This window comes from Protopterus annectens, chromosome 5.part0 (assembly GCF_019279795.1).
Source record: "Protopterus annectens isolate FY-2018-M chromosome 5.part0, PAN1.0, whole genome shotgun sequence".
In the NCBI taxonomy this organism is placed as follows: domain Eukaryota; kingdom Metazoa; phylum Chordata; order Ceratodontiformes; family Protopteridae; genus Protopterus; species Protopterus annectens.
In genome coordinates this window covers 1,265,363,912-1,265,436,000 of record NC_056735.1, presented here as the reverse complement: position 1 = coordinate 1,265,436,000, position 72,089 = coordinate 1,265,363,912, and positions in this window count along the sequence as shown.

Here is a 72,089-nt window from a genome sequence, read left to right as displayed (position 1 = left end):
TGATGTCAGCATCCTACAAATATAGCAGGAGAAAACAAATCACCCAGTAAAGCATATCGCACTTCGTGTTTATTCATATCTCTCTAGTATCATAACATAGCTAAATAGGGTTTTAAATCCTACAAAGGTTGTATGTGTGTGAATACCTTTGAGAAAAGTGCCCTTTTTTGAGAATGGGAAAACACATTAAAAGAGGTACATTCCTCTTTGGGAAGTCTGATGATGTCAGCATCCTACAAATACAAACAGGAGAATGCCAACCACCCAGTAAAGCATATAGCATGTAGTGTTAATGCATATCCTTCTAGTATTATAACATAGTTAAGTAGGAGTTTGAATCCTGCAAACACTGGCAGAGTGGGTGGGGATGTGTATGAATACTTTTGAGAAGAGTGCCCTTTTTGGCGACTGGGAAAACACATCAAAAGAGGTACATTCCTCTTTGGAAAGTCTGATGATGTCGGGGGGGTGTATGTGTGTGAATACCTTTGAGAGAAGTGCCCTTTTTGGACACTGGGAAAATACATCAAAAGAGGTACATTCCTCTTTGGAAACTCTGATGATGTCAGCATCCTACAAATATAGCATGAGAAAACAAAACACCCAGTAAAGCATATAGCACGTTGTGTAAATGTGCATCTCTCTAGTATCATAACAAAGTTAGGTAGGGATTTAAATCCTGCAAATGCTGACAGTGTGTGTGTGTGGGGGTGTGTGTATGTGTATGAATACCTTTGAGAGTAGTGCCCTTTTTGGAGACTGGGAAAACACATCAAAAGAGGTACATTCCTCTTTGGAATGTCTCATGATGTCAGCATCCTACAAATATAGCAGGAGAAAACAAATCACCCAGTAAAGCATATCACACGTCGTGTTTATTCTTATCTCTCTAGTATCATAACATAGCTAAATAGGGGTTTAAATCCTGCAAAGGCTGTATGTGTGTGAATACCTTTGAGAAAAGTGCCCTTTTTGAAGACTGGGAAAACACATTAAAAGAGGTACATTCCTCTTTGGGAGTCTGATGATGTCAGCATCCTACAAATATAACAGGAGAATACCAACCACCCAATAAAGCATATATACGTAGTGTTATTGCATATCCTTCAAGTACTATAACATAGTTAAGTAGGGATTTGAATCCTGCAAGCTGACTGGGTGGGGATGTGAATAGATACTTTTGAGAAGAGTGCCTTTTTGGAGACTGGGGAAAACACATCAAAGGGTACATTCCTCTTTGGAAAGTCTGATGTCAGCATCCTACAAATATAGCAGGAGAAAACAAAACCCCCAATAAAGCATCGAGCCGTCATGTTAATGTGTATCTCTCTAGTATCCCTTTAACATAGTTAGATAGGTTTTAATCCTACTACAAGCGCTGACTAATGTGTAGGAGAATGTGTGTGAATTCCTTTGAGAAAATTCCTAGTTGAAGACTGGAAAAACACATCAAAAGAAATACATTTCCTCTTTGGAAAGTCTGAGATGTCAGTATTCTACAAACAGCAACAGGGAGAAAATAGAACACCAGTAAAGCATATCGTGATCATGTTAATGCTTATCTAGTAGTATCATAAGCCAGGTAGGGGTTTTGAATCCTGTAATTGTTGTGTGTGTGACACTGTTGGTCAATGCAGTGTGGGATTTGCTTTTTACTATGGTATGACATATCAGGATTAAACAGTATGTGCATTGCACACATCAGGTATCTGTGTGGCAAATAAATATATGTACATGTGACCTCAATTAGTACATAGGTGTGGCCTGCATACTACATGAATACATTTGTTTCCTTTGACAGATTATGCTGCTGCTGCTTCTCAGATTGTAGGCCACATATGTATGTATGTGACAAGGCCGTAAGCCACTCTGTAGTGATCTGTGGCCAAGGTAATGCTCTAATACCACACACGAGCAGTTACTATGAAGCCAGTGTGAATTAGGTACATTTATTACTACCAGGGTATGTCAGACATGTTCATACACTTAGCGTCTGGCTTATGGACAGTCATTATAGGTGTACAGCAGTGCCGCCCATGCATACAGGCCCCTAGCAAAAACGTATAGCGTACAAGGGACTCTACAATACATCTGGATATGTGGATACCAAGGGACAGATTACATTAACACTTGGCTGTATGTACGCATTGGTATTTCGACATGCCATGTTGGGGCTACCACCTATGTGGTACTATGGGATAGTTTCTATAGTAAATGTGGATGACTGTGGTACAGTTAGCTTGAGCTATACAGAATGTGTCACAGCAACAGGTATTTGTCTGTATGATACCCTTGTGTAGGATATGTGTCCCATCCAGAGAATGCATTATAGGCCAATGCATGCATTTACAGATGTGGATGGACATATCCCTGGTGTAGTTTGCATGTACCTAAGAGGGCTATATGCCAAACAGGTGTGGTCCCAGGAATGGGTGGTGGTCAATACACTGGTTACTGCTATAGTATAGTACAGAAGGATCAACTGTTACTAGGTTCCTACATCTGTGTGTCAGTTGTCAGGACATCATCAAATGATTGGTTATAGTCATGCTGTTGAGATTGTGTATACTTCCAGAATGCAAATCATTGACAGATATTCCACTTGGGCAGTATCACCCACAGCATAGTGTCAAACCATATCCACGCGCACACATGTACTTACATGTTAGAACATTCATCTGTGAAGTAGAGATGCATACTGGCCATCAAAGAGACTCTATGAGAGATGTGTAACAATATGTAATACAGGGTATGTCACCGTCCCATGTATCCACTATGCAATACATGCAGAGAGTGTGCACCCACCATGTTCACAGATGTACACCTGCTAATCTATTACTGCACACATCACACGTACTGTCCACTCACACTAATACATACTGGCAACGCTATACACTACAGCCAAGTGGCACATGGGCGAGCAATACAGACTCATACTTAACACTGGTTTAAACAATGCTACATTGACAATCATAGCTTTGATGCATCCATGCCTGCTCAGATAATATACCTTCACAAGGATATTATTACACTTTCCTGTACGCAACATCCTAATACTTGCTGCTATAATGTCACCCTGTGCATCAGCACCATGCTGTACCTTTATACCCTATCAATGTTACAGACGGTAAACATGATGGCACAGGTATCATTATATGCACAGGGTATGTGTTGTTGGTTTGCCAGAGCTCAACACTCGCTGCTATCCCATCCAATAAAACCAAGTGTGTGTGTGTGTGTGTGTGTGTGTGTGTGTGTGTGTGTGTGTGTGTGTGTGTGTGTGTGTGTGTGTGTGTGTGTGTGTGTGTGTGTGTGTCAGGGGACAACAGGCTGGTACACAACATGGGCCAATGTTGGTATGTAAGGCCCCGTTGTATGTGTGAACCCCTAGTTGTTTTGGTTAATGTGTGTGTGTGTCTGCAGCCTTTTTGTACACAGCTCCATGATGTAGCTGCCACCATATATATGGGAGGTTGTGGGACAGCCAAAGACTGTACTGCAGGCTGTACAGATCATTGTCTTCCAGGCCTGAACATGGTACCTGTGCCTAGCAGGGGTACTACCACGGACAGTAGCTTGGGGTACCTAAAACCCTGACTGGGTACTATCATCAGAGGCAGATGTATGGCAAGTGGACCCAGAGTCCCTGCTGGGACTGGTCAGAGCCATAATGCGCACACATGAGTCTACTAGGGCCGGAATTCAATCGACAGGTCAGCCCCAGCATTTCTGGGGCTGGGTACTTTATCCTCACTGAAAGTATGGCTGTGATCTGTGGGCTGTCTCAATGACTGCCAGCTGTTGAAATCATTGCTGACATATGTCAGGAATTGACATCTCCAGCGTCCCATGCGGTCCTGGCTCATGACTGGAAACACATTGGGTTGCATCTAATCTCTCCCCCAATGGCTATCAATGACCTTGGTGTAATTCCGGATGAGCACGGTCAAGGAATACCGCGGACCACTGTCATTGATAGCAGTGTAATGGGTACTCTTTCCTTAAGCCCTTGGTCCCTGTCTAGAGTACACGGTCCATACGTGCCTGTGCCTGCATTACAGCCGGAACATACTTGAAGTTATGTAAGACCTGTGAGGCATGTCTGCCAGGGCAGTGAGCAGCCGGTGCTCTTGAACCCTGGGGCCTTCAGCCCATGTATTACCATTCCAGGAATCGATAGCAATTTTCAACATGCTGAGGATACTAAGTACCCGTAATTGCATGCACACATGAACACATACACACATGCACATATGCACACATGAACTACTTGAACACACGCATGAACTCATGCCTTTGGCCTGCAGAACCATGGAACACATGAGCACAGAGCACATGAACACATGCACAAATACATTTCCTCACTAACGCAGACACACCAGCAATCCAGCACATGCTCCATAGTGAGGTGAAGGTGAGTGACAGTATCTAGTAAGGCAAACAGTCACCTCACATGTGTGGAATGCAAGAATATGTGTTGCTCAAGACCATGCAGTCTGCAGTGTAAGATGGCCCCTAATTAATACCGTATACCACATGGCTTTGCGTACGCAATGTGAATAGTTGTTCAGTGATTGGCTACATCCTTGGAACACTGTGTGTACATGCTCACAAACATTGCTGTGCAAAAGTATTATCAGCTCTATAATGTCACATTGCACTATCACTCACAGGTATATACATACCATTGCTGCATTTTGTCCATCTGCCTGTGACACATAGATTTCCATATCCTGTTACAGTGTCTGTGACCATAGCAGATAATAATTAGGCACAGGTGTAGCACTTGCACTCTATGTACACACACAGGATGAATTGTGCATGTAGATGTTACTGAATCCCAATACCAAACGCTACAGCCATTGTACAGTGGTTATAGTGATTGTGGGACATATTGCAGATATGTGGGGTGGCAGCTATGACATGGCATGCTACATGACTGCAACATTAAGCACCACACATACCCAATGTGTGTCATGCTTGACTATACACGACGCATTCCAGGACATATAATATCACTGTGTACAGATGGCGGCTGCTATGCTTATTGTGTATACTACTGGCATATGTAAGCACACAAACAACTGCAGCTATGCATATTGTGTATAGGTCCATATATTTGCACACACACAACATTGGGAACACCCAAAAACGGCAATGACTATAATGTAGTACTGTGGTCACTGTAACTGGAATAATTCCTTGTAGTACCATGAGCCAAATCATCATCCTTACATCATGTGAGTCATTTCAAGGCTACTATTATTGCGACAGACCACCACCAAGCATGCTGGGCACACCTGAACTGCAGTGCAGTGGCTATGTTCATTACAACCACTTTGTACACATGGAATGACTGTGTGAGGAGGTGCCTAAGCAAGGGAACATTACCCTAACATGACTGTGTTATGTGTTGAAATGTTGTACAGCCCATGATGAGCCTCTACCCCAGATGTATATCATGTGTGCTGTGTGGATGACTTGTGAGGATGCTGAAAGTGTGACCTTACAGCAGGGTCTGTTGTAGCAGCCATGTGTAGCATGTTGAAATTGCCTTAAGCGCATGTAATAGCGTCTTATGTTGTGTACAGCTGCAAGCAGCTATGCCTATCAATGTGCAGTACGGTGACACCACAGGTGTGTCTGATGCTCACTGTGTATTACTGCATGTAATATTGAGGCAGCTTCACTGACATTGCTAGGTTGCAATGCAATGTCTTGCAGCAAACATGCACAACCATTATTCCGTAGGGTGTGTTCCGTGTACATGGCTTCCACCTTTCCACCTATGAGCATGCACATTTCATTACCAATGTGCCCACGGATACGCGCGCACACTAACAAACATGGATTGTCTGCGCTGCTGTCACACCAGAAGACCTACCGGAATATGAGAGAAAGTTTAGATCCAAGTGGCTAGCCGCTGTAAAAGCATTGCTACTAATGGGTTTGCTAAACTACGAGTAGAACAACAGTTGACGTAAATCACAGGTGCGCAGATAATATTCCCAAATATCAGTATTGCACAACTTTCGACGCAGCACAACTGCTAAACACACAGTATCCATCTCACATCTCACATAATCCCCAACAATACAGGTAACTGTAGTCTACAGGTAGAACATAATACCTGCACGCAGCTCCATGTCAACATGCGCTGGGTGGCTCCAGCCTCCGTGACGACTTTATGTCTGTGGCAGTTGCTGTTGTCAGGAGCCACCATGTAGGTGCAGCTCCTCCCACTCTGGTGAGGGGGTGAATAGCTACCCACCACCTCTGGCAACGGCTGTTGTCTATGGATATCAGATGCATGCCTTGGACATGTCTACAATTAAATCACTGCAGTGATGCTTTGTACCTGCTCACATTTGTCAGTTATGCATGTCTATGTCCATTTACCTGAGGAACAAGATCTTGCCACAGCACTTGATCAGCTCATGCTGGTGCTGACTGCTTCTGGGAAACAGCAGTAGTAGTGCTGCACCAGGCTGCTGTGGAATTCCTCTTCCTCCACTGCTGTGTAGCAAGGATTATGTTTCATGGGCCATCAGCCTGAGAAATAGAACAATATGTATGGAAGCAAGTCCTGCTGGCACACTTTACGCCCTTAACCACAGATATCACTTCACTGCCATATATAACATCTGTTATTTGTCTGTCAAAGGATACACAAATTCAATATCACATAAATGTGGTTCTCAGGCCTACAACTAACGGTACTTGCAGCACACTCTATATATCAAACCACTATACAACAGTGCCGGCACACTGTTTTCTTGTGACACAATGCACAACTTACCATTCAAGGGGTATATATCAACGCTAGTGCAATAGCGAAGATGTCATTAAACTCCAATGAATGTAAATAGTTACACATTGGTACCAGTAAACCACCCTTGGTGCGTTGTACCCATACCTCTGCCTAACTTATGTGCACAGTTATTGTACAGGTGGCATACTGCTGTAACAAGAGTATATATGTTGCTAGATGCACATACATACCCTGTAACACACATATTTATTTATTTTATTTATTTATTTATTTTTATTTTTGCACATTTGTTAACGGGAGGATCTGACTGGATACATGTCCATTTTCAGCGGAGGCCCGGGGAGAAAAGCTTCAGACAAGACAATACAAACAAGTCAGAAAAAAACAACTATATAACAAACTAATACAGGTAAAGTTTTAGTTTTATAAAAATCAAATCAAGATAAAGTTTTGTGATTACAATATTATTCTGTGACATGATTCAGTAGATATATTTGAGACCCTGAGTCTGGGAACAATGTAAATTCAAAGAGATAGCTAGGTAGGGTTAGGTCAGTAGCAGGTATGTGTTGACCCGAAAGATAGAGGATTTAGTTTGGTCTTAAACTAGACTTAGAAGGAGGGCAGTGAGGTAATATCAGGAGGAATTTTTGTTCAGATTCTCCCTATTGAGTTGGAAGAAGAGTCTCCAGCCATGTTATTAGTTTTACAGGTTTGGATAAGGGAGGCTGAGTTAATGATCTCAGTGTCTGAGGTTTATTGCAGGAGGGAGATAAGGTTTTGGTGAGGAGAGTAGTCAGGGTTTGGCAAAATTCCTTTTATGGGCGAGAGGACTAAAGGTTATATGAGGATATGTTTTGGTAAAGCTCAAGCCGTTTTAAGCTTCTGGTTAAATTGGTGCAGTGATGGGTTCTATATGGTAATCAGTAACAAACCCCATGATATGATTATATAGCAGATGGTGAGTTTGTTCATGAGTGTTTTTTATTAATGTATTTCTGGGAAATAAGAGGGGATGAGTACAGTGAGAGAAGATGGGGTTTGGGCTATGGCCCAGTTTAGCTTGGGGTCAAGAATCTCTTTGTTCTATATAAGCAGAGCCTATTTTCTTATGATGGATTTTAATCATTAAGTTTATATAAGTGTCAATTTTGAGGTTATTGTCTGTAGTTACCACTAATAATTTTGTGGGGATCCGAGGAGAATAATTGTCCGATCCTTTGCTTGGATGAAATGTGAATTTAAAGGGGGCTGGACCTTTGTGTGTAAAGTGAAAACAACAACATTTTTTTGTTTTTTTTTTGGATTAGAAATTATCAATGGCGGCGACTAGAGAGCCAGTTTTCTATTTGCTGAAAGTGGATTGGGTCATATTTTGTAACTCTGCAGGGGTTGCATACGAGGCAAATCAGCATTGAATCATCTGCATATTGAAGACAACTAGCATTTGATACAACTGTATGCAAGTCATTAATGAAAATTGAGAATAGTAGTGGTCCTAAAATGGAGCCTTGAGGACTCCCAGGCAGTATTGGGAAGTAATGTTGGAGATTCGTTTAAGTCTGCCATTTTACTGCTTGTTTTCCTACCATTTAGATAGGAACTAAATACCATTGAATAGAAGTGGTATCCAAGACCAAATAGGTGTAGTGTATGCCGGAATTGCGGGCGCATAGTAACAGGCATAATTACACATACATCAGACAAACATACAACTTTTACCACTGTATACCAACACAGATGAGGTTTCACGTTATTGTACCGCATAGCCACGGTACTGTGCATGCCACTACTTACAAAATATGCCTTATGCCTGAGGGTATGCACTCTGTGCAGTCTACAGCTCTTCAAACAAGACAGTGTTTCCAACCAATGTGAACATACACCATACTGTGCTGTTTAGGCCTACAGCTTCAGGTGATACTACAGTTCATATGGGAGTTGGATTCACCTACAGTACCACTCACTAAAGCATACATGTATGACTTGCTGCCCCACAATAGCACACACGCATGATGTCAACAAGGAACTGCGTCACAAAGTATGCCATACTATATATGTCTGGTTTTGGATACCACTGTAATACTATCCTCACATACTTATAACATACGCATCTTTTGCTATGGCCTCACAGCTAGGACAGACACTACCATATGTCAGATCCCACTTCACTAAGCTATCACACCTTTACAGACCTTACACATTCAAGCGTTACACTCATCAAGCCTCACATGGGTATTGCATTGGTACATCTAATGTGAGTGCATAGTGTCCTGTAGGTAATAATATGATATTGGCCCCTAGGGCCTACAGCACTTCAACCTAGCCATATGCTACCCTGGCCTTTTACACACATGTACTTTGATTTCCACTTGCCCCTGTCCAGCCCGGACCACGAGAGATGATTTAAATTTGTATTACCTATCTCCCAAACAATCATCAAAGGTATTTATGACAACTGCTAATGAGACGCCTTGTTTTGCTATTGCTAGGTGGTTTATTCCAGAGTATGGCATATCTCTGAGATACGGAACACTATCCCTCAGCATGTGCTGTTTGGCTGAGCTGATGAGTTTTAGGACCCCTGAGGCGTGTAGCCTGGAGGGATTGCTGATATATGTTACCATGGTGGTTTATTACACAGCTATGGGTATGACATGCCATTTCATGTCTGGCAGAAGTCACCTCTGTGTGTGTGGGTGGTATGCAATATAATCATGTAGCTGTGGTTTTGTAGAGGTCAGTCAATGCGCATAGGGCATCTGTTTTGAGGCCAGAGTATTACCCTTTGTGAGGTATTGTATGTCTGTAGCCTTTCCACTTGCTGTAGTAGTCATGTGAGGTTTACATACCACATAGGGCATTGTGATAGTGAAGAGTAGGGGAACACTGACCTATATTTCCCTAGATGACACACCTGTTGTGATGACATGTACCACATAGACAGATTACAAGTCCTAGTGCCAGCCTCAATCATGTCCCTTACCCTATGCACATGTGCAGATACAGATAGATATATACTGCTGCCACTTATGGATGATTTACAGTGTGTGAGAGTACTCTTCAGGAACATAACTACATGCTGGCACATACATATATGAGTTATACCTTACCATTGTATTTCTCTGCTCTGTCTGTTTTTGACTGTTTTGTTGTTTATTATTTATTTTTTTTGTGGTTGTTTTTTTTTTGAAGTTTCTTTGTCTGTTGCTGTTTCTGTCTCTTTTTTGTCTCTGGCACTGTCTGTGTATCTCTGTCTCTCTCTCTATATATCTCTCTCTGGCTCTCTATCTCTCTTTTCCTACAATGATATTGTGCATGTGTGGACAGCAGGTACAGCCTAGCTTTTCTAAATATCTGAACATGTGCATGTGACAGCATCTGCACCAATTGGGTGCCCACCATTAAGTAATTGCATGCAGCCTGCTGTGTGGTAATTACAGTACTCACTGTGATTGCAGCCCACTGCTATAAAGATACTAGGTTAGGTAGGAGTAGCCCTTTCAGCTTTTCAATGTGGGGCCCATGCTTGTTTTGCTCTGGACACCGTTGTGTCAGTCAGGAAGTTGGTATATGTCTCTTATCTGGAAACTAGGGTTGTAGCCAGTTGATATGCATGTTGTACTCAGAGCCTGAATATTTGCTGCTTCAGTACACACTTCTCAGTGTAAGACATTTTACTCACCCCTCCCAAATACTAACACAGGATACATGGGGTATGTACTTTCTTTCTGAATTCGACGAAGTAACTGCTTGCCAATACTAATGTAGTTATTGCAATGTATTCCTGTGGCACATGCACTGTTTGTGAACTGCTATACTGTAATTATTAAGTTACTCACTTCTGAACAGTTTGTGGTTTGTTTTGTGTTTGACATTAGCACAGGCTGGTCAAGACAACTGGACATATTTCAGTACTGGGTATGCCTACCTACACCCATGGTTTTGCCCTGAATATACAGGTATGTCGTAACTTTGGGTAGGGGTGCAGAACTTCTAAAAGAGCATTTTTATTATAGGTATGAGGTTTATCTTGCTGGAATATAGGGTTGCTGTGGCGTACCTGTTAGTATATCAAGGCAAGTAGTCTGTCTGCATAGCTCCCACCTGTGGACATATCAGATGGTAGCTAAAGGTTAGCCTATTATTCTTTGTCTGTGCACCACACAGTCTTTTCAGCACTGGCACAATGGCATTGTCACAGTTGGTTGCTAGCAGTACATGGCTACATCCTGTGATATGATATTTCTGTTGTACTCCTACATATAAAGGGCATGCTTGTGGAACTCCTTCCCGAAGCTATTTGCACAGTCTGTAACAGCAGGAATGCTGATATTCCTGTGTGTTTCTGCCTCTGCACCAGGTCTCAGATACTCTCAGGTATATATTTGAACAGCCTCAGTGAAGGTACATATAAATGAGATACTGCACACCTGTAATATATTACAGACATATAGTTCAGTTAAGAGACTTTCTTGGGAATTAGAGCATATGTATTTACTGGGCAGCACCTTTTCTGAAAGGGTTTAGCAAGCAGTGTCTACTCTCACCTATTGACATTATTCTAAAATTAAGTGTGATTCCCCGCTTTTCTGCCTAATGTTAATTACTTTTCCAGAGTGATTCAGAGAGCACAGCTAACATTTGTTGTTTTAAGAATCAGGAGACATCCCTGTAAAGCAGTCATAGTTGGCAGTCTGGCATTGCACCCCTATTGCACCTTAAGCCAGTGTTTGCCCTGGTCTGATACTGTGTGGTGTTTGTGTATGGTGCTACTTACGCAGTTCATAGGTTCATAGGTTCATACTAGGCTATCTGCTTGAGGGCATTTATAAGCCTAGCCCCATGGTTTTGTGAATACTACGCACCTTTAGTTGGAGAAACTATACCCATTATTTTGCTGTACAATGCCTCTATTAGAGTCAGTGACACTGGGAGTAACCCTGGGGTGTCAATCTGCGATCTCCCATCCATTGGTCAAGATTCCTCTTGAACAAGACCAGCAGTGCTCTGCCTCACATAGGCCCGGGATTTTGTTCCACAGCATAGGGAGTCTTTGGGTGATGAATCTATCCCTCTAGCTGCGTCCTGTGTCATGGCAGGTAATGCTTTGTTTGAGTCTCCCGCCCTTGTGGCTCTGGGGATCTGGGTTTTTTGCCAGGATGAAGCATGTTCATAAATCTGGGTTTGACATGGCGTTGTATGTCCGGGCATAGGGTCACACCTCCCTGGAGCAAAGCCGTGCCAGGCGGCTGATAGCTGGGGATTCTTTCAGGTCAGACACAGCATAAGACAGATTTTAAAGACCCTTGTATCCTTTTTGGTGAGGAACTTTGCCATAGCCTCTCTCCAGCTTCACACTGCAAGTCTAATACATGATCCAGATACCACATTCCGAATGGGGCATTACGCTCAATCATTGAGTCTGATGAGTGATGAGTATAAAGAGACTATGACTTCCCTTGATCTAAGATGTGAATCCGCTTCTATGATAAGGTGGGCAATGTAGAAGGTCTTCCCTAACTACTTTAGCAATATGAGTGTCGAGATTGAAGGCTACTGTAACATTATTCCTGCTAGAATGGCTGGTTCTCTTTTCACAGTTATGTCATGCAATTCCACAGCAACTGCTGGTAAAGGCCAACAGAACAGGATTTGTGTGTTATGCCATTCCCTAATTTTCCATTTACATTCCCTCATTTATGTAATGAATGACCTATTTACTTTTCTTTCACCAAGTTATTTTTGCATATCTGCTGTGGCTTGTAGTGGCATTTCATGCAGTCTATTATTGTGTCCAATGGTCCTGGGGTTGGAGACGGCAAGCAGAGTTTTTCTTTTTTGCTGCTGAGCAGAGCAGGCCCTGACATTGTTTGAGTGACTAAAGGCGCTTTTACAAGCAGTTGTAAGCGGATTTGCACATGGGTTTGCCGCGATGCTTAACAGATGCTTAGCTAAAAGCGCACACATGTACTCACTAAGCTTAAACCATCGCTAACTACTGCTTAAAAGTGCTTGCATACAACTATAACCTATTGCTAATAGCTGAAAAGAAGAAGAAATGGGGAGATAGGAAAGTTGCACAGAAAAAGGAGGCCTAAAGAGAGAATGACAATCAGTTAAACAAGCTCGGGATGTGCAGGGGCGGGTGTAAAGGAAGGTCCATAGCTGCCCATTTCTTTACCACCAGCAACAGCTGTATACATATGCAATAAATTTTAGGTGAAATTTGAAACCTTCCACCCCTGGGAGGGTTGAGAGGACAACAAAGTATATTTGTACTACCAATTATAATAATCATTAGTTGACATGTCAGCGGGCATGTGTAATGCGGAATATGGGCGGCTATGTATAGGGTAGTAATTTTTTTTGTGTGTACCAGATTGCCCTTTTTTATTTTTTCAGGTGAGAATTAAAAGTGTGGTAGAGGAAGTAGGTATGTTTGGGGATGTAGGTTGGGGAGATGAACAGACAAGACAAACAAAGAGCATACAGGGGCTGATTGTATGACACACATGGGGTGGAGGCTTACACAGATGATTGATGGGGATGGATGTTTGGAAATACATGAAGCCCATGGAGCCCACAGATGGTAACAGTGGAACTAGGAATCCCCACCCATGGGCAGTCACCACTGCACCTTTACAGCCCTGAGGTGCTTGTGGCTGTGCTGGGGGCTGCATAGGAAGGCAGGCGAGCTCTGCCAGGCTGAGGATGCACCACTCTGCGCCTCGAGCTGGCATAGGGGTTCAGCGACTGAATGCTGGATGTCTCCTATGCACAACCTGGCAGACCCTTCAAAAGGGTGACAGGTGGCCCTTCTCATGCGCAGCGCTTGCATGGCCGAGGGGACAAGCCCCATCCCTACAGCACTTCCACCCCGAGGTGGCACAGGACCAATGGAGGAGGGAGCCTGGGCTGGGCACCCAGACCTGCCAGTGCCAGATTGCCAGGTCTCGCATAAGCTAGAAGGGAGGACCAGGTGGGTCCACTGGGACGACGGCATTATCACGTTCTGTGATTAGGGTGTGTTTAATTACAACATAAACAACAGCATTCAAGATTAGTTGTAACAGCATGCAGTAATAATCCCATTAACCCAACACACCAAGGTTCAACAGTTGAACAGCAAGCATAACACATGCATATTGGGCGTTGAATGACGAAGCTGGAGTGGACATTCCCAACAGCATGCAAGGATGATTGGTAGCAACAAACCACCATGATTGTGTTTTTTGAACAGGGCACATGCATCAAAGTGAATGCAGATATTTATAGAACAATAGGACATATGTCCCAACAAATCATTTGAGATTACACATACCCATTGAGGTGTGGAAAGTAGTTTTAGTCTACACTACATTCCTATTGACTGCCAGTGTATATCCCCTACATGTATTAATACACTTACCAACATACTTTTAGGTTGTGTAATGGGTTTGGATAGTTCATTATATACCTGTCCTATATATCTGACATACTAACTGTCCAAGATGCAGATGTTAATGGTACATATTTCATACTTTTATTTATATTTCTTTATCTACGTATCTCCGGATGTGTTCACGTGACATTTTCAGTTCAATTTGTAGCTGCAGAACCCTGCATTTCTTGTAGCACACTCACATTTCTAGCAGGAACAAATTAACAAGCTACTTTCGTACATGCAAGATTTACTTATGCATACCAGCCAGTCACTGAGCTATTGAGGACTGTATATATGCTTCACAGATACTAGCACTTCATCACCCACTTTAGATGGGACTGCCCAACTTCTAATGGAGTTACCAGCAATTATTAAAACAGTACTATTTGTATAATGCAAGGGGTACAACAACATTTCAAAGTAAGTGACTTACAAACACACTCCAGGTTTTATACCTTTATTAATTACATTACACACTTTTCCACAGGCTCTCTCCTTTGTTTGCTATTACAGTGCATATATGGAAGACATTTTCCAGAACATATTATACCTTTATTAATAGGTTTAGAACACTTTTCCAGACTTTCGCTCACTTATTTTTATATGAAGCAGTACCTGCAGAGATATACAGAGACATATTTTACCTTTCTTAATAGGTTACTACACTCATTTTCTGGTTCTCCTGACTTTTTTATATGACAGTACATGCAGAGGACGTATTCAGGGCATTTATGGCTTTGTAACCAATGGACTATACAACCCTTTCTTAACATGTACACTCTCCCTATTTACATACTTAACAATACATTCAGGATAATCCACTAACGCAATTGCTGGTGGCACAGCCTTGGCAACCTATCTGTATAGGCTTGCTGATTTACAGCATGGTCACCTGCAGCTGTGTGAAATAAATGAAGGGATATTGAGACATACCTATCCATTATACAGAATCAATTGCATCAATTTCTTACATTTACTGCATTCCATGGTTGTTGCAAGAGATTTAATTTTTTAAATGAAAGGACAGTTGAAATTTAAAAATTTTTTTTTTGGGGGGCCCGAGGACTTTAAAGGGGTTAATGGAAAAAATTTTTTGGGGGGGGCGGGGGGGGCCTTTTGGGGGGCTGTTTTAAATTGGTGCAGTGATGGGTTCTATATGGTAATCCAGTAACAAACCTAGCGATATGATTATAGCAGATAGTGAGTTTGTTCATGAGTGTTTTATTAATATTCTGAAATAAGGGGGATGAGTACAGGAGTGTGGAGAGAAGATGGGTTTGGGCTATGGCGGATTTAGCTTGGGGGGTCAAGAATCTCTTTATTCTATATAGCGAGCCTATTTTCTTATTGATGGATTTAATCATTAAGTTTATATGAGTGTCTAATTTTAGGTTATTGTCTATAGTTACCCCTAATAATTTTGTCGAGGATCCGGAGAGATAATTGTCCCGCCCTTTGCTTGGATCAGAAATTTAAAGGGCTGGACCTTTGTGTCGGTGAAAACAGCAACATTTTTGTTTTTTGGATTAAGTATCAAGCGGCCACTAGAGAGCCAGTTTTCTATTTTACTGAAAGTGGATTGGGTCATATTTTGTAACTCTGTAGGGGTTGTACCGGAGCAAATCAGCGTTGAATCATCTGCATATTGAATACAACTAGCATTTGATACAACTGTATGCAAGTCATTAATGAAAATTGAGAATAGTAGTGGTCCTAAAATGGAGCCTTGAGGGACTCCCAGAGTATTGGGAAGTAAGTTAGATAGTTTAGTCTGCCATTTTACTGCTTGTTTTCTACCATTTAGATAGGAACTAAACCATTGAATAGAAGTGGTATCCAGACCAAATGAGTGTAGTGTATGATTGCGGGCATGGTACAGGCATAATTACACATACATCAGACAAACATACAACACACCACTGTATGCCAACACAGATGAGGTTTACGTGTGTACCATACAGTACTGTGTGCCACTACTTACAAACCCTTATGCCTGAGGTATGCACTCTGTGCAGTCTACAGGAAACAAACAAGACAGTGTTTCCAAGCAATGTGAACATACACCATACTGTGCTGTTTAGGCCTACAGCTTCAGGTAGTACTACAGTTCATATGGGAGTTGGATTCACCTACAGTACCACTCACTAAGCATACATGTATTGCTTTAGCTTACAATAGCACACCGCAGTCGTCAACAAGGAACTGCGTCACAAAGTATGCCATACTACTATGTCTGGTTTTTGGATACTACTATGTCTATCTAGCAATAACATACGCATCTTTTGCTGGCCTCACAGCTAGGACAGACACTACCATGTCAGATACAACTTCACACTAAGCTATCACACCTTTACAGACCTTGCACACATTCAGCGTTACACTCATCCAACCTCACATAGCAGGTATTGCATTGAGTACATGTGTGAGTGCATAGTGTCATAGGTAGGTAATATGATATTGGCCCTAGGGCCTACAGCAGCCTAGCCATATGCTACCCTGGCCTTTGCCACACATGTACTTTGATTTCACTTGCCCCTGTCAACCAGAACCACAGAGATGATTCCCGGGGTGTATTACCTATCTCCCAAACAATCATCAGGGGTATTTATGACAACTGCTAATGAGGAGCCTTGTTTGCTATTGCTAGGTGGTTTATTCCAGAGTATGGCATATCTCTGAGATAGGAACCTATCCCTCCAGCATGTGCTGTTTAGTGAGCTGATGAGGTTTAGGACCCCTGAGCGTGTAGCCTGGAGGGATTGCGATATGTTACCATGGTGGTTGTCACACAGCTATGGGTGTGACATACCGCTGTATGTCTGGCAGAAGTCACCTCTGTGTGGGTGGTATGCAATATAGTATAGCTGTGGTTTTGTGAGTCAGTCGCATAGGGCATCTGTTTGAGGCCAGTATTACCCTTTGTGAGGTATGTCTGTGGCCTTTCCACTTGCTGTAGTAGTCATGTGAGGTACATACCACATGGGGCATTGTGATGAGTAGAGGGGAACACTGACCTATATTTCCCTAGATGACACACCTGTTGTGATGACATGTACCACATAGACAGATTACAAGTCTAGTGTGGCACTGTCTTGTCCCTTGCCCTATGCACATGTGCAGATACAGATAGATATATACTGCTGCCACTTATGGATGATTTACAGTGTGTAGAGTACTCTTCAGGAACATAACTACATGCTGGCACATACATATGAGTTACATACCTTACCATTGTATTTCTCTGCTCTGTCTGTTTTGACTGTTTTGTTGTTTATTATTTATTTTTTTTGGTTGTTTTTTTGGGGGGATTTTCTTTGTCTGTTGCTGTTTCTGTCTCTTTTGTCTCTGGCACTGTCTGTGTCTCTGTCTCTCTCTCTCTCTCTCTCTCTCTCGCTCTCTATCTCTCTTTTCCTACAATGATATTATTGCATGTGTGGACAGCAGGTACAGCCTGCTTTTCTAGGTATCTGAACATGTGCATGTGACAGCATCTGCACCAATTGGTGCCCACCATTAAGTAATTGCATGCAGCCTGCTGTGTGGTAATTGCAGTACTCACTGTGATTGCAGCCCACTGCTATAAAATGCTAGGTTAGGTAGGAGTAGCCCTTTCAGCTTTCCAATGTGGGGCCCATGCTTGTTTGCTCTGGACACCGTTGTGTCAGTCAGAAGGTTGGTATATGTCTCTTATCTGAAGCTAGGGTTGTAGCCAGTGATATGCATGTTGTACTCAAACCTGAATGTTGCTGCTTCCAGTACACACTTCTCAGTGTAGACATTTACTCACCCCTCCAAATGCTAACACAGGATACATGGGAGTATGTACTTTCTTTCTGAATTCGACAATTAACTGCCATACTAATGTAGTTATTGCAATGTATTCCTGTGGCACATGCACTGTTTGTGAACTGCTATACTGTAATTATTAAGTTACTCACTTCTGAACAGTTTGTGGTTTGTTTGTGTTGACATTAGCACAGGCTGGTCAAGACAACTGGACATATTTCAGTACTGAGTATGCCTACCTACACCCATGGTTTTGCCTGAATATACAGGTATGTCGTACTTTGGGTAGGGGTGCAGAACTGCAAAGAGCATTTTTTATTATCGTGTGAGGTTTATCTTGCTGAATATATAGGGTTGCTGTGTACCTGTTAGTATATCAAGGCAAGTAGTCTGTCTGCATAGCTCCCACCTGTGGACATATCCAGATGGTAGCTAAAGGTTAGCCTATTATTCTTTGTCTGTGCACCACACCAGTCTTTTCAGCACTGGCACAATGGCATTGTCACAGTTGGTTGCTAGCAGTACATGGCTACATCCTGTGATATTTCTGTTGTACTCCTACATAAGGGCATGCTTGTGGAACTCCTTCCAAAGCTATTTGCACAGTCTGTAACAGCAGGAATGCTGATATTCCTGTGTGTTTCTGCCTCTGCCAGGTCTCAGATACTCTCAGGTATATATTTGAACAGCCTCAGTGAAAGGTACATATAAATGAGATACACCTGTAATATATTACAGACATAGTTCAGTTGAGACTTTCTTGGGAATTAGAGCATATGTATTACTACACCTTTTCTGACGTGCAAGCAGTGTCTACTCTCACCTATTGACATTATTCATTAAGTGTGATTCCCCACTTTTCTGCCTAATGTTAGTACTTTTCAGAGTGATTCAGAGGGGCACAGCTAACATTTGTTTACGAATCAGGGACATCCCTGTAAAGCAGTCATAGTTGGGGAGTCTGGCCTCTGCCCTATTCAACTTCGCCAGTGTTTACCCTGGTCTGATACTGTGTGGTGTTTGTATGGTGCTACTTCATAGGTTCATAGGTTCATAGGTTCATACTAGGCTATCTGCCCAAGGGCATTTATAAGCCTAGCCCATAGTTTTGTGGCTTACGCCACCCCTTTAGTTTGGAGAAACTATGCCCATTATTTTGCTGTGCCTCTGTCGAGCAGTGACACTGAGGTAACCCCTGGGGTGTATCTGCGATCTCCCATCCATTGGTCAAGATTCCTCTTGAACAAGGCCAGCGAGGTGCTCTGCCTCACATAAACCGGGATTTTGTTCCACAGCATAGGGAGTCTTTGGGTGATGAATCTATCCCTCTAGCACGTCCTATTAATAACCGTGTCGAGGTTTGAGTCTCCCGCCCTTGTGGCTCTGAGGGATCTAGATTTTTTGAGATGAAGCATGTTCATCAAATCTGGGTTTGACATGGCCTTGTATGTCAGGCATAGGTCACCTCTGAGCAAGCGGTAGGCAACTGAATATAACTGGAGTTCTTTCAGTCGGGCAGCATAAGACAGATTTTTGAGACCCTTTATCCTTTTGGTGAGGAACTTTTATGGCCTCTCCAGCTGCTGCAAGTGTCGGGTCAGATACATTCCGAATGGGGCATTGCACTCAATCATTGGTCTGATGAGTGATGAGTATAGGGAGACTATGACTTCCCTTGATCTAGATGTGAATCCCTTCATGATAAGGTGGGCAATGTAGAAGGTCTTCCTAACTACTTTAGCAATATGAGTGTCGAATGAAAGGCTACTGTAACATTATTCCCTGCTAGAATGGCTGGTTCTCTTTTCACAGTTATGTCATGCAATTCCACAACAACTGCTGGTAAAGGCCAACAGAACAGGATTTGTGTTATGCCATTCCTAATTTCCATTTACATTCCCTCATTGTAATGAATGATATATTTATTTCAGCACCAAGTTATTTGCATATCTGCTGTGGCTTAGTGGTAATTCATGCAGTCTATTGTGTCAATGGTCTGGGGTTGGAGACTGGCAGAGTTTTTTTCTTTTGCTGCTGAGCAGAACGAGGGCCCTGACATTGAGTGACTAAGGCACTTTTAAGCAGTTGTAAGCGGATTTGCATGGGTTTGCACGATGCTTAGCGATGCTTAGCTAAGCGCACACATGTGCTCACTCGCTTAAACCCGCTAACTACTGCTTAAAAGTGCTTACGCCCACTAACCCCTGTGCTAATTTCTTTGAAAGAAAAGAAAATGGGGAGATAGGAAAGTGCTGAAAAAGGAGGCACAAAGAGAGACAGACAGTAGTTAAACAAGCTCGGGATGTGCAGGACGGGTGTAGGGAAGGTCCATAGCTGCCCATTTCTTTACCAGCAACAGCTGTGCATATGCAATAAATTTGGAGTGAAATTTGAAACCTTCCACCCCTGGGAGAGGGTTGAGGACAACAAAGTATGTTGTACTGCCAATTATAATTATTAGTTGACATGTCCAGCGGGCATGTGTGCGAAATGGGCAGCTATGTATGGGGCGTAATTTTTTTGTGTGTACAGATTGCCCTTTTTTTTATTTTTTTTTCAGGTGAGAGTGGAAAGTGTGGTAGAGGAAGTAGGTATGTTTGGGGATGTAGGTTGGGGAGGTAAACAGACAAGACAAACAAGGCGCATACAGGGGCGGTGTATGACACATGGGGTGGGAGAACACAATTGATGGGGATGGATGTTTGGAAATCGCAAGCCCATGAGCCCACAGATGGTAACAGTGGAACTGAGATCCCCACCCATGGGCAGTCACCACTGCACCTTTACAGCCCTGAGGGTGGCTGTGCTGGGGGCTGCATAGGAAGGGCAGGCTCACCCGTGAGATGCACCACTCTCGCCTCGAGCTGGCATAGGGGTTCAGCGACTGAATGCTGGATCTCCCTATGCACCACAACCCAGACCCTTCAAAGGGTGACAGGTGGCCCTTCTCCGCCCACGCTTGCATGGCGGGGACAAGCCCCATCCCCTACAGCACTTCCACCCGAAGGTGGCACAGGACCAATGGAGGAGGGGAGCCTGGGCTGGGCACCAGACCTGCTGGTGCCAGGTGCGCTCGCCAGCTGAGGAGGGACAGGTGGGTCCACTGGGACCGGCCTTCCCATACGTTCTGTGATTAGGTGTGTTTAATTACAACATAAACAACAGCATTCAAGATTAGTTGTAACAGCATGCAGTAATAATCCCATTAACCCAACACACCAAGGTTCCAACAGTTGAACAGCAAGCATAACACATGCATATATTGAATGACAGTGGACATTCCAACAGCATGCAGGGATGATTGGTAGCAACAGGCCACCATGATTGTGTTTTTTGAACAGGGCACATGCATCAAAGTGAATGCAGATATTTATAGAACAATAGGACATATGTCCCAACAAATGTTTGAGATTACACATACCCATTGAGGTGTGGAAAGTAGTTTTAGTCTACACTACATTCCTATTGACTGCAGGTGTATATCCCCTACATGTATTATTACACTTACCAACATGCTTTAGGTTGTGTAATGGGTTTGGATAGTTCATTATATACCTGTCCTATATCTGACATACTAACTGTCCAAGATGCAGATGTTAATGGTACATATTTCATGCTTTTATTTATATTTCTTTATCTACATATCTGGATGTGTTCACGTGACATTTTCAGTTCAATTTGTACAGAACCCTGCATTTCTTGTAGCACACTCACATTTCTGGGGAACAAATTAACAAGCTACTCGTATGCAAGATTTACTTATGCATGCCAGCCAGTCACTGACTGTTGAGGACTGTATATATGCTTCACAGATACTAGCACTTCCATCACCCACTTTAGATGGGACTGCCCAACTGTGGGTTACCAGCAATTATTAAAACAGTACTATTTGTATAATGCAAGGGTACAACAACATTTCAAAGTAAGTGACACAAACACACTCCAGGTTTTATACCTTTATTAATTACATTACACACTTTTCCACAGGCTCTCTCCTTTATTTGCTATTACAGTGCATATGGAAGACATTTTCAGAACATATTATACCTTTATTAATAGGTTAGAACACTTTTTTCGGGCTCGCTCACTTATTTTATATGACAGTACCTGCAGAGATATTATACAAGACATATTTTACCTTTCTTAATGGGTTACTACACTCATTTTCTGGTTCTCTGACTTTTTTATATGACAGTACATGCAGAGGACGTATTCAGGGCATTTTATGGCTGTATTATTGGACTACAACCCTTTCTTTCATGCACTCTCCCCTATTTTATATAACAATACATTCAGGATAATCACTAACCTGCCTGGTGGCACAGCCTTAGCAGCCTATCTGTATAGGCTTGCTGATTTGCAGCATGGTCACCTGCAGCTGTGAAGTAAATGAAGGGATATTGAGACATACCTATCCATTATACAGAATCAATTATCAATTCTTACATACTGCATTCCATGGCTACCTACTCAGTTGTGGGACATCTTGCATCCCACGGGCCTCCTGTATCCATTGGTTCAGTAGGTCCTGCTTCAGTCTCTTCAGGTCTGCATGGTGGTGACGGACCTGCTCACCAGTCCGAGGAATGCCTGTGACACTGGTGAGGTCATGAGCTTACCGGTTCCAAGCCTCTGACTTGTACTCCGTCTCTTGGAACTTGGCCTGCAGGAGTCTTGACTCCTGACGGTGGACAAGGAGCCAAACCATGTATTTCGACTCCTTGATGCCCCAACATTGCGTTTGGAAGCATGTACCCTCTCCAGCACCAGCCATTCTAACTGCAGATGCGAGCTACAATCAGTTATGGCGAGTATTCCAGCCTATGGGGCTTAAATATGCCATATTTCCCACAGTTTTTTGTGACTGGCCATTTTTGAAAATTCTCGGCTGACTGCAGACCTGCTTAGTAATGGTTAATCTACCATTTATAAGTATATGTATGTTAACAGTGGCAGCTTCCCCAAAGCTGTCATGGCTTAGTGGTTCAGTACATTGATTATGATGCACAGAGTCCTGGGTTTGAACCTTGTCATTCATTTTATTTTAATACTGTCCAGACAAGCTAGGAGGTGTGGCTGTGTTTAAGCAACTTTGCTCTATGTTGCCCCACGTTGCCCTACGGTGCACTGGTTAGCACGGCGCACACGTCCACGCAAACCGATTGTGCTGGGTAAAGCGCTATTTAACTATGGGCAACTCTATTGCGCTGGGTAAAGTGCTATCTAACTATGGGCAACTCTGTTGTGCTGGGTAAAGCGCTGCCGAACTACAGGCACCTATATTGTGCTGAGTAAAGCGCTGCTTAACTGCGGGCAATTATATATCAGGATCCCTTAAAAATATATATTTTGTTCACTGATACATAGGCCATTTCACTGCTTTTTAGTAATATTTTAATCATATATGTCAGGTATTATTTCATATACTGATTTAAAACATAAATAGGAAGGAGAGTGGTGGGACTCAAACCATGAATGCCTCTTCTTTGTGCAAACGCTCTACCATTACGCTACTGCTGTTTGGTATGATTTGTATAAACATTCTTGCTTATGCTGTTCCATGTCGGGATTGCTAACTGCAGCTAAGCAATGGGCACACCCGCGCACACACTCACAAATACGGGTAGCTATTTTGGGAATATAAAAAAAATAAAATTAATGTTTTACTTTTTATAACTGTGATGGGGGTTTATAATGTCAGGGAGTGTGGTGTTGGGTGCATGGACATTTGAGCAGACTCGCTCTTCTGTGTTTACATTTTTCTTTTTGAACCCTTGCAGGGGCGTGGACATTTAGACTGCTCGGCAGTCGGACACACCCCCTGCTTTCCTACACGGTCCGTGTTAGACTTGCGGTTGAGTCAGTGTGCCCTCATGAATATTCATTGCATGCTGACATCATACCGTTCAACTGCAGCCTCCGAGTAAGACTTATTTAGTCTTACATGGAGGATTCGTGAATCCGGGGGAATGTCAAAACAGCAGTAATCTCCTTACTATCTCTGTCCCTTCTTCTTGTGAAATAGAAGTGAATAATAAATGTCCATAGTAACAAGAACTGTGGTAATTTTTTAAGATCCTTGCTCTGAGTTTCATGATCAAATTTATCTTTCAATTATTAATGGTGAATCATGTATACAATAGATCTTAAGAAATGTTGAACATAAGCATCCACTGAGTTGTAGGTCAAAATAATGGGTTCCTGTGACACTTATTGACTTTTGGGATTCCAAAATACTGAGCAGCCTTGGGCAATTAAGGTTCCCATCTTAAACTAAACCCTAAAGAAATGCATCAGTCCTATCACAGCATCTAATGACTTGACATTTTTACCATATTTTCATATTTATAATTAAATTATATTGAATGCCCCTTTTGTTTTCACTTTTGAAGTACTCATGTGCAAACCATTTTGAAAAATTACAGTAACAAATGGACCATGTTCATAAACAGAAGAAACAAACAAAGCTTTATTTGGGTGTTTTAGAACACTAACTACTCTCTGACCAGCATCATCCATGTCTTTGTGATGGGAAAAAAATCCATTTCTTAGTCTAAACACCATTTCATATTAGATACTTAAGAGAAATCAGCTATTTGTTCTACCCTATAATTAAGGGTAGTCTCTTTGAAGGACTTCATAGCAGACACTCTGAAAAAAACAGGTAAAATACAAACCTCTAATATTCTTGGGCATTGACTGTCCTTTTCAAATCCAACTGCATTTACTTAAGATTGCCCATTAGCATTTCTGAAAATGTACATATGGCCTCTTCTCATTTCAAAACACACATTTTTGTACCATCCTGTGTTTGTAAACTTCTGGCCCATTCTGCGGTTGTGAAATCTCTTGATCAGAGAACACTGAAAATCTGTGTTATATGGGTGTAAATACTGATCGTTGGAAAGTTCATCAATATCCTCTATTTGGCAATTTTGATGAAACACTTTTTGAGAGAATACCACATCTGTGAGCAATATGAACTTAGAAGAATGTTCAGTCATTAGCCCAGTCACACAGTTTACTACTTTTCTTGTCACAGATCAATCTTCTCACCTTTCTGTTCATATTTTTTTTCTTTTAATTTAACATTAGTGGTTGTACCTCTTCATGCCCAGTTTAATGTCTTTGACTTCTACTAATCTTGAATCCAAATTGTGCAACATATCCTCAAGATTTCACATTTCCTTCTCATTATTTCTTACTTTTAATAAGCCACAACATCAAATCTTTAATGGATTCATCACAAATGCCCTACCGTTGCCCTACCACTGTCTTCCTAGATCCCTCCAAGGCCTTCAATACAGTCTCCCATACCAAACCACTTACTGCACTTTCCAAACTTATTCTAAGCCACTTCACTCTTACTTGGTTTTAGGAATATCTACCTATCAACAGAGAGTAAAATGACAAAATTTCTTATCTCTCCTCCTACTTGTAACCTTAGGCATCCCCCAAGGATCCATCTTTGGCCCTCTTTACCATATTTACCAATAAACATTGCAATGCTACCCTGTATGCCACCCTGGTCCAGTACGCTGATGACTACAACCTAACCTGTTCTGCCCATCACTCCCTGAACTCCAGAAATTGACACAAGAATCCTTTGCCACTGCTGAAACCTGGTTAGTCAACTCTCAAGTAATACCTAACCCCCCCCCCAAAAAACAAACTAATGGTATTCCATCTTACAAAAGCCATAGACTCCATTCCTTCAATCATAATATACTCAGCTAACAACACCCTTATCACACCTGTCTCACACACCAAACTACTAGGAGTTATCATAAATCACAGCATGAAATTTGATATACATGTCACACACACAATAAAAAACTCAGAACCAACATTCCCAAGGTTACATATAGGAAACTGCACTAAGACCTGTAGGGTATATATATCTGCAGCTACTAGAGATGTACAGCATATGTGTAGGTAGTTGAAGTTGTTAATGAAATATTTCTTCACCCTACCCTATATTCACAAATCATGCCATTCCACAACAAACTGGGTATGTGTATTCACAATTACTTCCTATGGACATTTGTCCTGTTGGTTCAAACATATTTGCACGTACGTTGATGCATGTGCCCTGTTCACATATCCAAACCTGATGGCCTGTTGCCATCAATCAACCCTGCATGCTGTTGGATTGTGTACTGTTGTTCAAAATATGCATGTGTTATGCTTGCTGTTCAATGTTTGGAATTCATAGGTGTTTGGTTAATGGGAATACTGACGCATGCTGTTACAACTAATTTTGAATGGTATTGTTTGTTACTAACCAGAAATGTCATAAAATATTGCTAAACATAGGACAACAGGGAAGGCGGGTTCCAGTGGACCCACCTCTCCCACCTCAGCTGGCGAGTGCACCTGGCACTAGTGCCCAGGCCGGAACCTCCTCCGGTGGCCCTGTGCCACCTTTGGATGGAAGCACTGCAGGGGATGGGGCTCATCCCTCCTCTGCAAGTGTGGCCGAAGGAGTCCGTCCACTCACCCTCCAACGTGTCCGGTCTATGGTGCGTAGCAAGATCAGGCATTCTGTGCTTGAACTCCTATGCCAGCTTGAGGCACGGGTGGTGCAACTCATGGGTGTGCCTGCTGCCCATCCTACACAGCCCCCAGCACAGCCCCGTCCTGCGCAGTGAAGGCGCAGTGGCAACTGCCCATGGGTGGGGATCTCAGTTCCACTGTTGCCATCTGTGGGCTCATGGGCTCGCGATATCCAAACATTCGTCCCCGTCAATTGTTTCCCCCCCACATGTGTCATACTCCGCCCCTGTATGCATCTTGTTTGTCTTGTCTGTTAACCTCCCCTACCTACCTCCCCAAATATACCTACTTCCTGTACCTCACATTTCACTCTCACCTGAAAAAAAAAGGGCACTCTGTTCCTGCAAAAAAATTACACCCCATACATAGCTGCCCATTTTGTAGACATGTCTGCTGGACATGTGAACTGGTAATTATAATTGGCTATACAACATATTTTGTTGTCCTCACCCCTCTCTCAGGGGTGGAAGGTTTCAAATTTCACATCAAATTACACACATATGCACAGCTGTTGCTGATAAAAAAATGGGCAGCTATGGGCCTTTCCTACATCCTTCCTGCAAATCCTGAGCTTGTTTTTCTACTGTCCTACCCTCTTTATGCCCCCTTTTTCACCACTTACCTATCTCCCCATTTTCTTTTCTTTCAAAGAAATTAGCGCGGGTGTGCACGAGAACAAGCACTTTTAAGCAGTAGTAAGCAGGTGTGCGCTTTTGTGCACTTAGCTAAGTGTGTGTGCGCGAAGCTAAGTGGCACTGATCATGCGTGAGCACCGTGCAAACCAGTGCTAACCCGCTTACAACTGCTTAAAAGTGCCTTAGTCACTCTGAATGACAAGGCCTGTAGTCTGCTCAGCAGCAAAATAAAATACCTCTGTCCGTCTCGAATCCAGGACCTTGGAAACACTAGTCTGCATGACTTATCACTAAGCCATGACTAATATACAAGAACTTTGTGCTGAAAGCAATATATCATGAAATAGTAGGACTGAATGTAAAGGGAATATAGGAAGGCTATTACACAAAGCTATTCTTGTATCTTTACTGGCAATTCTTGTGGATTTGTATAACATTAGTGTGAGAAGAGAAACAGCCATTCTAGTAGGTAGCTAGTAGGTAATAATGTGACAGTAGCACCTTGCAAACCACACACACTATCAGAGCAGGATAAACACTGCCATATTTGAATAGGTAAGAGGCCAGACCTCGCAACTGTGACTGATTTACAGGGATGTCCCTGATATGAAAACAAATGTTAACTGTGCCCCACTGACTCCCTGTGAAGTGTACTAACAGTAGGCAGAAAGGTGTGGAATCCCACGTAATGGTAACTGGCAATTACTTAAAGTATGCACTACTTGTATGTCAGAAATGGTGTAGTAATACATATGCTCAAAATACCCCACAGTCACAACTGCAGAATATCTGAAATACATCACGGGTGTATCCCACTGATATGTACCATTCCCTGAGGCTGATAAAAGATAAACCTGAGAGTATCTGAGGCCTGCAAGTGTCACAAACTCACAGGCATATAATTCTGTCTGCTGTCACACACTCTGTGAATAGCTGTAGAATAGCTTCCACAAGCACACCCTCATGTAGGAGTACAACCCAGACATATCAAAGGATGTAGCCAACTAATAAAATAAGGACAGCATAGCAGTTTACAAGCGCTGCATGTGCCTGCTATCCATAACTGTTAGTACAAAGTACAAGGCCCCAGTACTGCTCAGCAGCAAAATAAAATACCCTTGTAGGTGTCAAGCCCCACACCTTGGCCAGACTAGACTGCATGCAGTACCACCAAACCACACCAAACATATGAGGAATTGCTGCTGAAAGAAATATAGCAAGCATTACAAGCAGTGAATGTAAATGGAAAATAAGAAAGCCATAGCAACACATTCGAGTAAAGAGACCTAGCAGGCCTTCAAGGAGTGAATGTAAAGGCCAAATAGTGAAGCCATAGCAACAAATTGCAAGAGCCACTGCTGTATACCAGTTAATCCACAAGTCCCACAGGAAAGCACATACTCCCATTTAAACAGTATTAGTATGATTAGGTGTCAGTTAACATACACACTGAGAAGAATGAACTGGAGGAAGCAATAGTCAGGTTTCAGTACAACATGCATTTCAGTGCCTACAACACAGCCTTAAATATGAGAGACATACCAACGTTTACACTCACAGAACAGTGTCCACAGCATACCAGCATGGTCCCCACCTGGAAAATCTGAAAGGGCTATGCCTACCTAACCTAACATTTTATAGCACTGTCCTGAAATCACAGTGAGAACTGCAATTACCACACAGCAGGCTGCATGCAATTAGTAAATGCTGGATAACAATTGGTGCAGAGGCCATCACATGCACATGTGCAGATACCTACAAAAGCAGCCTGTACTCCCAGTCCACACATGAAATAGTTTCATTGCAACAACCGGAGGGAGAGACATTAAGAGAGAGAGAGAGACACACACACAGAGAAACAGAGATACAGAGACACAGAGAGAGGCACCAAAAAATAAATAAATAAAAAATAAAAACCATCAAGCTAACCAGCAGCATGCCACCAAGCAGCAAGCCATCACAAACAGCAGTGACAAACAAAGGTAATGTAAACTAATAATCTAATAATCTACATACTGTGAACCCTCCATATGTGTTAGCAGTCTGTATCTAAATATATATGAAGATGTGCATAGGGCAGGGGGCATACTGCAACTGTTAGGGAAGGCTGGACATACATATGCATTTGAAGGTTGCTATGTGCACATATCAATGTAGGTTGCAGTGCAACGTACAATGTATGTTGTACAGTAATGGATGTTTAGCAGTATGTTAGTGTGTGTATTCGTATGTGTAAATAAAAAAAAAAAAAATATATATATATATATATATATCATATCATATATGTGTACATAGATAGAGAGGGATGTATAAATAGATAGACATATATAGATAGATAGATAGAATATGTATATACATATATATGTAATAGACACATACATATATAGATATATATAGATACATACACATATACAGACAGATATGAATGTCTACAGATATGTATGTATATGAATCTCTCTCTCTATATATATATATGTATATATATATATATATATATATATATATATATATATATATATATATATATATATATATATATATATATATATGCATATGTATATATATATATATATATATATATATATATATATATATATATATATATATATATATATATATATATACTGAGAGAGGCACATGTGTGCAGATGTATTGCAACAGGTGCCTGGTGACAAAGGCATGGACTGAACACCATTGTGGATACTGGAGTACCATACCCCATGAACCCCAAAACACTTACACCACTAACCACCACATAGGTGGTTGCCTGCCTACTACTGGATGTGTCAGGAGGGAACATGGGAAACAAGTGTACAATAGCCTCCCCTTTGATATTCACAGTGGCACACAAATCTTGTAATTCCTGAACATGGTACGTGTCAGCACAAATGGTGTGTCAGCTAGGGAAATGTAGGTCACTGCACCCCTCTACACCTCACAATGTCCTACACGGTATGTACCTCCCATGACAACTACAGAAAGGGAGAAGGACACAGTCATACCTAACAAACAGTGATAATGCCGTCAAACACATTACCTATGCAGAGTGACTGACAAAACCACAGATAGACTGCCTTTCATACTACCTACACAGAGGTTACCACTGCTGGATATGCATAGTTAAGTCACACCCATAACAGTTATCCAACAACCATGGTAACACCTCACAATATCCCCAGCCTAAACGACCTATGTCTGTCATCCTTGGCACTGCAGTAAAGTGCACATGGTGGAGGTACAGGTTCCTACCCACAAATAAGCCATACCCTGGAGTAAACCACCCAGCATTAAGAAGCAAGGCTCCTCATTAGTAGATGTCAGACATACCCCTGTTGAATATTATGCAGATAGGTAATATGCCATATGAGTCACCCTGTGTAACTGTATGACAGGAGCAAGTACAATCACATTACATGTGTCCCAAGGGGCAGGGTAGCATAACAGTATGCTGCTGTAGGCCCAGGGCCAATAGCATACTACCTACCTATGACAAAATGCACACACACATGTACTCATTGCAATACCAACTATGTGAGGTGGAATGAGTGTGCCACTGACTGTGTGCAAGGTCTGTAATGGTGTGATTGCTCAGCATGACTTTGTGTCTGTCATGGTAGTGTGTGTCCTTGGTGTGAGGCCAGAGAAAGATGTGTCAGGTATTGGGATACAGACATACTACATTGCCATATGTTGTGCTGTGTTTCCCTGTATGTGACTGCGGTGTAGGTAGGGGTATGGCCACAAAGACTAGGGTGCATTACCATTGCAATTTTTACTGTGCATTGCATGCATTGCATGGGTTGACAATGTTCCTCATCCATTACCTTGATACAAACCCCCAGTGTCAGGTTGTGCATTGGACCTCAAACAGTGTGCCAACTGCTGGTGTATACTAGTTTGTTGTATGGAGTGTGCCAGGCACTGTCACACAGTTTTTGGCTGAGCACTGATATGTGGTCATTTACATGTGTATCCTCCAATAGACAGACAGATGCTATATATGGCAGTTCAGTGATATCACTACAGTAGAGTATTATGTGTGCCATATCACTTGCTCACATATTTTTCTTTTCCTTCCAGGGCGATGGTGCACCAGCGCAACCCCACATACTCTGCTGCAGAGGAAGAGGAGATACACCAGAGCCTGGTGTGGGATTTTGCACACTCTTTTCCCGCACCAGCCAGAACTAGCAGAAGAGGGCTGCACTGTGGCAAGACCTTGTCCGTCGGGTAAATGACATAGGCATGCATAACCGGACATATGAGCAGGTACACCATCACTGCAGTGATTTAATTAGAAATGCCCATCAGCGTGCATCTGATATCCACAGGCAACAGCTTGGCACAGGTGGTGGGGCAGCTATACACCCCCCCCTCACCAGACTGGAGGGGCTCCTCCTAAGTGTTGTGGCTCCAGCCCAACAACAACAATATCCGCAGACATGTGTAATGATGGAGGCTCGAGCCACCCAGCATGTGGACATGGAGCGTGCAGGTAACATGCCATATCTATACTTGACTGTTCTCTACACTGGTAGTTTATGCATGTGTGAGATGTGTACTGTGTTTGTAGCTGTTATCCTGGAAATTATTGTGCAAGAGTGATATTCTCAATATCAGCAGTAGACCTGTGAAAGCCAACTGTTGTACTACTGAACTGTATCATACTCACAGTATCAATGGCACAGTTGTGCCCACTGACAATAAATGTCTTATTTGTGCAGGTCCCTCTGGTGTAACAGCAAGGCAGCCAATCCATGCTGGTGAGTGTGTAATAACAATACTTTTAATACTAATGATAATAATAGTAATAATGCCCTCAAACAGTATTGCTATGTGTTTGGTTGCAGGTGTGTTTGTCTGTGTGTTTGTATCTCATGTACTGAGGAGTGTGCATGTGCCCATATGTGCATGTGTGCATGTGCCCATGTGTGCATGTGTACATGTGTGCATGTGTGCATGTGTGCATGTGCCCATGTGTGCATGGGCCCATGTGCTCATGTGTTCATGTGTGCATGTGTGCATGTGTGCATGTGGCCATAAAGCGCATGTGTGCATGTGCCCATGTGTGCACGTGTGCATGTGCCCATGTGTGCATGTGCCCATGTGCCCATCTGCCCAAGTGCACATGTGTGCATGTAAATATGTGCGCATGTGTGCATGTGCGCATGTGTGCATATGTGCATGTACCCATGTGTGCATGTGTGCATGTGCCCATGTGCCCATGTGTGCATGTGCACATGTGTGCATGTGTGCATGTGCCCGTGTGCATCTGTGGTAACATTGTGTACACATTATAAACTGTGTTTCCTGTCTTCCTCTCACAGGTTCTGGTGTTGCTCTGGTGGTGTGCAGCAGGGAACCTGAATCCACTGCTGGGGATAGTGATAATGATGAAACATGTGTAATGGCAAAGGGAGGTGTGACAGGGTCTGTTGTTGGTCAGCCAATCGACAGTACATAGCAGTCAACCCCATCAATGTGCACAGTCATCCTGCCAATACATCCATTTTCACCAATGTCCTTAGGTGATGGACAGCATACAGTGGGCATTGACCAGGGTAATGTGGCATCAGTGGCACATGCATCCCCTCACAGCAGCCATGGCCAGAGTCCTGACATGGTACCACACAGGCAGATGTCCAGGGGTTCTCGTGGGAGCATCCATAGTCGTACTGCCCCTGTCAGACATGCCCACAGAGGTCTTTCAACCTCAGCTACATTCCAGGCTGTAATGCAGACACAGACACGTATGGAACGGTACATCAGACAGAGTCTGAGGGAGCTGAGAGCACATTGCATTGCTATGAATGACACTATGCGTGACGTTGCGGCTGCCATCCATAATTTTACCGAGGTCATTGACAGACATTGGGGGGACACATTAGATCTGTTCCACAACTACATGTCCATGAGCCAGGGCAATGCAGGAAAGTTGAGGCGTCGACGTGGACGTATGCCAGCAACATCAGCAGCTGGCAGTCATCGCGGACGACAACAAACCCGCAGCCGCTCCCATAGTGCCAGTAGCAGCCCCAGCAATGCTGGGTCTGTGCTGTCATCAGACCGCCCTAGGAGACCACGTGCACGTGGCTCTGGACAGTCCCAGCAGGGACATGTCTCCAGTCATCAACCAACTGCTTCTGATGACAGTTCCCAGTCTGGCGTAGTACCTGATACTGTCCGTAGCACCCCTGCCAGGCACAGGTACCGTGTCCATGGCCAGAGACAGTGATCTGTATGACCTGGCAGGTACAGTTTGGTGCTGTCCACAAACACCCGTATATGGCAGCCATGAGGTGGAACTGTGTGCATGCATACACACATGCATAATGCTAACACCTAGGGCTAACACATACATGCACACACTGCATCAACATTGCCCCATCTTGTACTGTTGTCCCTCACTAACACACGCACACATACATGTCGATTGGTTGTATCAGTGGCAGACTCAGGCATACCAAGTACACACCCTGTGCATATGATGAAACTGTGCCTCCTCCTGCAATCTGTAACATTGATGCAGGAACAGGTTAACATGGTGCTGATGCACAGGGTGACTACATAGAAGTGTAATGATATCATTGTGGGTATATCCCAGCATGCCTGATGCATTAACAGTATGATTGTCATTGTATTGTTTTGTACACCACTATTAATTACCATAGTTTAATGTCTGCACATCTTTGCATTCTGGTGGTAAGGCTGAAAACAGAAGGCCGCCTACATAGGTAGCACAGGCTATAAGAAAATGGAAGTAATGATACTTAATGCCGGACATGTAAACTGCAAGATGCATGCAGTCCAAACTCTACTCTACATGGAGAATGTTGATATCTGTGCAGTAATAGGCAACAGGTTCAAGACTCCCAAGAGCACCTTAGCACTACCAGGTTACACCTCATACCATGTTTGACAGCCCCAAAACATTGAACTAACTATGACAGGAGGGTGAGTCTCATTAAATGTCAAGGATACTGTGGTGGCAGGACAGGTAGCTTACATCCTTCTAAGTTGGGAACTTCTGATTGAGGGCTCAGTGTCTATTATTCTAAATGTGTATTAGTTCTGGTTTAAGCACTTGGGCTTCAGGCCAGTTATTTTACATTAAGAAGGTTCATGGTCTGCACTCTTGTGGGAGGATAGGCTGGACTCTGCCCGTCTGAGCTGGGAATTTCTGGTGAAAGGCTTATAGTGCCTGCATTGTTTCTTACTGAAATTGGTACACCTTGTTTGCTGTAGCATAGAATATATCCAGGCCTGCTGAATGTAGCCTTGTTTGTATGCTTGTCTGCTTGTTATTTCCCTGAAATGCTAATTCCACCTAAAACGCGGTTTTTCAGCACTTCTGTGGATCCCTAGTGACATCTGCATTGCTTACTGTACTTATTTCCTTGTTTCACTTGAAAGAAAGTTACTGTTTGTCATTTCTGCATTTAAGTTACCTGTAACACATTGCATTTAAGTTACCTGGCACTTGCTCACTAAAGCAATTATATACGCCAGCACTAACAAATTAAAGGCACTACACCCTCACAAACTCCCCTTGAGTACCTTGTTCCCCATTGGCCCTTTTTGTTGTCAATTATAAAGGAATTCCCAATACTATTCTAGCAAGTCCAAAGGTCAGTTGTCAATCTCCTCTCCAGTCCAGCTGGTGAATCTGGGAATCTTGAGGCAATGTTACAACTGCCTCATGTACACAGACAACCCACTCCTCCCCCCAACAAATTCCAACACATGTGAGAGATGCAACCATATAGCCAAACTGGAGGCTAAGCTCTCTCAACTCAGTACTGGTGAAACCTGTCAGGAGGAGAAGGAAACCACAGTCACTACAATTCCAGTCTCACATAGACCTACCACGACAGCAAACCAAACACATAAACACACAAACACATACTCGGAGGCTCTAAATAAGAATCTGCCTAAGCAGCAGAAACCTCCAAAGCAGACACCCAAGCAACTGCTACCCCAGAACAGAACACGTGCAACATATAGCTCACAAAGCCAGTGTGCCAAACAGTCACAGCCCTTAAGGCTAAACAACACACTTGATACACTTGTAATAGGTGACTCTATCGTCAGGCACACTGATGTCCTGCTCACCAGGCTGAACAAGGAGAAGGTCACGGTGAGATGCCTGTCGGGTGCTACAATCCGCCACATAACACAAGCACTCAGGTCACTCCAAGGCAAGTACAAATATGACTCAGTTATTGTCCATGCCAGTGTGAATGACCTGAGACATACCTCCCTGGACTACATAATAAGAGACATAGAGGAGCTCTCTGAGCATGTGGCCCAGGCTGGTATGACCCTGACCTTGAGTAGCATCTTACCCTCACCAAGAATGATGCCAAAATATGAAGACAAGATGATCAATTTCAACAATTGGCTTAAGTTTCGGTGTCATTCAAAGGGGATCCAATGCCTGTCAGCCTGGGATGACATACTCGACAAGCCACGATGCTTTGCTAGGGACAGCTTGCACCTGTCACCCCTGGGCTTTCAGATATTGGCAAAGGCTCTTGCTACCCCCATAGTGCCTTTTTTAGGCAAGGCTCAAAAGACAAAATCACCTCCATAGGTATCACAAGGGATAAGAAACTAATAGTAATGCTACTCAACACCAGTAGTGTAAACCTCAAGATGCATTCACTGGAAACTGCCCTTAGCATGGAGAACATCAATATCTGTGCAGTAACAGAATCCTGATCGAAGGCTCCCAAGAGAACCCCAGCACTGCCAGGTTATACCTCATACCATGCTTGTCGGCCCCAAAACTTGCACCGAACCAGAACAGGAGGGGGAGTGTCAATATTCGTCAAAGATACACACACCTCCAGGTTGGTGGCACAGCACGAAGCATCAGAGACTATCCATGTGCAACTAACAGTGGGTAAAACTGCCTTCCAGTTTATAGCCTGCCACACACCACCCTCGCAAACCCAGGAACCCCACTTGGCCTTCCTGAGAACACTGGAAATATGAAGGTCTCTCCAAACACCATTATATTGGTGGACTTCAACTACCCAAACATAGACTGGGAGCATTACTCTAGCTCCAACACCCTAGCTCAAAGGTTCCTAGCATTTATAGACTCAAATGCTATGGAACAACTTGTTACCACTCCCACAAGAGGGGGAAACATGCAGGACCTGATCATCACCAACATGGGGACTATATGCTCCAGACCAGAAGTGTACCCCTCACTGGTAAGATCAGACCATAAACTAATCTCACTGGATATTCACATCCCGACCCCACCCCCTTCCCACAAAACCACAGTGTAAAACTTCTCTACAGCAGATTCCACACCCCTCAAAACCGAGGTGGAATCCTTCAAAGCCCCCGGGCCTGTGGAAAATACGGCCCAGACCACAGAATCCTTTATAAACACATTCTATGAACACCTTCAGGAATGCATGGATCATGCAATCCCAAATAAAAACAAGACCCAATCCTCCAAAGGCAGACGTCCTGTCTGGTGGACCACAGCCATAAACAAACTATACAATAGAAGGAGGAAGCTACTACATGATAGACCAAAATCCTAAAAAGGGGAGGCATCTCTGATCAGTGTTAGCAAAATAGTACGGGCACTCATAAAGTCGTCTAAGGCCAGCTTCGAGAGAAGAATTGCACAGGACACTAAGGATAATCACAAGGCTTTCTTTAGTTATGTTAGGAACCTGGGTAGGAATTCCCAGATATGCTCAGAATTAGTCCAACATGACAAAAAACTACACCGAACCCACAGACATTGCCAACATCCTAGCTGACAGGTTCAGCACAAACTTCTAACCCCCTCCCCACCAGAAGGGCAAATATCTATCCCAGCAGAGTGCTGCCCCCCTAACATCTCAGATGCTCAGGTAAGAGCCGCCCTCTCCAAAGCAAATAACACAGCATCAATGGGACCAGAAGGTGTCCCGGGCTGCATCCTACATGAACTCCAAGATGAGCTAAACCCAAACATAAAACTACTGTTCAATCTCAGCCTTACCACAGGATATGTACCCAAAGAGTGGCGTACAGCAACAGTGGTCCCTCTACACAAAGGTGGTGCCTCAACGGATCCTGTAAACTATCGCCCCATAAGCCTGACTAGCTTGGTCTGCAAAGCTATGGAAAGGATCATCATGGACCTCATAAATAAAGATATTGGGGACCTACAGACACTGGATCCTACCCAGTTTGGCTTTAAGGGCAGATCCTGCCTCTTAAACCTGGTTGATTTCTTTGAAACAGTCACCAAGGCCATTGACGATGGGAAGGTGGTCCACACAGCCTACCTGGACCTCGCGAAAGCCTTCGATACAATACCCCACTCGGGCATTATAGATAAGCTCGCCAGCTTAAATATAAACCCCTATGTCACTAGATGGGTTGCAAACTGGCTCAAAGACAGAACCCATACGGTTAGAATTGCTGGAGCCATGTCAGACTCCAAACCAGTTACAAGTGGCATCCCACAAGGCTCAGTCCTGGGACCTCTCCTGTTCAGTATATATTTCTTGGAGGTACAGGCCAACACAGAAGGACTGTGGCTGACCAAGTTCGCAGATGACTGCAAACTGGGCGCTATAATCGACTCTCCAGCCGACACAACCATCCTCCAAAAGGGCCTCATAGAAACAGACAACTGGTGCCAGAGCCATGGCCTCAAGCTAAATGCCACAAAGTGTATAGTCATCTCCTTTGGCAAAAACAAAGTGGCCAGAAATGACCACATAGGTGGTAATCCATTAAGTATGGAAGAAGTAATTAGGGACATGGGGACCGAAGTTGATAGCAATCTCTCATTTGACAACCACATGGCCAAAGTGGTCAGAAAAACATTTTATATAGCCCACCTAATCATGACGGGATTCACATCTAGATCAGGGGAGGTCATTGTGCCTCTTTACTCATCCCTCATCAGGCCCATAATTGAGTACAATGCCCCTTTTGGGATGTACCTTACCAGACACCTGCAGCAACAGGAAAGATCAGAAAAGTACCTCACCAAGTGGATCAAAGGGCTCAAACAGATGCCATATGTTGCCCGGTTAACAAAACTCCATACTCAGTGGCATACCGCCTGCTCAGAGGTGATCTATGCCAGACATATAATGCCATGTCCTACCCGGAAGTAATGGACATGCTGCACCACAGAAAATCCAAATCCCATTGAGCTACGCGCTCCAGAGACTTGAACCTCAGCACTGACATAAATAGGACATGCTGGAGGGACAGATTCATAACCCAGAGGCTCCCTTCACTCTGGAATGAAATCCCAGTCCAAGTTAGGCAGAGTCCCTCATTGACTCTCTTCAAGAGGAATTTTGATGAGTGGATGGGGGATCATAGGTTTACCCCGGGTATCACTTCTGTGTCAATGTTAGACAGAGGCACAGTATACTAACCTCAGAAAAGGGCATAGCAACATTAATTTAAAATGGGTGGCAAAAGCCAAACACACTCTGGCTTGGCTTATAAATGCCCTAGGGCAGATAGCCTAGTATGAACCTATGAACCTATACCCACACCCCCAGGTTGTTGCCACAGTGTGACGCATCACAGACTATCCACGTGCAACTAACAGTGGGTTAAACTGACTTCCAGTTCATAGCCTGCTACAGACCACCTTCCTATACCCAGGTAACCCACTTGGCCTACTTAAGAATACATGAATATCTGAAGGTGTCTCCAAACAACAATATACTGGGCAGCTTCATTTACCCACACATAGACTGGGAGCATTACTGTAGCTCCAACACTCTAGGTGAAAGGTTCCTAGAATCCATACACTCAAATGCTATGGAACAACTTGTTACCACTCCCACAAGAGGGGAAAACATGCTGCACCTGATCATCACCAACATGTAGACTATATGCTCCAGACCAGAAGTGTATCTCTCACTGGTAAGATGACACCATAGACTGCTCTCACTGTATATTCACATACCAACCACAGCCCCTGCACAGAAAACCATAGTCAAAAAGTTGTGTAATGCAAATTCCATGTATTCACATGAGGCAGGCTTCACACATGGGAACTATTTAAGGTCACAGGTACATATATCTATGTGGCACACACATACCTCATGTGTGCATTGACATTGCTGATATAATCTATGTCATACAATATTAAGAGCAGCACCCAATGCACATGGACAAACTGTGTGACAAAAATCCACATAGCATTTGTAGGATTCAAACCCCTACCTAGCTATGTTATGACACTTAAGAGAGATGCATTAGCAGAGTGCGCTATTCACATTATTGGGAGCTTTCCCTTCTCCTGCTATACTTATAGGGTGCTGACATCATCAGTGTTTAGAAAGAGGAATGTGCATCATGTTGTGTGTTCTTCTAGTTGCCAAAAGGGACATTTCTTCTACACAGAAGTGAACAGACACTAGCCCCCCTCACTCAAGCACACACACTGAGCATTTAGAGGATTCAAATCCCAACCTAACCATGTTATGACACTAAAGAGAAACACATTAGCAGAGTGTGCTACTTGCATTACTGGGAGGTTTTCTTTCTCCTGCTATACTTATAGGGTGCTGACATCATCAGTGTTTAGAAAGAGGAATGTGCATCATGTAGTGTGTTCTTCTAGTTGCCAAAAGGGACATTTCCTTCAAACAGAATTGCACACACACTAACACCCCCCTCTCCAATCACCACTGTGCATTTGCAGGATTCAAACACCTACCTAACTATATTATGACACTTGAGAGAGACACATTAGCAGAGCATGCTATTCAAGCTACTTGATATCTTTTCTTCTCCTGCAGTATTTATAGGGTGCTGACATCATTATTTATAAAGAGGTATTTACATCTATTACTATCTGTCAGTAAGGGGGATAGCATATATATGCATTAACAGCCGCCTACTTCAGGGTCACATATGCACATAAGCACTGCCAGGTTATGTTTTATACCATGCTTCGTGACCACAGGACCTGTAACACACAACACAACCAGTTCAGACCACCCCTCCCATATCCAGGAACCACACTTTGCTTCCCTGGGAACAGTGTAGGATATGAAGGTGCTCACATACACCATTACAGTGGTTAACTTCAGGTACAGGTATATTGAGTGGGGGAACTACTCAGGCCTCAACAATATCACCCTACAGCCACTACAATTTGTGAATCCATGTGCTATGGCAGGACCAATCACCACAGCCACAAGGGGGAATACATATTGGACCTGACCATCTGCAACATGGGGACTCTATGTTCTACACCAGAGGTAGACCACCATTGTTAATATCTGACCATAACCAACTTTCCCTGGACATCCATATCCCATCCCCACCCCCAGGCAAGGAAGTCACTGCAAACAAAGTATTTATCAAAAGCAGACTTTGCACTTGTGAAGACTGGGGTGGAAGACTTCAAAGGACCCATGCTGGGAGATTATACAGGACACTCTGCATAATCCTTGACAATTGCATTCTATGACCATCTGGAAGGTTTGCATTGTTCATGCTATCCCAAATAAACCCAAGACTCCTGCACAACAGGAGACCTGTCTGGTGTACACCAGCCATATATAAGCTGTACAACAGAAGGAGGGAGCTAATACATTACAGAGCAATATTCCACAGAGGGTGGATGTCTCTGAACAGTACTGGCACGACACTTCAATCCCTCAAAATCATCACTTCAAAGTGTTGACAGTGAAATTGTCCAGACATTGCAGATAAGGCTCCCCTCAGTCTGTAATTGACACCCAATTACTGTTATAAGTCCTCGCCAACCCTCTTCCAGCAAACACCAGCCACATAGATGTGACATTGCAAATTCAACCCCTGGGATCTCCACTGTGTCCCTGCTTGATGGAGGCACAGCACACTAGCCTTAAACGGTGCCTTCTGTGACCTACTTTACAGAGGCACAGTAGCCTACTGTACTGGGGAGGCAGACGCCAAACACACTCTGGCTAAACTTGTATTCCCTAGGGAAAACAGCCTAGCATTGACCTCTACACCCATATGTTTAATTTTCAGATGCACAATATTTGTTGCTGATAAACTGTTTGCAGGTCTTTATTGCCATAGCTTTCCCTGTTTCTATGAACAACTTGTGTATCTGTTGAAGATGTTTGAATATGAGAGGGATCCACTATTTAACTTATGTCTCTGTTGTCATTTAACTGTGTGCACTGGGCAGATTGCTGTATTGTGGGCGGTTCCCGGATTAACGCATACAAATGCCAGATATGTGTGGCCAACTGCTAAACTGAGACATGGCCTAAGTGTGTGAGCATTCCCAGTTCAGGCTTTCCATGGCTTGTTGCCTGACATATGTCTCATTTATCAAAGTGTGCGAGCATGCCCAGTGTGAGCTTTCCATATGTTGAAATCTGCAGTCCACCACATTTGTGGTTGTGTGTGAACTTCAACAATATTTCACATTTATAGTTGTGTGTTGGGAGACATGTTGTGTACTTACTGCCCAACTGCTTTGTGTCTGAACCCAACTGGGATTATACTGTGCCTGCAGGGTTTCCATGGGATAGTTTGCATACAGTTGTCAACATCCTTTAATACTGACCAAACACTGTAATATCGTACAGTGTACTGGTTCAGTACTTTCACTGTGGTGGACAGTATCCTGGGTTTCAGTCCTATCACTGCTTTAAATATTCATAGTGAGCACACCAGACTGTTTAAGGGCCAGTTGTGCACATATGACCATGTTGCATTTTGTTCAGATATGGACTACTTAAACCAGGCTTGTCCAACATTGGTAGTGTATTTCGCAACTTGGGTGGACATTGACAAACACTAGCTATGTGCCCTAGGCCATTTCTAATGCTAGTCAGAGAGTGTGTTTGTCCTTCAACACACATTGTAACTGGAGTTTGCCATGACATATTTCAAGGTTAGTATACTGTGCCTCTGTCTACCTGTGACATAACAGTGATACCCAGGGTAAACCTACCATCTCCCATCCACTCATCAAGATTCCTCTTGAGGAGAGTCAGTGAGGGACTCTCTGGCTAACCTCTACTGGTAGTTTACTCAAGAGTGGAGGGAGCTTCTGGGTTATGGATCAATCACTACAGCATGTCCTATTTATGTCAGTGCTGGGGTTCAGGTCTCTTATGTGCATAGCTCACTGGCATTCAGATTTTACAAGGTGCAGCATGTTCATTGATTCCAGCTTGGACATGGCTTTATACATCAGGCACAGATTGCCTCTAGGCAGGCAGTATGGCACTGTGTGGAGCTGCAGTTTGTTTAATCGGGCAACACATGGCATCTGTTAGAGCTCTTTGATCCTCCTGGTGAGGTACTTTTGGAGTCTTTCCAGTTGCTGGAGGAGTCTGCTGAGGTACATCCCACAGGGGCCATTGTACTCAATTGTGAGGCAGATGAAGGATGACTGAAGAGGCACGATGACCTCCCCTGATCTAGATGTGACTACCTTCATGATTAGGTGGGTATATGGTATGTTTCTGTAACCACTACAGCCACATGATTGTCAAATGCAAGATATCTGTCAACTTGTGTCCCCAGGTCTCTTATTACTTCTAAATTACTTAATGGGTTAACACCTATGTGGTTATTGGTGGGCACTTACTGTTTATCCACAGGGGATGATTATACACTTTTCTGCATTTAGCTTGATGACATGGCTCTGGCACCAGTTGTCTGTTTCTATGTGGCCCTTTTGTAGGATGCTTGTGTCAGCTGGAGGGTCAGATATGGTGCCCAGTTTGTAGTCATCTGCAAACTTGTTCAGACACAGTCCTTCCATGTTGGCCTGTACCTATGGGAAATATATACCAAACAAGGGAGGTCCCAGGACCGAGCCTTGTGGGATGCCAGTTGTAGCTGGTTTGTAGTCTGACATGGCTGCAGCATTTCTGACCATGTCAGTTCTGTCCTTGAGCTGGTTTGCAACTCATCTACTGACATAGGGGTTTATATAATGAACAAGTGGGGTATTGTATGGAAGTATTTTGCAAGGTCCAGATAGGCTGTGTGGACCACATTCCCCTCATCAATGGCCTTGATGACTGTTTCAAATGAGTCAAACATGTTTAAGGGGCAGGATCTGCCCTTAAGAAAGCCACACTGGGTAGGGTCCAGTGTCTGTAAGTTCCCAATATCTTTATTTCTGAGGTCCATGATGATCCTTTCCATAGCTTTGTAGACCAATCTTGTCAGGATTCTGGGGTGATAGTTTTCAGTATCCATTCAGGCACCACCTGTGTGGAGAGGGACCACTGTTGCTGTACACACTGCTCCTTGGGTACATATCCTGTGGTAAAGCTGAAATTGAGCAGTAGTGTTATTTGGCGTTCCATTCTTCCTGGAGTTCATGTTGGACGCAGCCCAGGACACCATCTCGTACCATTGATGCTGTGTGTTTTGCTTTGAAGATGCTGGCTGTTACCTCAGCATCTGCAATGTCAGGGGGCCAGCACTCTGCTGGAATAGATATTTGTCATTTTGGTGGGGGGGGGGGGGTTTGCACTGAACCTGTCGGGTTGGATGTTGGCAATGTGTGTGGGTTTGGTGTATTGTTTGTAATATTTGAGTAATTCAGAGCATATCTGTGAATTCCCACCAAGGTTCCTACCATCAGTTAAGAAAGCCTTGTGATTATCCTTAGTGTCCTGTACAATTTGTATCTTCAAAGGTTCATAGGTTCATACTAGGCTATCTGCCCTAGGGCATTTATAAGCCTAGCCAGAGTGTGTGTGGCTTTCGCCACCCCTTGCTATGTGAATATTATGCCCATTTAGGGTTTACTTTACTGTGCCTCTGTCTAGACGTGACACAGTGATGACCCCCAGTGTAAATCTATGATCTCTCATCCACTCGTCAAGATTCCTCTTGAAGAGAGTCAGTGAGGGGCTCTGCCTAACATGGACTGGGATTCTGTTCCACAGTGTAGGGAGCCTCTGGGTTATGAATCTGTCCCTCAAGCACATCCTATTTATTTATGTGTTGAGGTTGAAATCTCTTGCGGCTCTGATGGATTTGGATTTTCTGAGGTGGAGCATGTCCATTAATTCTGGATTGGACATGGCCTTGTACATCGGGCATACATCGCCTCTGAGTAGGCAGTATGTGACTGCATACAGCTGCGGTTTCTTCAGCCAGGCAGCATATGACAAATGTTTGAGACCCTTTATCCTCTTGGTGAGGTACTTTTGGGGTCTTTCTAACTGCTGCATGTGTCGGGTAAGGTACATCCCAAATGGGGCATTGTACTCAATTATGGGCCTGATAGGAGAAGAGTATAGGGGCACAATGACCTCTCTTGATGTAGATGTGAATCATTTCATGATAAGGTGGCCAATATAGAAGGTCTTCCTAGCCACCTTGGCAATGTGAATGTCACATGAGAGGTTACTGTCCACTTGTGTCCCTAGGTCCCTGATTACTACTTCCATACGTAATGGATTACCACCTATGTGGTAATTTGTGAGTGCCTTGTTTGGTATTGGGAGAGACATTCATACTCTCCAGTGTCTTCAGGAAGGCTGAGTGGGGTTCCTGGATTTGAGAGGGTGGTCTGTAGCATGCTACAAACTGTACAGCAATTTGCCTACGGTTAGTTGCACATGGATGGTCTCCGATGCATCGTTCATTGTCAGTAACCTGGAGGTGTGGGTATCTTTGATGAATATGGATACTCCCCTTCCTTTTGTGGTTTGGTCCAGGTTTTGTGGCCGAAAAGAATAATATGAGGTATAACCTGGTAGTGCTGGGGTGCTCTCAGGAGCCTTGATGCAGGTTTCTGTCACTGCACAGACATTGATGTTCTCCATACTGGGGAGGGCCGCGTGAGCATGCATCTTGAGGTTTAGACTTCTGGCATTGAGCAGCATTACCCTTATGTTTTTTCCATTTATGTTTTCTAGGGAGGTGGGTTTGTCTTTTCAGCCTTGCCTACAAAAGGCACTATGGAGGTGGCAAGAGCCATAGCCAATATCCAGAAGCCCAGGGGTGACAGGTGCAAGCCATCCCTGGCAAAGCAGCGTGGCTTGTCAAGCATGTCATCCCAAGCAGACAGACATTGTATCCCCTTGGAATGACACCAGTAATTGAGCCAATTGTTAAAGCTGATCATTCTGTGTTTGTACTGTGGCATAATTCTTGGTGAGGGTAGGATGCTGCTCAGGGTCAGGGTCATACCGGCCTGGGCTACATAATTGGAGAGCTCCTCTATGTCTCTTTTCATGTAGTCCAGGGAGGTACATCTCAGGTCATTCACACCAGCATGGACAATGACTGAGTCATATTTGTACTTGCTTTGGAGTGACCTGCATGCTTGTGTTATGTGACGGATTGTAGCAGCCTACAGGCAGCTTACTGTTACCTTTTCCTTGTTCAGTCTGGTGAGCGGGATATCAGTGTGTCTGACTATGGAGTCATCTATTACAAGTGTATCAGGCATGTTGTTTGTCCTTAAGGGCTGTGACTGTTTGGCACACTGACTTTGTGAACTATGTGTTGCATGTGCTATGTTTTGAGGTAGTGGTTGCTTGGGTGTCTGCTTTGGAGGCCTCTGTTGATTTGGTGGATTTTTAATTAGAGCCTCTGGGAATGTTTTTGTGTGTTTATGTCTTTGGTTTGCAGTTGTGATAGGTCTATGTGAGACTGCGTTTGTGGTGTGTGTGGTTACCTTCTCCTCCTGACTAGTTTTGCCAATACTGAGTTGAGAGAGCTCGGCCTCCAGTTTGGATAAATGGTTGCATCTCTCACATATATTTGTATTTCTTGGGGTGAGGAGGGGGTTGTCTGTGTACATGGGGCAGGTGTAACATTGCCTCAAGTTTCACAGATTCAACATGTTGTAGCTGGCCTTAGTGGATTTTATGTGTGGCCATATTTTTTTGCCATAATACTGATCAGGGATTACTTCCCTTTTTGGGATTTGCTCTATCATGTAGTAGCTTCCTTCTTCTCTTGCATGGTTTGGTAATGGCTGGGGTCCACCAGGCCAGATGCCTGCATGTATGGAATTGGGTCTTGGTTTTATTTGGGATTGCATAATCCATGCATTCCTGACAGTGTTCATAAAATGCATTTATAAAGGGTTCTGAGGTGTGGCCCATATTTTCCACAGGCACAGGGCCTTTAATGGATTCCATATCAGTTTGGAGGAGTGCAACATTTGCTTTACACATGTTTTTCACTGTAGTTTTCTGCCCAGGGACTGGGGTCAGGATGTGAATATCCAGTGTGATTACTCTATGGTTTGATCTTACCAGTGAAGGATACACTTCTCATCTGGCCATAGAGTACCCATGTTGCTGATTATCACATCCAGTATGCTTACCCCTCTTGTGGGAGTGGTAAGTTGTTCCTGAGCATTTTAGTTTATGAATTCTAGGAACCTTTGGCCTATGGTGTTGGAGCTAGAATAATGCTCCCAGTCTATGTTTGAGTATTTTCAGTCGCCCAATATAATGTTGTTTGGAGAGCTTGATATTTTCATGTGTTCCGACGTAGACCAAGTGCAGTTCCTGGCATTAGGAGGGTAGTCTGTAGCAGGCTACAAACTGGGAGGCAGTTTTAGCCACTGTTACTTGCCTGTGGATAGTCCATGCTGCTTCTTGTTGTGGTACCAACATGGAGGTGTGGTTATCCTTGACAATTATTGCCAGTCACCCTCCTTTTGTAGTTTGTTCCATGTTTTGGGGCTGTAAAGCATGGTATGAGGTGTAACCTGGTAGTGTTAGGGTGCTCTTGTGAGCCTTGACCCAGGTTTCTGTTACAGAACAGATATCAACATTCTCCATGCTGAGGAGAGTTTAGACTGCATGCATCTTGCAGTTTAGACTTCTGGCATTGGGTAGCATTACGTCTAGGTTCTTATCCCTTGTGATACCTATGGAGGTGGGTTTGTGTTTTGAGCCTTACCTATTCAAGGCATGGTGGGGGTGACAACAGCCTTTGCCAGTATCCAAAAGGCCAGGAGTGAAAGGTGCATGCCATCCCTAGCAGGTGGAGCATCATGTCTTGCTCAGCATGTCATCCCAGGCTGGCACGCATTGGATCCCCTTTGACTAACAGCAATACTTAAGACAATTATTGTAATTGATCATCTCGTCTTCATATTGTGGCATCATGCTTGGTGATGGGTAGGATGTTAGTCAGGGTCATCAAGTTTGCATATACTACATGGTGTTACATTGCTTAACACATGGCAATCATGCCTCACGTGGTGCTGCAGGGCTGTCTATGTTGGATGCACATACTACACTCCCTGTACATGTTTGACAGCAGGTTGTGTCAACTTAGGCATCCCTTTTACTATATGTGTGAGTCAGAGAAAGGTATCCTTTCCAGGGTTCCTACTGAGCCAGTGTATGTGCTATGCTTTGCCGCTTTGCCAAGGCCAAGGCATACTGGGCATGCCTCCTTCTGCCTACTGGGGCAGGCTCAGGTTGTTCCTCATCTGAGTCATGCTCTGCCTGTGATTCGCTTGGCAATGGTGGGGGGCTGTTTGGCCCAGCCCTATGCTGGTCCTGCTGCAGCTGTTTTCGCAGAATCATATAATGTAGCATAGCACATACCATGACAATTTGGGTACATGTAGTTGGTGAGTACTGCAAGGCTCCACCAGATGTGTCCAGGCACCGGAACTGTGACTTGAGCAGCCCAAACACACGCTCGATTACATTTTGTGTTTGTGTGTGTGCCTCATTATGTTCTTGTTCAGGTGTGTGTGCATTTCTGATGGGTGTCATCAGCCACGGCTCCAGTGCGTAGCCAGCATCCTCCACTAAGTGACCATGTGGGATGTCCCCACTGGCAAATGTCTGGTACAGCTGCCTCAAATGCCAGATATGGGAATCATGGTAGCTTCCAGGGCAGTCAGCACACGCATTCATTATTATGCCCTGGGCATCAAACACAACCTGGCAGTTGATGGAGGGGAAACCCTTGCCATTAATGTAGGCCCTACCCTGCTCACCAGCTGGTGCTTTGATGCGTATATGTGTGCAGTCTATTGCACCCACTACCTCAGGGTATTCCGCTATTTGCTGGAAGAGACGCATATTGCTTGCCAATACCTCACGGGAATTGGGGAAATATACATGATCACCGACATGTGCTGACATGGCATCCAGGAACTGGTGCAGTACCCTGGATGCTGATGCCTGTGATATCCCCATCATATCACCAGTTGGTCTCTGGAAGGTACCTGTTGCTAGTATTCTTATGCCAACACATACCTTGGTTTCCACTGGGATGGGTTCCCCTCTGTTGGTTCTGTGTATGAGGCATGGCCTGCACAGCTCAACAATTTGCTGTAGGAGGTCTCTGTCCACTCTATAGCACTCCACTATCTCCAACTCATGTAACTCCTGGTGGGTGACCCTGGGCCTGTACACACTTCTCCATCCCCTCACTGTGGGTTGTCCGGCAGCATTTGCATAGTCATCACCCTCAGCAAGTTGCATATGTCTCGTTATAACAGCTATGGCAGCCCCTAGCATTTTTGGTCTGAGTGAAGCTTTTTCAGTTTTCACTGCTAATAGCTTACTCCTCTGTTGCAGTGTCTCTTGAGAAAAACATTCTGCACTGTTGTTTGCAGAGTTTTAAGTGCTGGGCTGGGCTACTGTTCTGCCTGTGTAATTGCCTGGTTCTGATTGTTTTCACCTGCTAGTTCTGCCAATAATCCCTGCTAGCTCCTTACTATTTCTCATGCTTCCTTTTTCCCTTCTGTTTCCTCAGGGGGGAGCGAAGCGCATACCAGCGAAAACACCCACACAGTGGCTAACACGCGTGCACACATGCTTAGACAGAATAGAATCTGCTTATTCAGGTTAAAACGCGCGCACACCAGTGCAAACAAGCTTACAGGTGTTTAAACAGGCTCCTACATGTGTATTCTGCCTTAAACGCACACACTCATGCTTACACGCGCGCACTCTATCTTACTCGTGCCTACCAGCTCACACATACGCTCATGCACACCCTGCAAGAAACTTTGGTGTTATCCATAGTGTACACCTTCCATTTCTTGGCTTTCCCATGCCTACTTGTTGACACTCCTCTTTCCATGATGTGTGACTGACATCTTTCACATGCCACTGTGCTCCAATGAGCTGCATTTCTTTCATACATTCCCCCCTGTGATGTCACCTATCTCCTACTCTGTTACTCCCCCTTATCCTACTCCTACACTGCACGGAATGTGCTCATTTCCTATGTGACAGTATGATTCACTATCCTGCCACTCATTTACATGGGATTGCCTACTAATGCTTAGTTACATGTCTTACACTCAGCTTCCCCCCTTAGCAACCCCTACTCAGTGGCCATGTTGTTTCAGCCTGCTATTCCCTTACATTGTACATTCATGCTTTGCATAAAATCCACGTTTGTGGGTTTAATATTTTTATTTTTCTGTTTTTTTATAGTGCAGTCCGTTTGTGCGGTGCTGCTCTATGTTTAAACATCGCCGAAAAAAAAAACATTTTTATTTTATTTTTGCATCGAGGTACGTTGCCAGTGGCCACATATTTGGCCATTGGCATGCTGCCTGGGACATTTGCAACCTTTATTTGGAGCTGACAAGGCTACATTGTGTTATTTGCAGAACGGTACTCAGTTATCAACTGAGTACATTTCTGCAGATAACACGGCTCTTACACGGGCAGGTTTCTGCTTCCTGGATCGCAAAATTACCTCATTTGCATGCCTTTCGGCTGCAAGTGAGGTAATTAGCATATCCACTCCCTGTCTGTGTAAGAGCCATTTTAGGTGCTCTCTTACACGCACATACAGGCTGTTCCTGGATCGCGATGGCTGTATGGAGTCTTACACTACTCTTAGACTCCGTGCAAGCCATTGTGAATCCTGCCACTTGTCTCTTTCTTCTTTTATAAAAGTAAGTACATTAAGTACATTAATGGCTATGTCACCTGTGATTTAAATGAATATTGCATACTTTATTTTTTCTGTCTTGTAGCAAACACACTTGCAGTGAGATACAGATGAAAACTTTGAAATTTCAAATTTAATGGACCATTTTGAGCCAAAAATAGAATGAAAATATATAACTGAAAAATGTTGGCTCAGTGAGCATAAAAAATGAAATATATTTGGCAGGAATGAGATTCAAGGCTTAAATACAACAGGAATAAATTATTTAACAACAACAAATAAAAAAATGAAAAAAAAAATCAGACTTGTGACAGGCTTTCCATTGAAAGCTAAGTTTTTGAACTTGCCTGCTATTGTTCACAGATGTGATAAAACAGCATCATTAGAAAGCATATGGTTCTGTAGAAGTATTAACAGTCTGTCAAAATGCAGAGTAGATAAAAAGCAGCTTCTATTACTAAGCAATTATTACTTTGTCATCGTTTCATATATGCATGCCATTAAAGTATATGCATATGTGGATATATAAAATATTAAAGTATTAAAGAAGTAATTGATAGAGGTGAGCTGCTTTAACCAAGTTTTCCTATAAGCTTATTCTATTATAAGATCACATCACTAACACTAGCCAGTGGCTTTACCTCTATAAAAGAAACATGAGCTATAGTCCCACAGTGGAAGGATTTCTGTTTCATTATTTATAACATAATGCATTCATTTGCAAAAAACTACTTGGAAATGAAAGGTTCATTTATACAAAATGAATATATGTACCTAGATTTGAAGAATAATTTATTATTGGTAGGCCAAATTAGCTTATTGCAGATACTTTTACAGTGTCTTTACGTAATCGATTTACTTACCTTATTCTCGTGTGTTTTACCTTGTAAAACTATATTTTCCAGAGTTTAGTGAATAGAAGGTTGTCTATGAGTCTTTTAGTAAAGTAGTGAGTTGGGAGTTATTCCAATAATTGTCTGTAGGAGACACAGATGTTCACTTAATCATTCATCTTAATACTCATCAAATCATGATGAGAAAAATAGCTCTATCTCCATTGTTTCTAAAAGTTTCAGTGCATCCATTATTGTTCCAGAAATCTAGTTTGTTAAATTCCTTAGTGAAATATTCATAATTGGCAGTTACATTCTTAACAATGTGAAAGCAATCATTATAAATTCTATCAGAGCAGGATTTCTGAGACTACACTCTACGAAGAAAAGTGAGAAATAACCTGAAAACTTTAAATAATGTGAACATTTCTAATGGAAGAGTATGGATAAATCATTACTGATGAAGAGAAGGTGGGCAGGGATGACTAGATGATCTGTAGCATTCACCTTCAAGGAGACAGAAATTATTTACTGTAGTTTGAAATATGTTCTGTTTAATTCTGATAAAATCATATCTTTACTGTCTCAAATACAAAAATTTCAAGCCTCTGTTTGGGATACAGAAAAAATAACAAAGTATCCCTTATTTCTAGAGCTAAAGTATTAAGCCACACACTTTCAAATAAAATAGAAATGATTATTTGCTAGATGTTGTGTGAGGATGGACAATATCACAGAAATATTGTGAAGTTTCTTGTATGCAGTGCATACAGTAATGAAATATAATGTAAAGGATAATGTTTAAAGTGCAGGTTGAAGAGATTTAAAAACACAGAGGGCAGTGCAATGCATGCATAAATATGGACATCCAAATAAAGATACACAAGAGGGTGCACTCTTCTAATGCCATTTTATATTGCAGCTACCACTTATAAAGTTGGCTTCACCAAATTGTTCCACTTCTCCCTCCTGTCTACCTCTCTATGTATCATCCAGTTCATGTGACTTTGAAATGATGGCTAGTTGAATAGCAGGTCTGCACCATCCATGGATTAACCCCACCCCCCGGCACACACACATCAAGCAAAACTGGATGAATTGCATCTTGTTGCCTTCGTTTTCCTCAAAAAATAATTACTGACCCTATTTCTATTACCACACTGGCAGTGCTTCATGTTTGTTCCTTTTTTTGTTGTTTTTTTTTTTTTGCAGCTATGAGACTATTGAGTTAGTACATATAAGTTTGGGTCTGGGGGATGCGTCCCTTCAAAACTGCTTGTGGTAGATCATTTGTTCTGGTTAATGTTTCATCCAGTTTCATTGACCCAGCTGGATTTTCAACCAGCAGTTTCTCTGGGTCACAAAGAAGAAGAAGCCTTAAGGATCTTTACTGTGTCAGGTTTCACCACTCTTGTGTGTTTTATCAAACTTTCAGAAAAATAAAATGCCGTCATTTTTGTTGACACCCTGTGTAGCCATATTATACTATCGATTTACCTACTTTGTCCAATCAGCACAAGTTTTATTTTACAATCCTTTCTTCGCTTCATTCCCTTTATGATTTTGTTCTATCTTCTGGGTCCTTTCTGCTATTCCAATCACCATTTCTCTGTTTGATGACCATAACTAAGCACAGTATTCCAGATGTGGTATCTTCACGTCTCTGTATAAATGCATGCTAACTTCTATGTTTCACAAGACCATTTCCCTTGAAATGTATGCTAGCACTGTATTTGCTGTTACTATTGTCTGGCACTCTGCTAAGCATGGCATTACATCTGTGTACTTACAAACCTTAGGTCCATTTCAATTCTCATCTGTTTATTAGGGAAACAGTTCAACTGGTAAGATTTCCCAGGATGTTCCCAAAGTACAGCGCTCTACTTTTTGTGCACAGCAATCTCCCACAGGCTTCTCCTCCCCCACCCACACACACCTGCTTCTGCAGCCTCTAGTTTGATGAAAGTCATTGTTTCATGTATGTTAAATTTTAGATATGTTTACTTTGCCTGAGGTAAGCCCTAATATTGATCATTGTGGAGCCCACTTGGTGCCTACCTATATCTGTAGACCTGCCCCACAGTGCCACACTTTCATTCAGTCTATTCTGCACCAGTATTTTTCTTAATTCTCTACTTTCTCACTTGTCCACTGTGAGGTATCTTGCCAAAAGCCTTACTGATGTCTAGGTAGGTTAATGTGGACAGTTACTTATATATCAAATACTCTGTTTACCCTGTCATAGAAGTGAATTACATTGGTCTGACAAACTATTTATTTATGTATTTCCGTGTGTTAACCAAGTGGTGGTGAAGCGGTTAGTGTTGTCACCTCACAGCAAGAGGTTTTTCCGTTCAATTCTAGGCTGGAGTGCCTTCTGTGTGGAGTCTGCATGTCCTCCCCGTGGTCAAGTGATGTTTAAAGACATGCAGGTAGGTGTGTACTTGAATGGGTGTGCCTTCTTTGAAGGATGGGTATCAAGCTGGCAACTGGGCACCATAAAAATCCACTGCCAATCATTAGCAGACCAAAGTTCCACTGTGGCAACCCCTAACCAGGAAAAGTCGAAAGACATTACTTTTAGTGTGTTAACCAAGTAAGTGAGCTGGTCTGCTGGCCCTTTTTCTCATGACCTGGGAGTAAAACTCATGTATTATAAGATAAAATTGTTACAAAGTAAACACAGTGTTTAAATAACTATAACAAGTTTTGTAACACATATTACAAATTAAGGGTTGCCAAACATTATAACAAGAGACTGATAAAACAAATAAAACAAATGTATCATAAGAAATAATGACAGAGAAATCACAGCAGTGCAAATGACATGCAAACGAAGATACACAAGAGGATGCACTCATCTGATGCCATTTTATATACATCATCAAGAAAATAATTTTTAATATTATGGAAGCACATACACTCTGCATCTTTACTTAGTTTATTTATTTGTCTTTTTTGACCGGGAAGGTCTGACAGGGCAGAACCCATTTTAACATGGACCTGGGGAAGAAAAACTCCAATACTTAAATGTTCTGCTTAGATTCATAGATGAGTACTAGACAAATCCCCTTGTAGGCCATTTTAAGCCTATCCAAGTACTACATGTGAGAATCAAAACCTTGTATGTTGTGTCTGTAAAGTAAGCACCTTAACCATACCTCTTAACCTGAAAACATCAAAAATCTGGACAAAGGCTCATGAAAAATAAGTACAAATCTGTACACTGATTAACATAAAATGTGCATACATAATTATGTAACCCCTGCCCACTCCAATGTAATTGTGGGATATCAACTTTCAAACACAAACTGAAGAACAGACAACCAAAATATGGCCCCAGAGTGACCCAGACCTTGTAGAAAATGGTAACCATTTTTTAAATGTGTAGCAATGATGTTCACTGGGAAGGGAGAAGATGATGAACCTTAGGATTTTGTTTTTGGTGATTGCAATATGTGGGTTTTATGGTAAAAGTAGGGCATTTAATTTTAGGCAATATTCTAATCTTAGCTAAAGAATATTATTGTTTGCTAGGACCTCTAAAAGTCATTCTCCATGGCCTACTGATCAGTGGCGTAGCTACAGTTTGTGCCTCCCGGGGCTGTCTTTGAGTTTGCCACCCTTCCCCTCTCAAAAAATCATGTTCAAATGAGGCCTCCCCATACTCAGCCCTCCTCCCTGCAGCCATTCCAATGTCCCATTACTTGGCTATTTCACCCCATTTACCATAAACACTGTAATGTGCACACTGCTTTACTTCTACAATGATTTGGATTTCATTTAAAAGTTTTATTTTACATTTTACAGCAAAAACACTAATAGTCATCTGCTAAACAAAGCAATGTAGTCTCACAATGAAAATAGACTTAGCGTTAAAACTTCTCTGCCCTTGAAACTCACATTCATTAAAACAGCATTGAAACCCACATTCAAAGAAAATGTTTCTGGTCAGTAGCAGATAAAGATTACCTTTGGGCTGTTTTCAAATCATAGGCCCCTTGCACATGAAACATTTGATGCACCTTCCTGATTGTATTAAATTATATACCTTGTATAATATAGTACAGCTGTTAAAGGTGTTTTTAAATTTATAGTTTTGAACATTTTTCCAGTAAACAATGAAAAAAATGCACGAACCAATAATGACATAACTGCCCAATTCAGAACATTTCCATCATAAGAGTATACTCAAACTTTTACAATCCACCAGTATCAGTAAATATGCACAATTTCTGCAGAAGTAAAAGTCATCTAAATAATTCCACATTAAGGAGATCTGTAACTAATGAAGAGTTTGCTGCTAGAAAACAACTTTATATTTCATTATTTCATCTACAAATAAAGTGTATGTTGCCCTTGAGGAATAAATTGCCTATGTGGTGACAGTGAATTTTTCAGCATACAGCAGTGCATTACACTGATGACAATTTCTAGCACTGGGAGATGTGGTTTGAGGTTGAAATACAGCCTAATAGCATGTGCCAGGAATCTGCTGTGCACTCCTCTACTTCTGGTATGGAAGATCCCTTTAGGACAAAACTCTTACTTAGGCATAATTTGATGGCACTTCTTTAGCTTAGAAATTATCGTAACTTAGGGTCAATGATGCAGGGAGACCATCAGAAAAGTTTCATAGCCAATAAAGTCAGGTTAAGAGAGGTGCTGGAAGCCTGGAAGGGCTTGATTTCTATTTCTTATTTGCAGTGTCCCGGAATATGTATGTGATTCACAAGGTCAGTAATTTTACTGAAGGTGGGAGTCTTCAAACATTACTGGTTAAGAGTTTCAATGTCAAGCATATTCCCGGTAGACAAAACTGCTTAGCTGACAGCCTATTTTGACGGCAGGTTGGCATTAAAAAAAAAATCACATACAAATAATCTGGTCACACACGCCTTCATGTGTCTTGGTGTTTGTTTTGAGCAGGTTAATGGGACATGAGCGGAAAGGGATGTGTCAACTGCTTACTGGTCCTGGAAGCACTTTGAGTTAGGTGTCAAATCTGGCAGAATGGTAATGGTGCCTTTCCCACTCTGCTCCCCCATTGTGGAGGGGTAGCTACAGTGCAGCCTTCCCCTTCCTTTTATTCAGTATGCCTTTCCTGGGCCAATCTAACAGTGGGCATGTTGGAGTTAGCAAGCAGTACTTCACTGTTCATTGCTGGAACTGTCATCCTTGGAAAAGAAGGCACTCTGGGACATCATTTGGCTTAGTTGCTGAGTAAGCCAATTGGTGGTGCTGGTAGCTACAACCCCATCATGGGGCTGTACAGGCCACCAATAACTCACATGCTAGTAATTTATATAATAGATAATTGTCTGCAGTTATCTGTGGTCTGTTATAGCATGCTGTGTCATGTTGGGAAAAAGGGGCACTCTGGGATGTCACTCAGCTTGGATGCTTGGTATTATTTATTTATATTTATTTATTCCAGTTTGGTGACCGGGGAGGTCCACTGGGCTCGAGAGCCCATTTTCAGTGGAGACCCGGGGAGAAAAGCTCCACACTATAAAGTTACATTACATAGAGAATTACAAGAAAAAATATTTGCATTGCAATCAATAGGTAGTATTACAGTTAAAAAAAGGTATCATTCAGTAAAGACAGCAAAACTATTAAAAAATTTTCAAGACAAAGACAGGCATACAGCATAATGGCTGGATGTTACTGTTTAGTTACATTTATAATCTAAGTATATGAGAGAAATTAGGCAGGTATGAAGGTTAGCCAGGAGAGGAGGAGGAGCAGAGCTTAGGAGGTATGAGTTGAAGAGTGCAGTTACATTTCCTGTGAAGAAGCAGGTAAGAATGAAGTTGTGTTTTGAAGGTGTGTGTAGAAGCTGACCAGCTGGGCGCTTGGGTTTTTGGATGATTATAAGGTTTTGATGAATAGATCTAAGGGGTCTAAGGGGGGTATATGGTTATAGGATATTAGATAATGCAGGGCAGCTAGTAGGTTGGAATAATAATTTGTGGGCTGTGATGATTTAGAGGAAGTCAAGTTGATTAGGGAGTTCAAGACAATTTAAAGAGTGTAGGGAGGTACAGTGATGGGAGGAGGATTTTGCCTTGGTAGCGAATCTGGAGATTTTGTTGTAGCATGCTTCCAGTTTGGAGGTGAGGGTGGAAGATAGATTGGTAAGCAGAGGAGTGCCATACAAATGAAAGGGGAGGAGATAGGTAGTGGCTAAAGTTTGTGTGGTGGAGGGAGTGAGGACGTGAATGTTTCTGTAGAATAGGCTGAGTTTTATGTGGGTTTTCTTAATGTTAAGTTGGATGTGAGTATTGAATTTTAAGTGTTCATCGATGGTGACCCCCAGGAGTTTGGCAGAGGGAATGACTTTGATAATGGAATTGTTAAGGCATGTAATTTAAAGTGAGTTTTTATCAATAGGAATAGATTTTGAGGGAGTGAATAGAAGAATCTTAGTTTTGTTAGTGTTCAGCGAGAGGTGGTTTTGGTGCATCCAGTTTTAAGTAGTTGAGAAGGCAGTTTGAGTTAGAGACTGAAGATCAGATAGATTAGAGGCACAGCAGATCAAAGTGGAATCGTTTGTGTATTGGACAATTTTGGTATTGGGTATGGCTTTTTAGAAATCGTTAATAAATATGGTAAATAGCAAAGGGCCTAGTATGGAACCTTGAGGTACTCCTGTAGGGGTGGGGAGGAAAATGGAGGAAGCCTGGCTCCATTTGACAGCTTGGGACCTGTCAGAAAGATAGCTGGAGAACCAGGAAAGAGTTTTTGGGAGATGTAGAGATTCGATAGATGATTTAATAGATGGGTGTGGGAGATGGTATCGAAAGCTTTAAATAAGTCTAGTAGAACAGCTGAAACTATGTTACCAGAGTCTCGAGCTAAATTGATAGAATGTAAGAAAGATAGAAGGGCTGTGTTGGTATTATGTCTAGGGTGGAAGCCGTGTTGGGTAGGAGAGAGTAGCTGGTGTTCAGTAAGGAATGGCATGAGCTGCAGGTGTATGCATTTTTCAAGAAGTTTAGAAATTGGTGAGAGGATGGCTATATGGTGGAAATTGGAAACATTACAGTTTTTACCACCCTTGTGGAGTGGTAGAATAAATGCAGAAAGCCATAGTATGGGTAAATAGGACTCAAATAGTGATATATTTATCAGGATGCTGATAGGGAGAGCAATACCATTAGAGGCAATTTTTAAGAAGGAGGAAGGAATGTTGTTGAGGGCATTGCTGCAAGGTTTAAGTTTGGAGAGAAGCTTTTTTATAAGGTAGGTGGATACAGGTTTAAGTTCAAAAGTAGGGGGTGTAGGAGAGGAGGAGGAGGAAGCTTGAGCAGAGTGGGGTGGAGGGTTATTGTTGGGGAACGTCTTGATTAGATCAGCAATAGAAGAGGTGAAGAAGGTGTTGAATAGTTTGGCGATTTCTTGTTCAGATTTACTAGTATCAGGACATGGGTTGTTTTTTGTACTAGGCTTGAGGAGGGAATTAATAGAGCTCCAGAAGTGTTTGGGGGTTTTTGCATGATTTATTTGGAGTTTAATGTAGTAGGATTTTTTATCTTTAATGACTTGGATTTTAACTTGGTTTTGCTGCTGTTTGTATTTAAGTATGTGGAACTGGTGGTTACTCTACTAGGGTATGTCCAGCTAACTGTGGATTCTGATGTTAGTAACACTCTCATATGTTTATTTATTTCAAATAATATTTTGTCATTTTGAATAAATGTACAATATTAATATTATTTAAATATTTAATGTTTAATTTTTTTTAGAAAAAGATTACTTAGGCCATTATTAGGTAGTTAGATGCAGTAGGCTGATAGGAAGTTATAGACAGTAGGCTAGGAGATGTTATAGTATTTATAGTAAATTATAATTATTTTTTTTTGAAAGCTGAGTGGGATAGGTAATTTAGAGATTAAAATCATTAGAAGATATTGGAAGGTAAAAGGATAGATGGGAGCAGGCTGGGGGAATGGAGAAAGGTTAGGATAGATGAGTTTTTTTGTTTTTAATGGGCATGTTTTTAAAGTAGCATAGGCTATTGAAATCTGAATGACACATCTAGGAGTATTTATGAGAGAAAATGTTTTTATGTGACAGGAGGGGAGAGAGGGGGGCATGATGCAAATAAGTGATAGGAGAGGTTAGTTAGGTTCTTGTTGGGGATAAGTAATTTTGAGTGGAGTGAGAGAAGGGCAAGCTTTGGGGTTGGGGGAGTTGACGAAGAAATGGAGAGTTGATGGTGTAGGACAGAGGTTGGGGGTGTATAGAGCATTGTGGGTTTGTGAGAGAGGAGTGACAATGGGAGGTTTTAAAGTATGAGGTGGTGCAAGAGAAAGGTGGTTTATTGTAGCATGAGAGTTCCATGTGTTTTGAGGATGTGTTTGTGGAATTGTTTTTATGTGGCACCATGGAGGTTGGGGGAGGAAGAGGAATGAGTTTTTGAGAGTTTGATTGAAGGGTGGGTTTGGGATTGAAGGTGAAATGTGGTTGTTGAGAGAGTTTAGTTTTTGTTGGTTGGAATGTTTTTTATGGTTAATAGCATTTTGTTTAAGGAAAATGTTGAGGATCTCCTGTAGCCACTTTGAGTAGTTTTGTTGAGAGATTGGTGTAGGTTCTTTAGGTTTCATTGTAGAATTTAAGCCGAAGCTTTTTGTGAGTTTTGTGTAGTTTTTAGTAAAGAGGGATTTAGAAGGATTAGCAGCATATGTTAGAAGATGTAGTTTTTTAGTTAGTGAGCCAGGAGAGGAGGGTAATGGATAGTGAAGTTTTAGTTGGTTTGGAGGAGGGCAAGAATGAGTGAGAATGTTGAATCATCTGTTTGATTTTGAAAGAAGGACAGAGGAGATACAGAGAAAAGTCATTGGTAGAAATAAGGATAGAAGAGAAGGAGTTCCGTATAGAACCTTGTGGGACACCAGTGGGGGTGTTGAGAAAATCATTAGTTAATTTTCTACCAGTTAGAGGCTTAGAGTCTAATTGGAGATGAAGTTTAGGAAGAGTAAGGGATTGAGTAAGTTTTAAAGAGGGACAGTGAGGCATAAGAGGGATGATTGAGATGATGTCTGAGAAAACTTAGAGTTTTGTAAGAGGGGGAGAGTGAGTCAGGCCATTTAGAAATATTGAAGAGGTAGGGGCCTGAGATAAGGCTGGGTGGGACAGTAATGGATGATAGGATGGGGTCTCCACTAGGCAGCTTAGTGCCCATTGAGACATAGTGGTAGAGGGGGGGGAGGAAATTTATACACAGTTTAGCGGATTGAGGATTTGGGAGTTATGGATGGAGGGATGGCCGGTTGTAGAAAAGATTGGTATTGAGATTGTAGATTGGATGGAAGATGTATGGCTTAGCTTTATTTGGGATTTGGGGAGACTTGGAGATCTTGGTGAATGCAGATATGGATGGATGCTGATGGGGGAGAGGGTAGGCTTTACTGGGTATATGAGGAAAGTTGATCTTTGCAGGATCAGTTGGAGTGGTATCTGGGAGGAGTTGATGGAAGTTATGCATGGTGGGAGTTCCAATCTATGTAGGAATGATGTAAGGGGTTGGGGAGGGTGGGGATGATGAAGGGTTGGAATGTTGAGGTGAAGGAGAAGTAGAATGTTGAGGTGTTGTTTGAGAAAGAGGAAGAGAAGAGAGGGGTTGTTTGTAGGAAGAGGTGTTGAATTGAAAGTGAATTTGAGGTGGGGGATCTGTTAAGAAGAATTGGGTTGGGGGGGTTATAAAATACCAGGTTTTAGGAGGTTTTGATATTAGTGAGGTGGGAAGTTTTAGGTAAGTGGTTATTATATGAAGTTGTTGAAGTTGGTAGTTTCAGATGTAGGAATCTACAAGTTGTTTTGTGTGGGTTATTCAAGGTGTTAGATTTATTATTGTAGGTGGATGGTTGATTTTTGTTGGTCCTTTGATATAGATTTAAGTTTATGCCTCTTTCCAAAAGGCATGAGGTTTCTTTTTGTTTTTTTTTTGAGATTGGGTTTTTCTTTTTATAAGGTTAAGTATATGTTTTTATTTAGAGTTACTTTTTGGTTTTGTATTTTTAGTGGTATAGGGTACCATTTTGGTTTTATTGTTTTTAGAAGATTTTCAGAGTATTTTGTTTGTATCTAGGAGAAAGTTTTAGAAGGATTTTTTGCATGTCTTAGGGTAGGACTTCAATTATGAGACAGTTGATGGATGAGGAAGGTAGTGTGGAAGTGAGGGATTTAGGTGTTGTACGGGGGAGTTTTTAAGTGGTGCATGTAGGAGACGAGATGTGGGAGTCTAAGATTAGTTCAGGTTAGTGCACTTTTAATGCATCGGTAGTGATGAGATGAGTGGAGTTGATGGAGTTGATAGACTAGTAGTGTAGAGGGATGTTGAGTCTAGTGAATGGAGAGGAAGTGTGAGACTAGTTATATATGTATGAGTGAAGATGTTTGAAGTAGTGGATAGGATGGTATTCAGTTTGGTGAGAGAGTTGGTCTAGAGTTTGTGTTGGGATGTAAAATTGTATGCAAAGTTTATGTTTGTGTCCCCATTGTTATAGTTTTTTAGCTGAAGTTTGAATTTAGTATTAATTTTACATTACTGAATTGGGGAATGTGTTTGTTAAAGGAGTGGTATACTTTATAGATGAGTAGAGTAGAGCTATATTTACTGATTATGAGTCTGGATTGTTCTTGATATAGAGTAATTGTAGGGCACTATCTCTCTGAGTATTTTGAAGTTTACCCACCACCCTTTTATGGGTTCTATAGATAGATGATAGAGTTATTGGGTGGAATTAGATTTGATGATTTGTTGTTTTTTTGGTGTAGTTGAGATTATGATTGGATGGAAGCAAATAGGATGGATTTAGATGTTGAGAGGAATTTTGATGTGTTGGTGGTTGGAAGGAGATGTAAGTAGGATAATAGTTGAGATTAGTAGAGATGAGAAGTTGGTTTATTTGTAGAGTGTTGGGATAAAGAGGGAGGTTGAGGAGGAAGTGGTTAAGGAGAGGTGGTTGTTGAGTGGAGAGAAAGGGGAGGGGAGGTAGGAAATAATAAGAGGGGATGATGGGGAGAGGTGTTGAGGTCAATGGAGGAGAAATGGAAAGTTAGAATGAAGTGGTGGGGTGATAGGTGTGGTAGGGGTAGGTTGTGTGTAGGAGGGTGTGTGGTGGGGTAGTAGTAGTAGAGGAGGTGTAGGGATGAGTAGATACAGGAAGATATTAGGTTAGGATAGATAGTAGATACAGGAGGAAATATTGGTAGGAGGATGTTAGTTTAGTTAAAAGCATAATAAGGAAGTAAGGAGTAAGTGAAGAAAGAGGAGGTGTGGGATGTAGGGGTGGGATGTGGAGGAGGAGGGAAGAGAAGAATGGAGAGGTGAAAAGGGAGTGCAGTGGGGTGGGTGGGGTATGTGGATGGGGAGCAGGTGGGGGAGGAGGGTAGTAGGAGTTGGGGAGAGAAGAACGAGGAGCTAGAGGGAGAAAAAAAGACAAAGCTAGTGAAAAAGTATCAGCTACTACTGCTGAGGATTGTGGTAAGTATAGAATAGAGAAGGAGGGAGTAGTTTGTAAAGAAGTGTGGGTTAGTGTTGGGTGGGTATGAGTTGAGTTGGGGTGAAAAAAAAAAAGATTGTAGTCAGAGAGAGAAAAGAAAAGGTTGTAGAGAGAGGAGAAGAAAAAATAGAATACAGGCGTTTTAGTTGAGGAGTCAGGTTACTACTGTGATCATTTATAGTACTGCTTAGATGATACAAACATAGACAATGGGCCGGATTCACGAAGGCTTGCATGGAGTCTTAGAGTAGAGTAAGATTCCATGCAGCCATCATGTCCGATGAGCGATCCAGGAACAGCCTTTAGGGGCGTGTAAGAGAACTCCTAAAATGGCTCTTACATGGACAGGGCTGGGATATGCAAATTACTTCAATTGCAGGTGAAAGGCATGCAAATGAGGTAGATTTGCAATTCAGGAAACCCGAACCTGTCCGAGTAAGAGCAGTGTTATTTGCAGAAATGTACTCAGTTGACAACTGAGTACCGTTCTGCAAATAGCAAAACGGAGCCGTGACAGCTCCAAATAAAGGTTGAATCTGGTGCAGGAAGCATGCTAATGGCCAAATATACGGCCATGTGAAAATTTTCCTGATGCAATATGAAAATAATTTTTTTTTTCGCCGATTTCCGATGTTTAAGCATAGCACAGCGCTGCGCAAACGGGCTGTGCTCTAAAACCCAGAATACTAAAAATTAAAACCCACAAATGTGAATTTTATTGAAATTGTCAATGTACAATGCAAGGTAATGACAGGCTGAAGACAACATTGCCACTGAGTAGAGGTTGCCAAGGGGGGAAGCTCAGTCTAAGACATGTAACCAAGCATTAGTAGGCAATCCTATGTAAATGAGCGTTAGGATAGTGAATCGCAAGTTTACATAGCAAATGATCACAGTCAGTGGAGTGTAGGAGTAGGATATGGGGAGTAACAGAGTAGAAGATAGGTGACATCATGAGGGGGGTATGTATGAAAGAAGTGAAGCTTATTGGAGCAGAGTGGCATGTGTCAGCTGTCATTTACACATCATGGAAAGAGGTGTGTCAACAGGTAGGCTAGGGAAAGGCAAGAAATGGAAGGTGTATGCCGTGGATAACACCAAAGTTTCTTGCTGAGCGGGTATGCGCGCGTGTGCAAGTGTGTAACCCCAAGTAAAACAGAGTGCACGCGTGTAAGCGTGAGTGCACACATTTAAGCCAGAGTAAGCTTGTATAAGGCTGTTTAAAGAGTTGTAAGCGTGTTTGCGCTGGTGTGCATACATTTTAACCCAAATAAGCAAGTTTTACTCCGTGTAAGCATGTGCGTGCGCGTGTTAGCTGCTGTGTGTGTGTTTGCGCTTGTGTGTGCGGTGCTCCACCTCCTCAGGAAACAGAAAGGAAAAAGGAAGCACAACAAATAGTAGGAAGCTACCAGGGAGTACTAGCAGAGCTAGCAGGTGAAAACAATCAGAATCAGGCAATTGCACAGGCAGTACACTAGCCCAGCCCAGCCTAGCACTAAAAACTCTGCAAACAACAGTCCACACTGCAGTAAGCTAATAGAAGTGAAAACTGAAAAAGCTTTACTGAGACAAAGAAATGTTAGGGGCTGCCATTGCTGTTATAAGGCAACATATGCAACATGCTGAGGGCGGTGACAATGGAAATGCTGCTGGACAACCTACAGTGAGGAGACGGAGAAGAGTGTACAGGCCCAGGGTAACCTACCAGGGGCTACATGAGCTGGAGATAGTGGAGCACTATAGAGTGGACAGAGACCTCCTGCAGCAAATTGTTGAGCTGTGCAGGCCATGCCTCACACACAGAACCAACAGAGGGGAACCCATCCCAGTTGAAACCAAGGTATGTGTTGGCCTAAGAATATTAGCAACAGGTACCTTCCAGAGACCAACTGGTGATATGATGGGGATATCACAGGCATCAGCATGCAGGGTACTACACCAGTTCCTGGATGCCATGTCAGCACATGTCAGTGATCATGTATATTTCCCCAATTCCTGTGAGGTATTGGCCAGCAATATGCACCTCTTCCAGCAAATAGCGGAATACCCTGAGGTAGTGGGTGCAATAGACTGCACGCACATACGCATCATAGCACCAGCCGGTGAGCGGGGTAGGGTTTACTTCAACCGCAAGGGCTTCCCCTCCATCAACTGCCAGGTCATGTGTGATGCCCAGGGCATAATACTGAATGTGTGCAGGCTGCTTTGGAAGCTACCATGTTTCCCATATCTGGCATCTGACGCAGCTGTACCAGACATTTGCCAATGGGGACATCCCACATGGTCACCTAGTGGGGGATGCTGGCTATGCACTGGAGCTGTGTTTGATGACACCCATCAGAAAGGCACACACACCTGAACAGGAGTGCCATAATGAGGCACACGCACAAACACATAATGTACTAGAGCGTGTGTTTGGGCTGCTCAAGTCACGGTTCCGGTGCCTGGACACATCTGGTGGAGCCTTGCAATACTCACCAACTACATGTACCCAAGTTGTCATGGTATGTGCTATGCTACATAATATGATCCTGTGAAAACAGTTGCAGCAGGACCAGCAAAGGCCTGGGCCAAACAGCCCCCCACCATTGTCAAGGCCATCACAGGCAGAGCATGACTCGAAGGAGGAACAACCTGAGCCTGCCTCAGTAGGCAGAAGGAGGTGTGCCCAGTATGCTTTGGCCTTGGCAAAGAGGCAACGCATAGCACATACACTGGCTCAGTAGGAACTCTGGAAATGGTACCTCTCTCTGACTTGCACATATAGCAAAAGGGATGCCTAAGTTGATACTACCTGCTTTCAAACATGTACAGGGAGTGTAGTATGTGCATCCGACATAGGCAGCCCTATAGCACCACCTAAGGCATGATTGCCATGTGTTAAGCAATATAAAGCACTGCTAAACAGCATTTACCACCATGTAGTATATGCAAACAAAATCCCACACACCAACTAGCACAACTGTGGTCAATGTTCAGTAATATTGGGCAACGTCCAACAATGTTGGTGAATATTGAGCAATGTCTTACAAGCCTGGTCTAAGTAGGGCATAGCTGAACAAAAGCCAACATTCACATATTTGCTTAACTGGCCCTTAAGCAGTCTGGTCTGCTCAGTATGAAAATATAAAGCAGTGATGGGCCTCGCACCCAGGATACTGCACACAACAGCCAAAGTACTGAACCACCAAACCATGACAACATTGCAGTGGTCAGCCTGTATGAAGGAATGTTGATAAGTCTATGCAAAGTATTTCATGGAAACCCTGCAGGCACAACATAATCCTTGTCGAGTTATGACACAAAGGTGAATCCTGCAGTGAGAACAGAACCTGACTTCCAACACACACTGTATAAATGTTAATATCGGTCATGTTCACACACATCAACAAATGTAGTGGACCTCAGATAGCAACATACTGAAAGGTCACACTAAGCATGCTCACACACTTGAATAAATGAGACAAATGTCAGGCAACAAAACACGGAATGGCAGAACTGGGCATGCTCACACACTTAGGCCATGTCTGAGTACAGCAGTGGGCCATGCATATATGGCAGTTGCATGTGTTAACCCAGGAACCTGTCACTATACAGCAATACACCCTGTGCACACAGCTATATGACAACAGACACATCTATAATATAGTGGAACCCTGTCATAATCAAATATGTTCTGCAGATACCGAAGTTATTCATAGAAACTGGTAAAGCAAAGATGATGAAGACCTGCAAACAGTATCAGCAATAAACATTGTGCATTTTGATCATTAGCATAGGTTCAGAGGTCGATACTAGGCTATCTGCCCTAGGGCATGCATAAGCCTAGCCAGAGTGTGTTTGGCATTCGCAACCCTGTCAGATTACTACACTGTGTGTATGAATAGTAGGTCACACAAGATAGCCCATGTACGTTTAGGCTAGTGTGCTTCTGTCTAGCAGGGACACAGAAGATATCCCAGGGGTAAACATATGATCACACATACAGTCATCAAGATGTCTTCAGTAGGTGGTCAGTGGGTGGCTCTGCCTATGTGAAAGTGGGATTACATTCTGGAGTGAGTGGAGCCTCTGGGATAAGAATCTGTCCCTCCACAATGTCCTATTAACATCTGTGCTGTGGTATACGTCCCTGGAGTGTGTAGCTCCAAGGGAGTTGGATATCCTGAGGTGGAGCATGTCCAGTAATTCTGGGTTGGGTATATCTGTAAACAACAGGCACACATCATATATGAGTAGGTGGTAAGCGACTGAGTAGAGCTGGAGTTACTGCATCTGAACTGTGCAGGGCATCTGTGTGAGTCCCTAGATCTGCTTGGTGAGGAACTTCTGTGGCCAGTACAGTTGCTGCAAGTGTCGGGTAAGGTACATCCCAAATGTGACATTGTAACCAAGCATGAATGTGATGAGTATAGGGGCACAATGACCTCACTTGATCTAGATGTGAAACCATATGGGATAAGGTGGCCCACATAGAAGGTGTGTCCAACCACTTTAGCAATGTGAATGTCAAAGGCGACAGTACGAACATGTCATGTCCCCAAACCCCTAACAACTCCTACCGTATGTAATGGAGTACTACCTATGTGGTAATGTGTGGGCATGTTGTTATTCCCAAAGGGGATGACTATGCAACTAATGGCATTTAGCTGTAGGCCATGGGTCTGGCAGCAGTCATCCATCTCTGTGAGACCCTGTGTGAGTATGCATTAGGCAGCTGGAGAGTTGATCATGGCACCCAGTTTGCAGTCAAGTGCAAATATGTTCAGCCATATTCCCCCTGTGGTAGCCTGTACGTCAGACAAATATATACTGAACAAGAGAGGTCCCAGGACCGAGCCGTGTGGGATGCCATGTGTAACTGGTGTATAGTCAGACATGACACCTGCAAGTCTGACCATGGTTGTGCTATCCTTGATCCAGGTATCAATCCGTCGTGTGAGATATGTGTCCATATCGACACTGGTGAGCCTATGCATAATGGCCTAGTGGGTTATTGTGTTGAAGGGTTTTGCAAGGTTCAGGTAGGCTGTGTGGGCAGCCGTCCCTATGTCGATGGACCTGTTAGCCATTTAAAGAATACAAATAGGTTCAAGAGGCAAGATCTGCCCACAACAACGCTGAAATGTGTAGGACACAGTGTCCATGGGTTCCCGATGTCTATGTGTATGAGTCCCATGACAATACACTCCATAGCTTTGCAGAACAGACTACTTAGGCTTATAGGGCAATATTGTTTGTGGTCCGTTGTGGCACCAACTCTGTGGAGTGGGACCACTGTTGCTGTATGCCATTCCTTGGGTACATTTCCTGTGGTAACTCCGATATTGAACAGTGATGTAATGTGAGGGTTACGTCTGTCATGATGCTCGTGTAAGATGCAGGCTGAGACACCATCTGGTCACATTGATACTGTGATCTACGCTTTGGGCAGGGCAGCACTCACCTGCTACTGTGTGATGTCAGGGAGATTATACTCTGTTGGGATGGATAGTTGCTCCTTAGGGGGGATGGGTGGGAGACATCTGCACTTAACCTGTTTGCCAGGATGTTGGCAATGCCAGTGAGTTCAGGGTAGGTTTAGTCAGTATGCAGTAACTCACAGCATATCAGTGAGTGTCCACCCAGGTTCCTGACATAACTGAAGAAGGCCCTGTGATAGTTCTACGTGTCTGTTGCAATTGTCTGGTAGAAGCGGCCCTTAGAAAAGTGCATGAGTGATCGTAGCTGTCTGCTAGTACAGATTACAGATGCCTTCCCAGTCTGGAATTGTGCTCTATCATGTAGTAGCTTCCTCCTGACATTGTACAGCTTATTAATGGCTGGTGTCTACCAGACAGGTCCCCTGCCATTGGAGTAGTGAGTCCTGTTGTTATTTAGGATAGCACAATCCATGCAGTCCACTAGGTGTCCATAGAATGTGTATGTAAAGGATGCAGCAGTGTGAGCCGTATTTGCCACTGTCTCAGGGACTCTGAAGGATACCACCTTGCTGCGGTGAAGTGAGACATTGGCTCATGAGAAGTTCACCAAGATTACCCAGGATGGGTGTGTGGAGGGTATATGTAGGTCCAGTGAGATGCATGCATGTTCTGACCTTACCAATGAGGAGTATATAGCTGGTGTGGAACATAGAGTCCCCATGTTGGTGACGATCAGGTCCAATATGTATTCCCCCTTGTGGCTGTGCTGACTGGTTGTGCCATAGCATATGAGTCTACAAATTGTAGCGACTGTTGGGTGAGGGTGTCGGGGCTTGAGTAGTATCCCCAGTCAATATTTGTGTATATGAAGTCACACAATATAATGGTGTTTGTGGAGACCTTCATATTCTTCATAGTCCCCATGAAAGCCGAGTGTGGTTCCTGAGTTTGGGAGTGTGTTCTGTAGCAGGCAACAAACTGAAAGGCAGTATTGCACAATGGTGGTTGTATATGTATGGTCTGTGATGCTTTGTGCAGTGCTACTAACCTGAAGTTGTGTGTATCTGTGATGTATATGGATACTCCCCCTAGTTGTGTTGTCTGTTCCAAGGCTTGTTGTCAGACAGCATGGTATGAAACATAACCTGGTAGTGCTGGTTTGCATAACCGAGCCTGAACCAGGTGTCTGTCAGTGCACAGATATCACTATCCTCCATACTGAGGAGAGTCCTGAGTGGCCGCAATATGAGGTTAACACAACTGTTGTTGAGCAGCATTACCCTTAGTTTCATTTAACCTGTAATGTCTATGGAGGTAGGTTTGTCTTCTGAGCCCTGCTTAAAAAAGGCACTATGTGGTAGCAAGAGCCTTAGCCAGCATTCCAAAGTCCAAGGGTGACAGGTGCAAGTTGTCTATAGTGAAGCTATGTGACATGTTGAGCATGTCACCATAGGCTGACAGACACTGTATCCCCTATGAATTAAACAAATTTGTTAGGCAAATGTGATATGTGTGTCCGTTTACTGTGACATCATAATTGGTGGGTGTAAGAAGCTAGACAAGGTCAGGGTCATACTGGCCTGGGCTACATGATCAGAGTGTTCCTCCATGTATCATGTCATGTGGTCCAGGGAGTAACGTCTGAGGTTATACACACCAGCATGGACAATGATGGTGCCAGTCCTGTACTTGCTTTGGAGTGACCTGACTGCCTGTGTTATGCGGCAGACTCTGGCACCCAGCAGACAGCCCAAAGTGACTATTCCCTTGTTAGGGCTGGTGAGTGGTACGTCAGTGTGTCTTACAATAAGTGTCGCCTATTACAAGTGTATTAGGTGTGTTGTTTAGCCTGAAGGACAGTGACTGTGTGGCACACTGACATTGTGAACTATGTGATATGTGGGTGTTGTAGTGGGGTAGCAGGTGTGTGTGTGTGTGTGTGTCTGCTTTGGAGTTCTCTGCTGTTTAGGTAGAGTACATTTACAGCATCCGAGTATGTCTATGTGTGACAATGTGGATTGAGTGCTGTTGCTAGAGGATATATGAGACTGATATGTGGTGTGTGTGGTTACCTTCACCACCTGATAGACTGTGCCAGTCATGGGTCAAGAGAGTTCAGCACCCTCTATGTCTATATAGGTGCATATCACACATATATCTGAGTTTGTCAGGAGGAGGAGAGGGTTGTCGGTGTACATGAGGCAGATGTGACATTGTGTCAATATCACAATATCCACCAGCTGGACTGGAGAGTACACACGAAACCAACCCCTGGACATGCCAGGATATTATCATGACATACTCTGTAGCCTGATCACAAAGTATCAGTAGGGTGTTAAGCATGTAAAAGAGTATAACAGGGATTAGTGCTCATGTTCGTTGGTGTTTTGTAAAGAGTAGCTGAGAAGGAGTCCAGACTGAATTATGACACCTCCTTCAGCTATGTCATAAATAGCAATGTACACCCATATATGTCCTGAGTTAGGGCCAACTGTACCTGAGTGACAATGCCGACATCATGGCAGACAGGCCCATATGTACATACCCACCTCCCACTGACAATAGTCCATATCATCATACCAGGAGATATCACATGTAAAATGGATGAGCAGCTACCCCCACTGCCAAAAGTATGGCAGCAAGTGGAATGCATTGATTCCCAATATGTGTCATGCACAAACTACAGAACAAACAGATCATGCACCTGAACAGTCAGCTGAGCCTCACCCCCTACACAGGATGTGAAACCATTGAATGTGTCACAGCTACATATGGCACTCCCCACAAGTGTTGGTGCACAACGCACCATGGGAAGTCAAGTCCAGTACGCCTATGAAGTCTGATCTGCAAGTTCATGGAGTCCATCATGGTTGCAGTCATAAACAGAGCTATCGGAAGCTGACATACACACAACCCTACCAACTGTGGTATGTTCATGTGCGGATCATGGTTCCCAAACATGTTAGACTGTTTGCAAAATAGCCACCCAGGACATACATCAATGAACACATCTACACATGTGTCACATAGACTTTGAATAGCCCTTTATCAACATTTCAGACACATGAAGTATCCACAAAACCAACAAGCTGTGCATAAATATGTGTTCACATATGATGGAATGTCAATGTGTCCACAGATAGATCACACAAGGTAAGGATTCTGAGGTCTTGTTCAAGCTGTTGACACTTGCTGACCCACATGGACCATTCCTGGAATGGCAGAAAACAAAGTGTACACACATCACCATGTCCAGTCTGATGATATCACCATCCTACAAATACAGCAGGAGAAGGAAAACCAGACAATAAAGCAAATAGCGTGCTGTGTTAATGCATCTCTCTCTAGTATCCTTACATAGCTAGGCAGGGGTTTGAATTTTGCAAACAGTGAATGTTTGTGTGGGGGTGTGTGTATGTGTGCAGTTTCCTTTGAGAGGTGTCCCCTTTTTGGAGACTTGGAAAGCTCATTAAAAGAGGTACATTCCTCTTTGGAAAGTCTGATGATGTCACCATCCTACAAATATAGCAGGAGAAGAGAAGCCACCCAGTAAAGCAAATAGCGTGCTGTGTTAATGAGTCTCTCTTTCTTGTATCATAACATAGTTAGGTATGAGTTTGAATCCTGCAAACAATGAGTTTGTGTATGTGTGCAGTTTTCTGTGAGAGGTGTCCCTCTTTTGGAAACTGGGAAAACTCACTAAAAGAGGTACATTCCTTTTTGGAAAGTCTGATGATGTCACCATCCTACAAATACAGCAGGAGAAGGGATAGCAACCAATAAAGCAAACAGCAGGCTGTGTTAATGTGTCACCCTGTAGTATCATAACATAGTTTGGTAGGGATTTGAATCCTGCAAACAGTGAGTGGGGGTGTGTGTAGTTTCCTTTGAGAGGTGTCCCCTTTTTGGAGACTGGGAAAATTCACTAAAAGAGGTACATTGCTCTTTGGAAAGACTGATGATGTCACCATCCTACAAATACAGCAGGAGAAGGGAAACCAGCCAATAAAGCAAATAGCATGCCATATTAATGCGTCTTTCTCTTTCTCTAGTATCATAACATAGTTAGATAGGGGTTTGAATCCTGCAAACGGTGAGTGGGGATGTGTGTAGTTTCCTTTGAGAGGTGTCCCCTTTTTGGAAACTGGGATAACTCACTAAAAGAGGTACATTACTCTTTGGAAAGTCTGATGATGTCACCGCCCTACAAATACAGCAGGAGAAGGGACAACAGCCAGTGAAGCAAATAGCACACCATGGTAATACATCT